Source organism: Oncorhynchus keta, unplaced genomic scaffold, assembly GCF_023373465.1.
Source record: "Oncorhynchus keta strain PuntledgeMale-10-30-2019 unplaced genomic scaffold, Oket_V2 Un_contig_4232_pilon_pilon, whole genome shotgun sequence".
In the NCBI taxonomy this organism is placed as follows: Eukaryota; Metazoa; Chordata; class Actinopteri; order Salmoniformes; family Salmonidae; genus Oncorhynchus; species Oncorhynchus keta.
Genome location: NW_026287658.1, coordinates 812 through 72,900, shown reverse-complemented (window position 1 = coordinate 72,900; position 72,089 = coordinate 812). Strand labels below are relative to the sequence as shown.

Genomic DNA, 72,089 nt, shown 5'->3' with positions numbered 1-72,089 from the left:
TTAGGCCAGGCTGTGACCAGGGGGCAGTTCATTAGTTCAGGCTGTGACCAGGGGGCAGTTCATTAGTTCAGGCTGTGACCAGGGGGCAGTTCATTAGTTCAGGCTGTGACCAGGGGCAGTTCATTAGTTCAGGCTGTGACCAGGGGGCAGTTCATTAGTTCAGGCCAGGCTGTGACTAGGGGGCAGTTCATTAGTTCAGGCCAGGCTGTGACCAGGGGGGCAGTTCATTAGTTCAGGCTGTGACCAGGGGCAGTTCATTAGTTCAGGCCAGGCTGTGACTAGGGGCAGTTCATTAGTTTAGGCCAGGCTGTGACCAGGGGCAGTTCATTAGTTCAGGCTGTGACCAGGGGCAGTTCATTAGTTCAGGCTGTGACCAGGGGGCAGTTCATTAGTTCAGGCTGTGATCAGGGGCAGTTCATTAGTTCAGGCCAGGCTGTGACTAGGGGGCAGTTCATTAGTTCAGGCCAGGCTGTGACTAGGGGGCAGTTCATTAGTTCAGGCTGTGACCAGGGGGCAGTTCATTAGTTCAGGCCAGGCTGTGACTAGGGGCAGTTCATTAGTTTAGGCCAGGCTGTGACCAGGGGCAGTTCATTAGTTTAGGCCAGGCTGTGACCAGGGGCAGTTCATTAGTTCAGGCTGTGACCAGGGGGCAGTTCATTAGTTCAGGCTGTGATCAGGGGGCAGTTCATTAGTTCAGGCTGTGACCAGGGGGCAGTTCATTAGTTCAGGCTGTGACTAGGGGCAGTTCATTAGTTCAGGCCAGGCTGTGACTAGGGGGCAGTTCATTAGTTCAGGCTGTGACTAGGGGCAGTTCATTAGTTCAGGCTGTGACTAGGGGGCAGTTCATTAGTTCAGGCTGTGACTAGGGGCAGTTCATTAGTTTAGGCTGTGACTAGGGGGCAGTTCATTAGTTTAGGCCAGGCTGTGACTAGGGGCAGTCCATTAGTTTAGGCCAGGCTGTGACTAGGGGTCAGTTCATTAGTTCAGGCTGTGACCAGGGGCAGTTCATTAGTTCAGGCTGTGACTAGGGGGCAGTTCATTAGTTCAGGCTGTGACTAGGGGGCAGATCATTAGTTCAGGCTGTGACTAGGGGGGCAGTTCATTAGTTCAGGCTGTGACTAGGGGCAGTTCATTAGTTTAGGCTGTGACTAGGGGCAGTTCATTAGTTTAGGCCAGGCTGTGACCAGGGGGCAGTTCATTAGTTCAGGCCAGGCTGTGACTAGGGGGCAGTTCATTAGTTTAGGCCAGGCTGTGACCAGGGGCAGTTCATTAGTTCAGGCCAGGCTGTGACTAGGAGGCAGTTCATTAGTTTAGGCCAGGCTGTGACCAGGGGCAGTTCATTAGTTCAGGCTGTGACCAGGGGCAGTTCATTAGTTCAGGCTGTGACTAGGGGGCAGATCATTAGTTCAGGCTGTGACTAGGGGGCAGTTCATTAGTTCAGGCTGTGACTAGGGGGCAGTTCATTAGTTTAGGCTGTGACTAGGGGGCAGTTCATTAGTTTAGGCCAGGCTGTGACCAGGGGCAGTTCATTAGTTCAGGCCAGGCTGTGACTAGGGGCAGTTCATTAGTTTAGGCCAGGCTGTGACCAGGGGGCAGTTCATTAGTTCAGGCCAGGCTGTGACTAGGGGCAGTTCATTAGTTTAGGCCAGGCTGTGACCAGGGGGCAGTTCATTAGTTCAGGCCAGGCTGTGACTAGGAGGCAGTTCATTAGTTTAGGCCAGGCTGTGACCAGGGGGCAGTTCATTAGTTCAGGCTGTGACCAGGGGGCAGTTCATTAGTTCAGGCTGTGACTAGGGGCAGATCATTAGTTCAGGCTGTGACTAGGGGCAGTTCATTAGTTCAGGCTGTGACTAGGGGCAGTTCATTAGTTTAGGCTGTGACTAGGGGCAGTTCATTAGTTTAGGCCAGGCTGTGACCAGGGGGCAGTTCATTAGTTCAGGCCAGGCTGTGACTAGGGGGCAGTTCATTAGTTTAGGCCAGGCTGTGACCAGGGGGCAGTTCATTAGTTCAGGCCAGGCTGTGACTAGGGGCAGTTCATTAGTTTAGGCCAGGCTGTGACCAGGGGCAGTTCATTAGTTCAGGCTGTGACCAGGGGGCAGTTCATTAGTTCAGGCTGTGACCAGGGGGCAGTTCATTAGTTCAGGCTGTGACCAGGGGGCAGTTCATTAGTTCAGGCTGTGACCAGGGGGCAGTTCATTAGTTCAGGCCAGGCTGTGACTAGGGGGCAGTTCATTAGTTCAGGCCAGGCTGTGACCAGGGGGCAGTTCATTAGTTCAGGCCAGGCTGTGACTAGGGGGCAGTTCATTAGTTTAGGCCAGGCTGTGACCAGGGGCAGTTCATTAGTTCAGGCTGTGACCAGGGGGCAGTTCATTAGTTCAGGCTGTGACCAGGGGCAGTTCATTAGTTCAGGCTGTGATCAGGGGCAGTTCATTAGTTCAGGCCAGGCTGTGACTAGGGGGCAGTTCATTAGTTCAGGCCAGGCTGTGACTAGGGGGCAGTTTATTAGTTCAGGCTGTGACCAGGGGCAGTTCATTAGTTCAGGCCAGGCTGTGACTAGGGGGCAGTTCATTAGTTTAGGCCAGGCTGTGACCAGGGGGCAGTTCATTAGTTTAGGCCAGGCTGTGACCAGGGGCAGTTCATTAGTTCAGGCTGTGACCAGGGGGCAGTTCATTAGTTCAGGCTGTGATCAGGGGGCAGTTCATTAGTTCAGGCTGTGACCAGGGGGCAGTTCATTAGTTCAGGCTGTGACTAGGGGGCAGTTCATTAGTTCAGGCCAGGCTGTGACTAGGGGGCAGTTCATTAGTTCAGGCTGTGACTAGGGGGCAGTTCATTAGTTCAGGCTGTGACTAGGGGGCAGTTCATTAGTTCAGGCTGTGACTAGGGGGCAGTTCATTAGTTTAGGCTGTGACTAGGGGCAGTTCATTAGTTTAGGCCAGGCTGTGACTAGGGGGCAGTCCATTAGTTTAGGCCAGGCTGTGACTAGGGGGCAGTTCATTAGTTTAGGCCAGGCTGTGACTAGGGGCAGTTCCACATTCCATGGAGGCCCTAATGTGAGGGAGTCCCTTACGAAATAGTGACCTTAATTCATCAATCGAGTACAATGGAGTAGTATTCTACATATTGCTGCAGTTGTAGTAAGTATGTTTTCAACAATCATTTGTTGCTTCCTGTCCCCTGTTAGTGGTGAAGAGACTTCCTGAACATGTCCAAGTGGACGACCCTGCAGTGGTGAAACGACTGGCCAAGAAGTTGGAGAGACAACAGGTTTGTGGCACGTTATTGTCCTTCCACAATGTGCTGCTCTGTTTTCATCAAGGCACTGCTTGACTGATTTACCAGTACCGCTGAGATTAGCCGTCTCAGTAGATCGTCAGAGTGGTTCCCTTGTATTATTAGGGGAAACTTTGGATTATGGGTAAGATGAAGTCCTAGATAGAAACACAGGGAGTTGTCAGGTAACCAGCCAAACCTCCTCACATCTCTAACCTAACCTACCTCCCATGTCTCACCGCAATTGCTTCTATTCTGTACCTCACATTTTCTTTCAGACGCTACCGCACGGCGCCTCTAATAAGGTATTAAATGTCAAGGTCTGGCCTTTGCTTTGTGTGCCGTTGATTTGATTTTACCGTCTGTCTTGTTTGGCTGTTCATGTCGGGCCGCCTGGGTGGCGCAGTGGGTAAGGGCGCTGCAGCGCTAGCTGTGCCACCAGAGACTCTGGGTTCGCGCCCAGGCTCTGTCGTAGCCGGCCGCGACCGGGAGGTCCGTGGGGCTACGCACAAATTGGCCTAGCGCTGTCCGGGTTAGGAGGGTTTGGCGGTAGGGGCTCCCAACAGTACTGGGACAGTGAGCTCCCAACAGTACTGGGACAGTGAGCTCCCAACAGTACTGGGACAGTGAGCTCCCAACAGTACTGGGACAGTGAGCTCCCAACAGTACTGGGACAGTGAGCTCCCAACAGTACTGGGACAGTGAGCTCCAACAGTACTGGGACAGTGAGCTCCCAACAGTACTGGGACAGTGAGCTCCCAACAGTACTGGGACAGTGAGCTCCCAACAGTACTGGGACAGTGAGCTCCCAACAGTACTGGGACAGTGAGCTCCCAACAGTACTGGGACAGTGAGCTCCCAACAGTACTGGGACAGTGAGCTCCCAACAGTACTGGGACAGTGAGCTCCCAACAGTACTGGGACAGTGAGCTCCCAACAGTACTGGGACAGTGACAACTGTTGTACTTCAAATGATACAATGCACTGAGGTGGAGACTGTCAGCTTTAATTTGTGGGCTATTTTCATTCGTATCGGGTGAACTGTTTAGAAATTTACAGCACTTTTTGTACATGGTCGTCTCCCATTTTTAGGGGAGCAGAAGTATTGGGACAAATCCACTAAAAGTAGTAAAAGTGTATTATTTGGTCTCATATTCCTAGAAGGCAATGATTACATCAAGCGTGTGACTCTACAAATGTGTTGGATGCATTTGCTGTTTGTTTTGGTTGTGTTTCAGATTATTTTGAGCCCAATTTGAAATGAAATGGTAGATAATGTATTGTCATTTTTTTTTTTTTCGTTTGTTGTCACATTTATTGTAAATAAGAATAGAATGTTTTGCGAAAACACTTCTACATTGATGTGGATGTTACCATGATTTACAGATATTCCTGAATTAATTGTGAATAGTGATGTGTGAGAAGATTACCAGCGGAAACGCACAAATATCGTACGTCCAAGACATGCTAACCTCTCTCTCTCTCTCCATTACAATAACTCACCATTATTCACACAATAATAATAAATAACAGCCCCAACACCACTTGAGGGATATGTTCAACCACTAACCTCTCTCTCTCCCATTACAATAACTCACCATTATTCACACAATAATCTGAAACACAACCAAAACAAACTAAAAATGCATCCATCACGATTTATGTAACCATTGCATGCTATGAATATTTGGACCAAATACATAATGTTTTACTACTTTAATACACATAAGTTAATTTTTTCCCAATACTTTTGCTCCCCTAAAATGAGGGGCAGGGGGACTACGTAGAAAAAGGGCTGTAGTTTCTAAGCGATTCACCCAATATGGATGAAAATACCCTCAGGTTAAAGATGACAGTCTGCAGTTGAATAACCTCATGGTCATTGTATCCTTTCAAATCAAAATACTGAGCCAAAACAATAAAACATGTCCCAGTCCATTTGGAGCTCGCTGTAAAATCCTACATGTTGATACATGATGAAACAGTGCAGTCTGTATCGAACGGCTGTACACAATGTTCTACTAGGCATTAATATGTTCTACTAGGCATTAATATGTTCTACTAGGCATTTAATGTTCTACTAGGCATTTATATGTTCTACTAGGCATTTATATGTTCTACTAGGCATTTAATGTTCTACTAGGCATTTATATGTTCTACTAGGCATTTAATGTTCTACTAGGCATTTAATGTTCTACTAGGCATTAATATGTTCTACTAGGCATTAATATGTTCTACTAGGCATTAAATGTTCTACTAGGCATTAATATGTTCTACTAGGCATTTATATGTTCTACTAGGCATTAATATGTTCTACTAGGCATTTATATGTTCTACTAGGCATTAATATGTTCTACTAGGCATTAATATGTTCTACTAGGCATTAATATGTTCTACTAGGCATTAATATGTTCTACTAGGCATTATATGTTCTACTAGGCATTTAATGTTCTACTAGGCATTTAATGTATTACTAGGCATTAATATGTTCTACTAGGCATTAAATGTTCTACTAGGCATTTAATGTTCTACTAGGCATTTAATGTATTACTAGGCATTAATATGTTCTACTCGGCATTTATATATGTTCTACTAGGCATTTATATGTTCTACTAGGCATTATGTTCTACTAGGCATTATATGTTCTACTAGGCATTTATATGTTCTACTAGGCATTAATATGTTCTACTCGGCATTTATATGTTCTACTAGGCATTATATGTTCTACTAGGCATTTAATGTTCTACTAGGCATTTAATGTTCTACTAGGCATTAATATGTTCTACTAGGCATTATATGTTCTACTAGGCATTTAATGTTCTACTAGGCATTTAATGTATTACTAGGCATTAATATGTTCTACTAGGCATTATATGTTCTACTAGGCATTTAATGTTCTACTAGGCATTTAATGTTCTACTAGGCATTTATATGTTCTACTAGGCATTAATATGTTCTACTAGGCATTAATATGTTCTACTAGGCATTTATATGTTCTACTAGGCATTAATATGTTCTACTAGGCATTAATATGTTCTACTAGGCATTAATATGTTCTACTAGGCATTAATATGTTCTACTAGGCATTTAATGTTCTACTAGGCATTTAATGTTCTACTAGGCATTATGTTCTACTAGGCATATGTTCTACTAGGCATTTAATGTTCTACTAGGCATTATGTTCTACTAGGCATATGTTCTACTAGGCATATGTTCTACTAGGCATATGTTCTACTAGGCATTAATATGTTCTACTAGGCATTAATATGTTCTACTAGGCATATGTTCTACTAGGCATATGTTCTACTAGGCATATGTTCTACTAGGCATATGTTCTACTAGGCATTTAATGTTCTACTAGGCATTTAATGTTCTACTAGGCATTTAATGTTCTACTAGGCATTTAATGTTCTACTAGGCATTTAATGTTCTACTAGGCATTTAATGTTCTACTAGGCATTTAATGTTCTACTAGGCATTATGTTCTACTAGGCATTATGTTTTACTAGGCATTAATATGTTCTACTAGGCATTAATATGTTCTACTAGGCATTATGTTCTACTAGGCATTATGTTCTACTAGGCATATGTTCTACTAGGCATATGTTCTACTAGGCATTTAATGTTCTACTAGGCATTAATATGTTCTACTAGGCATTAATATGTTCTACTAGGCATTATGTTCTACTAGGCATTATGTTTTACTAGGCATTAATATGTTCTACTAGGCATTATGTTTTACTAGGCATTAATATGTTCTACTAGGCATTAATATGTTCTACTAGGCATTATGTTTTACTAGGCATATGTTCTACTAGGCATTTAATGTTCTACTAGGCATTTAATGTTCTACTAGGCATTATGTTCTACTAGGCATATGTTCTACTAGGCATTTAATGTTCTACTAGGCATTATGTTCTACTAGGCATATGTTCTACTAGGCATTTAATGTTCTACTAGGCATGTATATGTTCTACTAGGCATTTATATGTTCTACTAGGCATTTCCTTGTTTTTCTCTCATGTTCTCTGAGCTGACCTACAGTACAGAATATGGTGTGGTTGTTGAGCTGGCCTACAGTACAGAATATGGTGTGGTTGTTGAGCTGGCCTACAGTACAGAATATGGTGTGGTTGTTGAGCTGCGCTACTGCTCAGAGTTATGCTTGGTTGCTGTGGGGGTTGTCATCTATGTATGTTTGGACTTGACCTCACCCATCCACCTTTGAACCTTTGACCTCTGAACCCAAGAGGATCACGGTGAACTAAACGTGTGTGTGTGTGTGTGTTTATTTCAGATCCCACTGCGATCCGACTATGGCTACAAAGTCAGCCTGTTCTCTCACCTGCACCAGTATAGCCGCAAAGCCCCACTCACCCAGCAACTCAGGTAACTACCTGCCCAGAGCCCCCTCACCCAGCTACTCAGGTAACTACCTACCTGCCCCTACCCAGAGCCCCCTCACCCAGCAACTCAGGTAACTACCTGCCCAGAGCCCCCTCACCCAGCTACTCAGGTAACTGCCTGCCCAGAGCCCCTCACCCCAGCTACTCAGGTGACTGCCTGCCCAGAGCCCCCTCACCCAGCAACTCAGGTAACTGCCTGCCCAGGCCCCTCACCCAGCAACTCAGGTAACTACCTGCCCAGAGCCCCCTCACCCAGCAACTCAGGTAACTACCTGCCCAGAGCCCCCTCACCCAGCTACTCAGGTAACTGCCTGCCTGCCCCTACCCAGAGCCCCCTCACCCAGCAACTCAGGTAACTACCTGCCTGCCCTACCCCCTCACCCAGCAACTCAGGTAACTGCCTGCCCAGAGCCCCCTCACCCAGCTACTCAGGTAACTACCTGCCCAGAGCCCCCTCACCCAGCTACTCAGGTAACTACCTGCCCAGAGCCCCCTCCCAGCTACTCAGGTAACTACCTGCCTGCCCCTACCCAGAGTCCCCCTCACCCAGGTACTCAGGTAACTACCTACCTGCCCCTACCCCCTCACCCAGCTACTCAGGTAACTACCTACCTGCCCCTACCCCCCTCACCCAGCTACTCAGGTAACTACCTACCTGCTCCTACCCAGAGTCCCCCTCACCCAGGTACTCAGGTAACTACCTACCTGCCCCTACCCAGAGCCCCCTCACCCAGCAACTCAGGTAACTACCTGCCCAGAGCCCCCTCACCCAGCTACTCAGGTAACTACCTACCCAGAGCCCCCTCACCCAGCTACTCAGGTAACTACCTGCCCAGAGCCCCCTCACCCAGCTACTCAGGTAACTACCTGCCCAGAGCCCCCTCACCCAGCTGCTCAGGTACTGCCTACCTGCCCCTACCCCCCCCTCACTGCTACTCAGGTAACTACCTACCTGCCCCTACCCCCTCACCCAGCTACTCAGGTAACTACCTGCCTGCCCCTACCCAGAGTCCCCTCACCCAGGTACTCAGGTAACTACCTACCTGCCCCTACCCCCTCACCCAGCTACTCAGGTAACTACCTACCTGCCCCTACCCAGAGCCCCCTCACCCAGCAACTCAGGTAACTACCTACCTGCCCCTACCCAGAGTCCCCTCACCCAGGTACTCAGGTAACTACCTACCTGCCCCTACCCCCTCACCCAGCTACTCAGGTAACTACCTACCTGCCCCTACCCCCCTCACCCAGCTACTCAGGTAACTACCTGCCTGCCCCTACCCAGAGCCCCCTCACCCAGCAACTCAGGTAACTACCTACCTGCCCCTACCCAGAGTCCCCTCACCCAGGTACTCAGGTAACTACCTACCTGCCCCTGCCCCCTCACCCAGCTACTCAGGTAACTACCTACCTGCCCCTACCCAGGCCCCCTCACCCAGCAACTCAGGTAACTACCTACCCAGAGCCCCTCTCACCCAGCTACTCAGGTAACTACCTACCCAGAGCCCCCTCACCCAGCTACTCAGGTAACTGCCTACCCAGAGCCCCCTCACCCAGCAACTCAGGTAACTGTACCCAGAGCCCCCTCCTCACCCAGCAACTCAGGTAACTACCTGCCCAGGCCCCCTCACCCAGCAACTCAGGTAACTACCTGCCCAGAGCCCCCTCACCCAGCAACTCAGGTAACTGCCTGCCCAGAACCCAGCTACTCAGGTAACTACCTACCTGCCCCTACCCAGAGCCCCCTCACCCAGCAACTCAGGTAACTACCTACCCAGAGCCCCCTCACCCAGCTACTCAGGTAACTACCTACCTGCCCCTACCCAGAGTCCCCTCACCCAGGTACTCAGGTAACTACCTACCTGCCCCTACCCAGAGCCCCCTCACCCAGCAGCTCAGGTAACTACCTACCCAGAGCCCCCTCACCCAGCTACTCAGGTAACTACCTACCCAGAGCCCCCTCACCCAGCTACTCAGGTAACTACCTGCCCAGAGCCCCCTCACCCAGCTACTCAGGTAACTACCTACCTGCCCCTACCCCCCTCACCCAGCTGCTCAGGTAACTACCTACCTGCCCCTACCCCCTCACCCAGCTACTCAGGTGACTACCTACCTGCCCCTGCCCAGAGTCCCCTCACCCAGGTACTCAGGTAACTACCTACCTGCCCCTACCCCCTCACCCAGCTACTCAGGTAACTACCTACCTGCCCCTACCCCCCTCACCCAGCTACTCAGGTAACTACCTACCTGCCCCTACCCAGAGCCCCTCACCCAGCAACTCAGGTAACTACCTACCTGCCCCTACCCAGAGTCCCCCTCACCCAGGTACTCAGGTAACTACCTACCTGCCCCTACCCCCTCACCCAGGTGCTCAGGTAACTACCTACCTGCCCCTACCCCCTCACCCAGCTACTCAGGTAACTACCTACCTGCCCCTACCCAGAGCCCCTCACCCCAGCTACTCAGGTAACTGCCTGCCTGCCCCTACCCAGAGTCCCCTCACCCAGGTACTCAGGTAACTACCTACCTGCCCCTACCCCCTCACCCAGCTATTCAGGTAACTACCTACCTGCCCCTACCCAGAGTCCCCCTCACCCAGGTACTCAGGTAACTACCTACCTGCCCCTACCCCCTCACCCAGCTACTCGGGTAACTACCTACCTGCACCAGTTGGGCATTAAAAAAAGTTGGTTTTAAATGCTAGTTGAGGCGTAGCTACGTCCGATTTGGGGATCAGAATTTACACCTATTTGCACCAATCAAAAAACAAGACTAGTTATAACTGATGCATCAGATGCATAATGATGGTTGCTAGGCAGCCCCGTTACTAGGCGTGTGCCAGTTGTAAACTTAGTCCCGTCACTTCACAAAGCCCACCGCTGAGCATGTACCACATCTGGATGGAACAATCAATAATTACTGTGGGATTTTTATTTTATTTCACCTTTTATTTAACTAGGCAAGTCCGTTTAGAACAAATTCCTATTTTCAATGACGGCCGAGGAACAGTGGGTTCAGGGGCAGAACAGATTTTGTACCTTGTCAGCTCGGGATTCGATCTTGCAACCTTCCGGTTACTAGTCCAACGCTCTAACCACTAGGCTACGCTGCCGCCCCTCCCACTCTAACCACTAGGCTACGCTGCCACCCCTCCACTCTAACCACTAGGCTACCCTGCCGCCTCTACACTCTAACCACTAGGCTACCCTGCCACCCCTCCACTCTAACCACTAGGCTACCCTGCCAGCTCTACACTCTAACCACTAGGCTACCCTGCCACCCCTCCACTCTAACCACTAGGCTACCCTGCTGCCTCTCCACTCTAACCACTAGGCTACCCTGCTGCCCCTCCACTCTAACCACTAGGCTACCCTGCTGCCCCTCCACTCTAACCACTAGGCTACCCTGCTGCCTCTCCACTCTAACCACTAGGCTACCCTGCCGCCCCTCCACTCTAACCACTAGGCTACCCTGCCGCCCTCCACTCTAACCACTAGGCTACCCTGCCGCCCTCCACTCTAACCACTAGGCTACCCTGCCACCCCTCCACTCTAACCACTAGGCTACCCTGCCAGCTCTACACTCTAACCACTAGGCTACCCTGCCACCCTCCACTCTAACCACTAGGCTGCCCTGCCGCCCTCCACTCTAACCACTAGGCTACCCTGCCGCCCCTCCACTCTAACCACTAGGCTACCCTGCCACCTCTACACTCTAACCACTAGGCTACCCTGCCACCCCTCCACTCTAACCACTAGGCTACCCTGCTGCCTCTCCACTCTAACCACTAGGCTACCCTGCCGCCCCTCCACTCTAACCACTAGGCTACCCTGCCGCCCTCCACTCTAACCACTAGGCTACCCTGCCACCTCTACACTCTAACCACTAGGCTACCCTGCCTCCCTCTACACTCTAACCACTAGGCTACCCTGCCACCTCTACACTCTAACCACTAGGCTACCCTGCCCACTAGGCTACGCTGCCGCCCTCCACTCTAACCACTAGGCTACGCTGCCGCCCAAATGAATATCACCGCGTTAAGAAAATATTGGAATTAAATAGGCTAATGCAATTGAAGGCCTTTATCATATTGTGTTATTGACTGAAACTTCCAAAGACATCTAACCGTTTTAAATACTTTTTAAAGCAGTTTGTCGTGTGTGTTCAACTATACATTTCAGCAACGTTATGATCGGGACAGCGTTATCGCTCTGCTTTGAGACGAGCGTTGGTGGGGGGGGACGGACTCATCTTGACAAATCGATCGATGTCCGATTTTGTGTTTTCACTGAATCTCAGTGACCTTTGGTCACAATTAAAGCTGGGGAAATGTTAGCCGAGTTGCGTGTTCATGACGATAATATTTAGTCTAGGTTGCTCATCTAACAGTGTTCACAGAACATTTAGCTAGCATGTTATGTAGCATATACGCTAGCCTGGGATAACAGGTGGGTTATTTCTCTCTTCACTGGTCGTAGTAGCTTCGGCTATATCATGACTGAAAGTCCTTGACTTCCGATAGTCAATCATTGTCATTTTTTTTGTTTCACTAGAATGTCTTGTCTGTAAACAGTATTTGTTTATTTGATCTCTGACTGGGCAAATAAATAAGTGGAGGTGTCCTTTCCTCTATTTTGTTTTTCTAATATCTGATCAGACACATTTAGCGGTGTGGTAGAAAATCAAGTGGATTATTGACTTTGAGGAAACTCAAAGTTCCCGCGGAGGTTGTGAAATACGAACATGAGACTCGCACCCTTTTTTAAAAAAAATATAGATGTTCTGTGCATATCATGAAACGTGAAACGGAGTTGGCTCATGAAAGGGTTTATGCCCAGCTGGCTGTAACAGATAGGATTTTTAGGTCCGTCGTAGAGCACATTTCCCCCTGTCGGACGGAGAGTTACGACTGGAGCAACCAGAGAGTGTTTTCTATGGCTCTGCCCAGGGACACTGTTCCCACCTGAACCGTTCTCTCTTAGTTTTAATGCTCTGGGATTGTTTTTAAGTGATTTCAAACTGGGTGGTTTCGAGCCCTGAATGCTGATTTGGCTGACAGGAATGGTATATCAGACCATAAGTGGTTGGAGTATGAGCGTGTTTTTGCCTCTTTATATAAATACAATGATCCTGATGGATAAGATTGTCTTCTAGCTAAATGTCTGCACATGTGTTGTAATTTCTATATAATCCTGAGGTAGGACTGAGTAAAATCCGTCTCATATTGTCTAACTCTTTCTACTAAAAGTCTTTCTGTGATCTGATTGGTGATAAATTGGTCTCGGCAAGTGGTTGTTTATTAATTTATTAATCTGTGTCTGTGATCTGATGGGTAGTTGTTTGGTTCTGTCTGTGATCTGATGGGTAGTTGTTTGGTTCTGTCTGAGATCTGATGGGTAGTTGTTTGGTTCTGTCTGTGATCTGATGGGTAGTTGTTTGGTTCTGTCTGTGATCTGATGGGTAATTGTTTGGTTCTGTCTGAGATCTGATGGGTAATTGTTTGGTTCTGTCTGTGATCTGATGGGTAATTGTTTGGTTCTGTCTGAGATCTGATGGGTAGTTGTTTGGTTCTGTCTGAGATCTGATGGGTAGTTGTTTGGTTCTGTCTGTGATCTGATGGGTAGTTGTTTGGTTCTGTCTGAGATCTGATGGGTAATTGTTTGGTTCTGTCTGTGATCTGATGGGTAGTTGTTTGGTTCTGTCTGAGATCTGATGGGTAATTGTTTGGTTCTGTCTGAGATCTGATGGGTAATTGTTTGGTTCTGTCTGAGATCTGATGGGTAATTGTTTGGTTCTGTCTGTGATCTGATGGGTAATTGTTTGGTTCTGTCTGAGATCTGATGGGTAGTTGTTTGGTTCTGTCTGAGATCTGATGGGTAATTGTTTGGTTCTGTCTGTGATCTGATGGGTAATTGTTTGGTTCTGCCTGTCAGCATTCCTGATGGTGATCCACCCTCCATGTGCGGTTGGGTCTGTCAGATTCCCAGGGCATGTGGCGGGATAGTTGTTCTGTGTCCCTGCTCCATGCCTTCTGACAGGGTAGATTGTGTAAAATGTGTATATCTCTAGATATAGGACAGATGGGTAACACCTTGTTTGGTATTTTCTGAATGATTTCTATGGGGTATGGTGGTAAAGGTTCAAATTCAATATTTTATTAAATAGTTGTTATATATATATATCATAATCACTGACATTGAAGTGTCTTACATTTCCCCACATCCATGTCTCTTCAGAAATCTTTTTTGTTTGTTTTGGTGCCATGTATGCACACGGGTAGTTGTTTGGTTCTGTCTGAGATCTACGATGGGTACCTGTTTGGTTCAACTGTCTGTGACTGATGGGTAGTTGTACCTACGACTATACCTACGACTATACCTACAACTATCCTGTGACTAGTTGTTTGGTTCTGTCTGACTATACCCGATGACTATTGTGACTATACCTGTGACTATACCTGTGACTTACCTACGACTATACCTCTGAGATCTGATGGGTAATACCTGTGACTTGGTTCTGTACTGTGATCTGATGGGTATACCTACGACTTACCTGCAGTTCTGTGACTATATGGGTAATTGTTTGGTTCCTGAACTATGGGTAGACTATTTGGCTATACCTGTGACTATACCTACAACTATTTGGTTCTATCTGTGACTATACCTAATTGTTTGGTGTGGTCCTATACCTGTGACTATACAGTATACCTAGAACTATACGCTGTGACTATACCTGCCACTATAGTGGACTTACCTACGACTATACCTGCGACTATACCTACAACGTAGAATGTATACCTACAACATGACTGTAAGTACCTGTGACTATACCTACAACTAAACCTGTGACTATACCTACGGTTCTGTCTAGATCTGTGACTAATTGTTTGCGTATACCTGTCTGAGATCTGGTGACTATATTACGTTTGGTTGACTGTACTACAACTATACCTGTGACTCTGATGGGTATACCTTGGTTCTGTCCTGTGAGTGACTCTGATGGGTAATTGTTTGACTATACCTGTCTGAGATCTGATGGGTAATTGTACGACTTGGTTCTGTCTGTGATCTGATGGGTAGTTGTTTGGTTCTGTCTGTGACTATACTGATGGGTAATTGTTTGCCTACGACTGTCCTGTAACTATACCTGATGGGTATACCTACGACTTTGGACTATACCTGTCTATATCTGATGGGTAGTACCTGTTTGGTTCTGTCTGAGATCTGATGGGTAGTTGTTTGGTTCTGTCCTGAGATCTGATGGGTAGTTGTTTGTGACTGTACCTACGACTATCTGATACCTGTGACTATACCTGTTTGACTTACCTGTCTAGATCTGACTACACCCTACGGTAGTTGTGACTTCTGTCTATATCTGATGGGTACAACTTGTTTGGTACATACTGTCTGAGATCTGACGGGTATACCTGTGACTATACCTGGACTATCTGTGATCTGATGGGTAGTTGTTGTGACTCTGTCTGTGATCTGATGGGACTATACCTGTTTGGTATACCTACCTATACATATGACTACAGTGATCCACCCTCCATACCTGTGACTATACCTGGGACTATACCTGTACTTCCCAGGGCATACGTGGCTATACCTGTGACAACGCTCCTCTGTGTCCTATACCTGCTCCTACCTTCAAACAGGTACAGTACGACTATGTGTAAACCTGTGATATCTCCTACGACTATACCTACAACTATACCTCAACTACCTTCTATCTTAACTATACCTTTGACTATATGTGTTTACCTACAACTATACCTGGTGGTATACCAACTATACCTCAATATTTTATTAAATAATTGTTATATATATATATACCTAATCACCTGACTATTGAAGTGTCTTACTATTCCACATACCATCAGTATACCTCAGAACTATTTTGTTTGTTTTACCTACGACTATACCTACAACTATACCTGTGACTATACCTACGACTATACCTACAACTATACCTGTGACTATACCTACGACTATACCTACGACTATACCTGTGACTATACCTACGACTATACCTACAACTATACCCTACGACTATACCTACCCCTACGACTATACCTGTGACTATACCTACGACTATACCCTACGACTATACCTGTGACTATACCTGCGACTATACCTACGACTATACCTGTGACTATACCTGCGACTATACCTGTGACTATACCTACGACTATACCTGTGACTATACCTGTGACTATACCTGTGACTATACCTGCGACTATACCTACGACTATACCTACAACTATACCTGTGACTATACCTGCGACTATACCTACAACTATACCTACGACTATACCTGTGACTATACCTGTGACTATACCTGTGACTATACCTGCGACTATACCTATACCTGACTATACCTACGACTATACCTGTGACTATACCTACGACTATACCTACGACTATACCTACGACTATACCCTACGACTATACCTACGACTATACCTGTGACTATACCTACGACTATACCTACGACTATACCTGCGACTATACCTACAACTATACCTACGACTATACCTGTGACTATACCTACGACTATACCTACGACTATACCTACGACTATACCCCCTGTGACTATACCTACGACTATACCTACGACTATACCCTACGACTATACCTGTGACTATACCCTACGACTATACCTGTGACTATACCTACGACTATACCTGTGACTATACCTACGACTACCTACTATACCTACGACTATACCTGTGACTATACCTACGACTATACGACTATACCCTACGACTATACCTACGACTATACCTGTGACTATACCTACGACTACCCTACGACTATACCCTACGACTATACCTACGACTATACCTGCGACTATGACTATACCCTACGACTATACCTACGACTATACCTACGACTATACCTGTGACTATACCTACGACTATACCTGTGACTATACCTGTGACTATACCTGTGACTATACCTACGACTATACCTACGACTATACCTGTGACTATACCTGCGACTATACCTGTGACTATACCTACGACTATACCCTACGACTATACCTACGACTATACCCTACGACTATACCCTACGACTATACCCTACAACTATACCTATGACTATACCCTACGACTATACCTACGACTATACCTACGACTATACCCTGTGACTATACCTACGACTATACCCTACGACTAATAATATATAATAATAATAATATATGCCATTTAGCTGACGCTTTTATCCAAAGCGACTTACAGTCATGTGTGCATACATTCTACGTATGGGTGGTCCCGGGAATCGAACCCACTACCCTGGCGTTACAAGCGCCATGCTCTACCAACTGAGCCACAGAAGGACCACTATACCTGTGACTATACCTGTGACTATACCTACGACTATACCTCTTCCAACAGGTGATCAGGGACTACACTACTCCACAATGAAGAGCTGTCCAGGGATCTGGTCAACAAACTGAAGCCCTATATCAGGTACAGGATCCTCATAACACATTCTGTGAAATATGATGTTCATACAGAGCATTCGGGAAAGTATTCAGACCCCTTACCATTTTCCCACATTTTGTTATGTTAAAGACTTATTCTAAAATGTATTAAATTGTCCCCCCATCAATCTACACACACATTACTAATATAGAAAAAACAGAAACCTTATTTACATAAGTATTCAGACCCTGTACTGTGAGACTTGAAATTGAGCTCAGGTGCATCCTGTTTCCATTGATCGTCCTTGAAATGTTTCTACAACTTGATTGGGAGTCCACCTGTGGTAAATTCCATTGATTGGACATGATTTGGAAAGGCTCACATCTGTCTATATGAGGTCCTACAGTTGACAGTGCATGTCAGAGCAAAAACCAAGCCATGAGGTTGAAGGAATTGTCCGTAGAGCTCTGAGACAGGAGGCACAGATCTGGGGAAGGGTACCAAAACATTTCTGCAACATTGAAGGTCCCCAAGAACACAGTGGCCTCCATCATTCTTAAATAGAAGAAGTTTGGAACCACCAAGACTTTCTAAAACTTTCCACCATGCCGAACTGAGCAATCGAGGGAGAAGGGCCTTGGTCAGGGAGGTGACCATGAACCCAATGGTCACTCTGACAGAGCTCTAGAGTTCCTCTGTGGAGATGGTTGTCCTTCTGGAAGGCTCTCCCATCTCTGCAGCACTCTACCAATCAGGCCTTTATGGTAGAGTGGCCAGACGGAAGCCGCTCCTCAGTAAAAGGAACATGACATGGAGTTTGCCATAAGGCACCTAAAGGACTCTTGAGTGAAACAAGATTCTCTGGTCTGATGAAACCAAGATTGAACTCTTTGGCCTGAATGCCAGCGTCACGTCTGGAGGAAACCTGGAACCATCCCTAGGGTGAAGCATGTTGGTGGCAGCATCATGTTGTGGGGGATGTTTTTCAGCGACAGGGACTGGGAGACCAGTCAGGTGAAAGTACAGAGAGATCCTTGATGAAAACCAGAGCACTCGAAACCTCAGACTGGGGCAAAGGTTCACCTTCAAACAGGACAACCACCCTAAGCACACAGCCAAGACAACACAGGAGTGGTTTCGGGACAAGTCTCTGAATGTCCTTGAGTGGCCCAGACAGAACCCGGACTTGAACCCGATTGAACATCTCTGGAGACCTGAAAATAACTGTGCAGCAACGCTCCACATCCAACCTGACAGAGTTTGAGAGGATCTGCAGAGAAGAATGATAGAAACTCCCCAAATACAGGTGAACCAAGCTTGTAGCGTCATACCCAAGAAGACTTGAGGCTGTAATCGCTGCCAAAGGTGCTTCAAGAAAGTAATGAGTAAAGGGTCTGAATACTTGTTATTTTATTTATTTATACATTTACAAAAATGTATAAAGTTTTGCTTTGTCATTATGGGGTATTGTGATGTCATTATGGGGTATTGTGATGTCATTATGGGGTATTGTCATGTCATTATGGGGTATTGTCATGTCATTATGGGGTATTGTCATGTCATTATGGGGTATTGTCATGTCATTATGGGGTATTGTCATGTCATTATGGGGTATTGTCATTATGGGGTATTGTCATGTCATTATGGGGTATTGTCATGTCGTTATGGGGTATTGTCATGTCGTTATGGGGTATTGTCATGTCATTATGGGGCATTGTCATGTCATTATGGGGCATTGTCATGTCATTATGGGGTACTGTCATGTCACTATGGGGTATTGTCATGTCATTATGGGGTATTGTCATGTCATTATGGGGTATTGTCATGTCATTATGGGGCATTGGCATGTCATTATGGGGTATTGTCATGTCATTCTGGGGTATTGTCATGTCATTATGGGGTATTGTCATGTCATTCTGGGGTATTGTCATGTCATTATGGGGTATTGTCATGTCATTATGGGGTATTGTCATGTCATCATGTCATTATGGGGTATTGTGTGTAGATTGTGGGGGAGGGGGCAATTTAATCTATTTTAGAATAAGTAACAATGTGGAAAAAGTCAAGGTGTCTGAATACTTTCTGAATGCATTGTATGTCACATCTTACTGTGGAACTAGCATCTTGTGAATCATGTCTCAGGGTTGAGCTTGTACCACCATGTTGTTGTTGCAGCTTTCTCAATCAGTGTCGACCTCTGTCAGCGAGCATGGGCAACGCAATCAAGTACATCAAGAAAGAAATCTCCAATATTCCAAGTCAATGCAAAGAGGAGGAGGTACAGTCAGAATACAGTGTGTCAGTGGCCAGGTTGTGGTCAGAAAGATGTTTCACTCATCATATCCATATTACGTCTGGTCATTTTGTCTCTCCCTCCCATGTGGTCATTTTGTCTCTCCCTCCCATGTGGTCATTTTGTCTCTCTCCCCCCCATGTGGTCATTTTGTCTCTCTCCCCCCCATGTGGTCATTTTGTCTCTCTCTCCCCCATGTGGTCATTTTGTCTCTCTCTCCCCCATGTGGTCATTTTGTCTCTCTCTCCCCCCATGTGGTCATTTTGTCTCTCTCCCCCCATGTGGTCATTTTGTCTCTCTCCCCCCATGTGGTCATTTTGTCTCTCTCCCCCCATGTGGTCATTTTGTCTCTCTCTCCCCCATGTGGTCATTTTGTCTCCCCCCATGTGGTCATTTTGTCTCTCTCTCCCCATGTGGTCATTTTGTCTCTCTCTCCCCATGTGGTCATTTTGTCTCTCTCTCTCCCCATGTGGTCATTTTGTCTCCCCCCCATGTGGTCATTTTGTCTCTCTCCCCCCATGTGGTCATTTTTGTCTCTCTCTCCCCCATGTGGTCATTTTGTCCCTCCCCCATGTGGTCATTTTGTCTCTCTCTCCCCATGTGGTCATTTTGTCTCCCCCCCATGTGGTCATTTTGTCTCCTCTCCCCCATGTGGTCATTTTGTCTCTCTCCCCCATGTGGTCATTTTGTCTCTCTCCCCCCATGTGGTCATTTTGTCTCCCTCCCCCCATGGTAATTTTGTCTCTCTCTCCCCCATGTGGTCATTTTGTCTCCCCCCCATGTGATCCCCATATGGTCATTTTGTCTCTCTCCCCCTCCATGTGGTCATTTTGTCTCTCTGCTGACATGTGGTCATTTTGTCCGGTACATAGAGGAGAAGATAGTTCTCCCCCAAGGCCATTTTGTCTCTAAATACGCCATGTGAAGATCAGTGATGGAGATGTCATTTTGTTTATGGATGGTGAGAAAACAATAAGCACATTTTGTCTGAGCCCCCCAGGGCATTTTGTCACCTGCACCGATATGGTAAGTCTCTCTCCCCCCATGTGGTCATTTTGTTAAATAGCATGGTCAAGAGGTCTGAGCCTCCATAGGGCGAAGACCAAACTGCTGACCGATTTAAGACGGTTAAATAGCATGGAAGATAGTTCTGAGCCTCTTAAATACGCCATAGAGAAGATCACCTGGACACCGATTTAAGGATGGTGAGAAAAATAGCATGGTCAAGAGGTCTGAGCCTCTTAGGGCCGGTCACCTGGACACCGATTTAAGACGAGTTAAATAGCATGGTCAAGAGGTCTGAGCCTCTTAGGGCCGGTCACCTGGACACCGATTTAAGACGAGTTAAATAGCATGGTCAAGAGGTCTGAGCCTCTTAGGGCCGGTCACCTGGACACCGATTTAAGACGAGTTAAATAGCATGGTCAAGAGGTCTGAGCCTCTTAGGGCCGGTCACCTGGACACCGATTTAAGACGAGTTAAATAGCATGGTCAAGAGGTCTGAGCCTCTTAGGGCCGGTCACCTGGACACCGATTTAAGACGAGTTAAATAGCATGGTCAAGAGGTCTGAGCCTCTTAGGGCCGGTCACCTGGACACCGATTTAAGCCGAGTTAAATAGCATGGTCAATTGAGAATGTCCATTGAAATAGCTTTTCAGTCCAGGCCTATTCTTAATCTGTGTCTGGGAAACTGCTCCAAGATGTTAAAGTGTTAATGACTAAGTAGAAACCACTCCATGGTGTTAATGACTAAGTAGAAACCACTCCATGGTGTTAATGACTAAGTAGAAACCACTCCATGGTGTTAATGACTAAGTAGAAACCACTCCAAGGTGTTAATGACTAAGTAGAAACCACTCCATGGTGTTAATGACTAAGTAGAAACCACTCCATGATGTTAATAACTAAGTAGAACCACTCCATGGTGTTAATGACTAAGTAGAAACCACTCCATGATGTTAATGACTAAGTAGAAACCACTCCAAGATGTTAATGACTAAGTAGAAACCACTCCATGATGTTAATGACTAAGTGGAAAACACTCCAAGGTGTTAATGACTAAGTAGAAACCACTCCAAGGTGTTAATGACTAAGTAGAAACCACTCCATGGTGTTAATGACTAAGTAGAAACCACTCCATGGTGTTAATGACTAAGTAGAAACCACTCCAAGGTGTTAATGACTAAGTAGAAACCACTCCATGGTGTTAATGACTAAGTAGAAACCACTCCATGATGTTAATGACTAAGTAGAAACCACTCCATGGTGTTAATGACTAAGTAGAAACCACTCCATGGTGTTAATGACTAAGTAGAAACCACTCCATGGTGTTAATGACTAAGTAGAAACCACTCCATGGTGTTAATGACTGTTGTTAATGACTAAGTAGAAACCACTCCATGGTGTTAATGACTAAGTAGAAACCACTCCAAGGTGTTAATGACTAAGTAGAAACCACTCCATGGTGTTAATGACTAAGTAGAAACCACTCCATGATGTTAATGACTAAGTAGAACCACTCCATGGTGTTAATGACTAAGTGGAATCCGCTCCAAGGTGTTAATGACTAAGTAGAAACCACTCCAAGGTGTTAATGACTAAGTGGAAACCACTCCATGATGTTAATGACTAAGTGGAACCACTCCATGGTGTTAATGACTAAGTGGAATCCGCTCCAAGGTGTTAATGACTAAGTAGAAACCACTCCATGGTGTTAATGACTAAGTAGAAACCACTCCAAGGTGTTAATGACTAAGTAGAAACCACTCCATGGTGTTAATGACTAAGTAGAAACCACTCCATGGTGTTAAGGTGTTAATGACTAAGTAGAACCACTCCATGGTGTTAATGACTAAGTAGAAACCACTCCATGGTGTTAATGACTAAGTAGAAACCACTCCAAGGTGTTAATGACTAAGTAGAAACCACTCCATGGTGTTAATGACTAAGTAGAAACCACTCCATGGTGTTAATGACTAAGTAGAAACCACTCCATGGTGTTAATGACTAAGTAGAACCCACTCCATGGTGTTAATGACTAAGTAGAAACTACTCCAAGGTGTTAATGACTAAGGGAAACCACTCCATGGTGTTAATGACTAAGTAGAAACCACTCCAAGGTGTTAATGACTAAGTAGAAACCACTCCATGGTGTTAATGACTAAGTAGAAACCACTCCATGGTGTTAATGACTAAGTAGAAACCACTCCATGATGTTAATGACTAAGTGGAAACCACTCCATGGTGTTAATGACTAAGTAGAACCCACTCCATGGTGTTAATGACTAAGTGGAATCCGCTCCAAGGTGTTAATGACTAAGTAGAAACCACTCCATGGTGTTAATGACTAAGTGGAATCCGCTCCATGGTGTTAATGACTAAGTGGAATCCGCTCCAAGGTGTTAATGACTAAGTGGAATCCGCTCCAAGGTGTTCATGTATAAGTGTTGTACTGACAGTCACAGAGACCAGGGTTTGAGTCGCGGTTGGGATACACCCCAAATTCACTACATTACAATACAATACATAACTGATCTCCCATCCTGTCTCCCACCTGTAAAGTCTATCCAATCCTCTCACCTCTACAGTAGTACCACCTTAGAGTATAGGACAGGGTACTCAACTCTGACCCTACTAGGTCCGGAGCCTGCTGCTTTTCTGATCTACCTGATAATTAAATGCACACACCTGGTCTCCCAGGTCTAAATCAGTCCCTGCTGTCCCCAGTCCAGCTGGCCGTGCTGCTGCTCCAGTTTCAACTGTTCTGCCTTATTATTATTTGCAAATTTATGAACATTTGAACATCTTGGCCATGTTCTGTTATAATCTCCACCCGGCACAGCCAGAAGAGGACTGGCCACCCCACATAGCCTGGTTACTCTCTAGGTTTCTTCCTAGGTTTTGGCCTTTCTAGGGAGTTTTTCCCAACCACCTTGCTTCTACACCTGCATTGCTTGCTGTTTGGGGTTTTAGGCTGGGTTTCTGTGCAGCACTTTGAGATATCAGCTGATGTACGAAGGGCTATATAAATACATTTTGATTTGATTAGAGGGGAACAGTGCAGTGGGACTGGCTTCGAGGTCCAGAGTTTAGTTTTAGGGGTTAGAGGTCGGTTGGGGCCTGCGTCCCTTCGCCCCCTTCTTAGCAGATCTGGGACCAGGCTAGGGGTCAATAAAGAACTCATCAGTTGTTGATGTCATATCCTATTCTTCCGTAGCTCGTCCCTGGTGAACCACATCCTGTGCGAGGCGTTTGAGAAGAGCAGGAAGTTCCGCGTTATTGTGGTGGACAGCCGGCCTCGTCTGGAGGGAAGGGAGGCTCTGAGACGTCTCGTACAGAGAGGCATCAGCTGCACCTACGTCCTCATTTCTGCGCTCTCATACATACTACCTGAGGTAACCTAGTCCTCATACATACAGTGGGGCAAAAAAGTATTTAGTCAGCCACCAATTGTGCAAGTTCTCCCACTGAAAGAGATGAGGTCTGTAATTTTCATCATAGGTACACTTCAACTATGACAGACAAAATGAGAAAAAAATCTGAAAATCACATTGTAGGATTTTAATGAATTTATTTGCAAATTATGGTGGAAAATAAGTGGGAAAAGTGAGAAAAGTGAGAACTTAAATACAGAAATATCTCATTTACATAGATATTCACACCCCTTTGCTATGACACTTGACAATTTCATTTGATCATGCTTGAGATGTTCATTTTGATCATGCTTGTTTGGACATGATTGAGAAAGAAACACCTGTCTATGTAAGGTCCCACAGTTGACAGTGCATGTCAGAGCCGAAACTATATCATGAAGTTCAAGGAACTGTCCGTAGATATCAGAGAGAATTCTGATGAGGCATATATCTGGGGAAGGATATAAAACCATTTCTACAGTGTTGAAAGTTTCCAAGAGCACAGTGGTCTCCATCATTGGGAAATGGAAAAAATATGTAACTACCCAGACTAGAGCTGGCTGTGTGACCAAACTGGGCAAGAAGGACCTTGGTCAGGGGGGTGACCAAGAACCCAATGACCAGTCTGACAAAATTACAGAGTTCCTTGGCTGAGATGGGAGAACTTGCCAGAAGGACAACAGTCTTTACCGCATTTCACCAAGCTGGGCTTTATGGGAGAGTGGCCAGACGGAAGCCATAGGGTGTGAATACTTATGTAAATTATATATTTCTGTATTTCATTTTCAATAAATTTGCTACCATTTTCTAAACATGTTTTCACAGTCATTATGGGTGAGCTACAAAATCTGTTTAGAATTCCGTCTCTTTCTGGAGGCACTGTAGAATCGTGAGAATCGCAGTAAATATTGTATCGGCACCTAAGTATCGCAATAACATTGTCGTCCCTGGCAGTAGCCAGCCCTACCACCTGATGTGGGCACAAAACAGTTGATAGCCTCCTAGAGGACTGGAGGTGTCATTGCACTGTGGAACTTTATCATTTAGGCACTTGTTGATTTATCACGTCGTGGACCTCTTGTAGATAATCCAAAATCCCAGTGAATAGTTTTCCTTAAAATGTTCTTTTGGTTTAAATCTCTCGCTCTTCCCTGTTCTTTTAACTAACCTCCCCACAGCACATGTAACTAACTACCTGTGTGTCCGTTTTATAAATGGTCTAATTTAACTAAAGATTCCATCATTAAACTTGCCCCTTTCTCCCAGGTGTCGAAGGTGTTCCTGGGTGCCCATGCCCTGCTGGCTAATGGCTATGTGATGTCTCGTGTGGGCACATCTCAGATAGCTCTGGTGGCCAGGACGTTCAATGTGCCAGTTCTGGTCTGCTGTGAAACATACAAGTTCTGTGAGAGGGTGCAGACTGACTCCTTTGTCTCCAATGAGCTCGGTAAGGTGACAAGCATTCATTTAGCCTTCTTGAGTTTATTATTTAATAAATAAGGCATGAGAACCTAAGGATTATGGTGTGATAACTCCCGAAAGAGGGCTGCTCTGAGCCTAGGCCCGGGAAACTCCCTCTAAAAAGGACTGTTATCACACAATAATTCCCGAGTTCGAGCACCTTGTTGCTTTTATAAAACAGTTAGCCAAATTTTTTTTTTTTTTAAAGATTAACCATATGTTTTCATTTAAAAACATGAACATTTTAATGAGTAAATTAGTTTTATTTCATCCTTCCACCAGACAATATAGTTTGTGTAAAAGCCAGTTGTTTGTTCTGAGGTTCTAAAGTAGCTAGCCAAACAGGTTGGTTGTTAATTCTATTGGGATGGTTTGACCCAGTCGTTAATTCTATTAGGGATGGTTTGACCCAGTCATTAATTCTATTGGGATGGTTTGACCCAGTCGTTAATTCTATTGGGATGGTTTGACCCAGTCGTTAATTCTATTGGGATGGTTTGACCCAGTCGTTAATTCTATTGGGATGGTTTGACCCAGTCGTTAATTCTATTGGGATGGTTTGACCCAGTCGTTAATTCTATTGGGATGGTTCATTCCACGTTGCTATGCTAAACAAATCGTTGGCATGTAAGCTTTATAGCAGAGGTACAAATAGGCAACAACCAGTTGATTGTCGGGTCAATAAGATGTTTATGGAGGATAGCTAGGCTAACGTTACTTCTCCTTTATTAGCTAAAGTTAGCTAGCCATCTAAAGCTAAACACACAATCACAACAAGCAGCTGCATTGACAGCAAACTGTGCATTTTTAGTTTGTTTGACCTTCTTGTCTCTATTGCCATTTCTTTGGATATATCCATTTTGTAATGATCCTAATAAATGAATTGGCCTGGCTCAGAGAAGCTGTCTGTCTCGTTCATATGCATGGCACGGTGGAGATCCAGAAGGAAAACAAACTGCAACACGTTGCAAAGGTCAGATAGGCTTATTATTAACCCCTTCTGTACCTAACCAAATGTTAGGCAAGAAGGATGAGAAAATAAGTATTTTATCCATGGAAGATTACTTTTCTGAATGCCTGGGCTGGGCTGCAGGACAGCGGATGAAGTTTGAATTCCTGGGCTGCAGGACAGAGGATGAAGTTTGAATGCCTGGCTGGGCTGCAGGATAGAGGATGAAGTTTGAATGCCTGGGCTGGGCTGGGCTGTTTTATTAGACTTCAGTGCGGCTTTTGACATCGATCACAGTCTGCTGCTGGAAAAACATATGTGTTATGGCTTTACACCCCCTGCTATAATGTGGATAAAGAGTTACCTGTCTAACAGAACACAGAGGGTGTTCTTTAGTGGAAGCTTCTCAAACATAATCCAAGTAGGAACAGGAATTCCCCAGGGCAGCTGTCTAGGCCCATTACTTTTTGCAATCTTTACTGATGACCTGCCACTGGCTCTGAGTAAAGCAGTGTGTCTATGTATGCGGATGACTCAACACTATACATATCAGCTACTACAGTGAGTGAAATGACTGCAGCACTTAGCAAAGAGTTGCAGTTAGTTTCAGAGTGGGTGGCAAAGAATAATTTAGTCCTAAATATTTTAAAAAAAACTAAAAGCATTGTATTTGGGACAAATCATTCACTAAACCCTTAAACCTAGACTAAATATGGTAATAAATAATGTAGTAATTAAGCAAGTTGAGGTGACTAAACTACTTGGACTTATCCTGGGTTGTAAACTGTCCTGGTAAAAACATGTTGATGTAACAGTAGCTAAGATGGGGAGAAGTCTGTCCATAATAAAGCGCTGCTCTGCCTTCTTAACAGCACTATCAACAAGGCAGGTCCTTCAGGCCTTAGTTTTGTCGCACCTGGACTACTGTTCAGTCGTGTGGTCAGGTGCCACAGAGGGACATCGGAAAATTACGATTGGCTCGGAACAGCGCAGCACGGCTGGCTCTTGGATGTACACAGAGAGCCAACATTAACAATATGCACGTCAATCTCTCCTGGCTCAAAGTAGAGGAGAGATTGACTTCTTACAAAAACAAGTAGTGATGAAGTGTTGATATCCTGAATGTACCGTGCTGTCAGTTTAAACTACTAGCACACAGCTCTGACACCCATGCATACCCCACAAGACATGCCACCAGAGGTCTCTTCACAATCCCCAAGTCCAGAACAGACTATGGGAGGTGAACAGTACTACATAGAGCCATGACTACATGGAACTCTATTCCACAGTACTACATAGAGCCATGACTACATGGAACTCTATTCCACATCAGTTAACTGATGCAAGCAGTAGAATCCGATTTAAATAACAGATAAAAATACACCTTATGGAACAGCGAGGACTGTGAAGAGACACGGACACAGGTACAGACACATGATAATACACACACTCTACACACACATACGTTGTATTGTATATATGTGGTAGTAGAGTAGTGGCCTGAAGGAACACACTAAATGTATTGGATAAAGTGTAATGTCATGTAATATTTGAAACTGTATCTAACTGCCTTACTGTTGCTGGACTGCAGGAAGAGTAGCTGCTGCCTTGGCAGGAACTAGTGGGGATCCATAATAAACCCCAGGAAGAGTAGCTGCTGCATTGGCAGGAACTAATGGGGATCCATAATAAACCCCAGGAAGAGTAGCTGCTGCCTTGGCAGGAACTAATGGGGATCCATAATAAACCCCAGGAAGAGTAGCTGCTGCCTTGGCAGGAACTAATGGGGATCCATAATAAACCCCAGGAAGAGTAGCTGCTGCCTTGGCAGGAACTAATGGGGATCCATAATAAACCCCAGGAAGAGTAGCTGCTGCCTTGGCAGGAACTAATGGGGATCCATAATAAACCCCAGGAAGAGTAGCTGCTGCCTTGACAGGAACTAATGGGGATCCATAATAAACCCCAGGAAGAGTAGCTGCTGCCTTGACAGGAACTAATGGGGATCCATAATAAACCCCAGGAAGAGTAGCTGCTGCCTTGGCAGGAACTAATGGGGATCCATGATAAACCCCAGGAAGAGTAGCTGCTGCCTTGACAGGAACTAATGGGGATCCATAATAAACCCCAGGAAGAGTAGCTGCTGCCTTGACAGGAACTAATGGGGATCCATAATAAACCCCAGGAAGAGTAGCTGCTGCCTTGGCAGGAACTAATGGGGATCCATAATAAACCCCAGGAAGAGTAGCTGCTGCCTTGGCAGGAACTAATGGGGATCCATAATAAACCCCAGGAAGAGTAGCTGCTGCCTTGGCAGGAACTAATGGGGATCCATAATAAACCCCAGGAAGAGTAGCTGCTGCCTTGGCAGGAACTAATGGGGATCCATAATAAACCCCAGGAAGAGTAGCTGCTGCCTTGGCAGGAACTAATGGGGATCCATAATAAACCCCAGGAAGAGTAGCTGATGCCTTGGCAGGAACTAATGGGGATCCATAATAAACCCCAGGAAGAGTAGCTGCTGCCTTGGCAGGAACTAATGGGATCCATAATAAACCCCAGGAAGAGGAGCTGCTGCCTTGGCAGGAACTAATGGGGATCCATAATAAACCCCAGGAAGAGTAGCTGCTGCCTTGGCCAGGAACTAATGGGGATCCATAATAAACCCCAGGAAGAGTAGCTGCTGCCTTGGCCAGGAACTAATGGGGATCCATAATAAACCCCAGGAAGAGTAGCTGCTGCCTTGGCCAGGAACTAATGAGGATCTTTAATAAACACAATAGAATGAAACGTTTTGGGTCATTTCCTATCTACTTCCTGATAACCTAGATATGGATCTTGGTCATTGTTTTATTTAAATTCGGGCAAGTCAGTTAAGAACAAATTCTTATTTACAATGAGGTAACCCGGATGGCGCTGGGACAATTGTGCGCCACCCTATGGGACTCCCAATCACGGCCGGTTGTGATACAGCCTGGAATCGAACCAGGGTCTGTAGTGACGCCTCTAGCGCTGAGATGTAACCTAGATAGGGATCTGTAATATAAACCTCGATAGACACAATTATCCAATTAATAGAAACATCAGTAGCAGTGCAACACTCACAAACCCTCCTTTTTTTTCTCTTTCCCATAGATGACCCCGATGACCTGATGGTGACCCGGAAGGGGAAGACCCAGCTGGAGAACTGGCAGGACGTCAGCTCCCTGGGTCTGCTGAACCTGGTCTACGACGTCACACCACCAGACTTCGTGGACCTGGTCATCACAGACCTGGGCATGATACCCTGCACCTCAGTTCCTGTTGTTCTCAGGGTTAAAAACCTGGACCAGTAAGAGGTGGAAGGGGAATGACGCAGGGGTTTGGCATAAAGTCGCAGACTGATGATGCATCTGACTTGATGTGGTGTTCTATAAGAAACACTTGTGTTTGAGAGTTGTAAGCTATGGGCACCCTATCCTCCTATATAGTGTAGGGTATTAGGTCATAGGATTCCAAATGTTCCGACGACCATTCTAGAATGCATAGACCTACTAAATACATTTGTTTTAATTGTTAGTAGCGTGCTAGTGTTGATATTGGACCGGGTCTTTAGACTCTCACTTTGCTCAGCCTTTCTACATGCTAGGCTATATCCACTGTAACAGCTGGCCCCAAGAAAGACTGCAGAAGTGTTCTACTCTGAGCAGGCATTCACACCTGTTTGGCATGTAATACACTTTCGGCATGTAATAAATGGCACATTATTTATTAAAAACATAATTTCCTGTGTGTTCTTTGGACAGGGTTGACGATAGAGGATTTGGCCCGGGTGGTGGTGGTGGTGGGGGGTAGAAGGTATAGGGAACAGGTCCCGTATCCACATGGCATCTCAGAGTAGGAGAGTTGACCTGGGATCTGTCCATACAATTGTATTCATTATGATGTAAAAGACTAAACTGACCCTAGATCAGCACTCAAGACTGTGGATACGAGCTTGATCAAAGGAACATCTCAACGGCAGAGAAGTGGCCAATGAAAGTCCAAGATTTCCGCTTTGAACGTTTTCAATCAAACCGATTCAGTTATTTAAAATGTTTGTTGTTGCTGTAGTCGTGTATCCCCTAAATGCTGTATCCTCATTCAATCTACAGCAAAACATTTTAACTGTTCTGATTTAATGAGGTACTGCTGTGGCTTAAAATGCCTATTATTGGAGATTGAGTGTTAGTTAGTAAACCATCATTTGAATAGAGTGCCAGCTTATGTTGAATATAATGCCATCAGTGTGTAATAGAATGCATTGTTGTAGGAAGAGAGCATTTTTAAAAATTTTATTTCACCCTTTATTTAACCAGGTAGGGTAGTTGAGAACACCTTTATTTAACCAGGTAGGCCAGTTGAGAACACCTTTATTTAACCAGGTAGTCTAGTTGAGAACACCTTTATTTAACCAGGTAGGCTAGTTGAGAACACCTTTATTTAACCAGGTAGGCTAGTTGAGAACACCTTTATTTAACCAGGTAGTCTAGTTGAGAACACCTTTATTTAACCAGGTAGGCTAGTTGAGAACACCTTTATTTCACCAGGTAGGCTAGTTGAGAACACCTTTATTTAACCAGGTAGGCTAGTTGAGAACACCTTTATTTAACCAGGTAGTCTAGTTGAGAACACCTTTATTTAACCAGGTAGGCTAGTTGAGAACACCTTTATTTCACCAGGTAGGCTAGTTGAGAACACCTTTATTTCACCAGGTAGGCTAGTTGAGAACACCTTTATTTCACCAGGTAGGCTAGTTGAGAACACCTTTATTTAACCAGGTAGGCTAGTTGAAAACACCTTTATTTAACCAGGTAGGCCAGTTGAGAACACCTTTATTTCACCAGGTAGGCCAGTTGGGAACACCTTTATTTAACCAGGTAGGCCAGTTGAGAACACCTTTATTTAACCAGGTAGGCCAGTTGAGAACACCTTTATTTAACCAGGTAGGCCAGTTGAGAACACCTTTATTTAACCAGGTAGGCCAGTTGAGAACACCTTTATTTAACCAGGTAGGCCAGTTGAGAACACCTTTATTTAACCAGGTAGGCCAGTTGAGAACACCTTTATTTAACCAGGTAGGCTAGTTGAGAACACCTTTATTTCACCAGGTAGGCTAGTTGAGAACACCTTTATTTAACCAGGTAGGCCAGTTGAGAACACCTTTATTTCACCAGGTAGGCTAGTTGAGAACACCTTTATTTAACCAGGTAGGGCAGTTGAGAACACCTTTATTTAACCAGGTAGGCCAGTTGAGAACACCTTTATTTAACCAGGTAGGCCAGTTGAGAACACCTTTATTTAACCAGGTAGGCTAGTTGAGAACACCTTTATTTAACCAGGTAGGCTAGTTGAGAACACCTTTATTTAACCAGGTAGGCCAGTTGAGAACACCTTTATTTAACCAGGTAGGCTAGTTGAGAACACCTTTATTTAACCAGGTAGGCCAGTTGAGAACACCTTTATTTAACCAGGTAGGCTAGTTGAGAACACCTTTATTTAACCAGGTAGGCCAGTTGAGAACACCTTTATTTAACCAGGTAGGCTAGTTGAGAACACCTTTATTTAACCAGGTAGGCCAGTTGAGAACACCTTTATTTAACCAGGTAGGCTAGTTGAGAACACCTTTATTTAACCAGGTAGGCTAGTTGAGAACACCTTTATTTAACCAGGTAGGCCAGTTGAGAACAAGTTCTCATTTACAATTGCGACCTGGTCAAGATAAAGCAAAGCAGTTTGACACATAACAACACAGAGTTACACATGGAGTAAAACAAACACACAGTCAATAATACAGTAGAAAAATAAGTCTATATACGATGTGAGCAAATGAGTTGAGATAAGGGAGGTAAAGGCAAAAAAAAGCCATGGTGGTGAAGTAAATACAATATAGCAAGTAAAACACTGGAATGGTAGATTTGCAGTGGAGGAATGTGCAAGGTAGAGAGAAATAATGGGGTGCAAAGGAGCAAAATAAATACAGTAGGGAAAGAGGTAGTTGTTTGGGCTAAATTATAGGTGGGCTATGTACAGGTGCAGTAATCTGTGAGCTGCTCTGACAGTTGGTGCTTAAAGCTAGTGAGGGAGATAAGTGTTTCCAGTTTCAGAGATTTTTGTAGTTCGTTCCAGTCATTGGCAGCAGAGAACTGGAAGGAGAGGCGGCCAAAGGAAGAATTGTTTTTGGGAGTGACCAGAGAGATATACCTGCTGGAGCGTGTGCTACAGGTGGGTGATGCTATGGTTACCAGCGAGCTGAGATAAGGGGGGACTTTACCTAGCAGGGTCTTGTAGATGACCTGGAGCCAGTGGGTTTGGCGACGAGTACGAAGCGAGGGCCAGCCAATGAGAGCGTACAGGTCGCAGTGGTGGGTAGTATATGGGGCTTTGGTGACAAAAACGAATGGCACTGTGATAGACTGCATCCAATTTATCGAGTAGAGTGTTGGAGAATGTCTCCTTTTAAAGACGTTTCTTTAATGTTCCATGATGTTCTATCGCAGAAACGTTTTATTAGAGGGAGAGAAGTCAACACAAACTAGTATTCAATGAACTGCTCAATGGCGCAGAGGAAATTGGACAGATTCATTGGTCAGTACATAAGTCACCTGTGTGCCGTTCAGAATGGCTCTTCAGGTCAAGAGACACACACACACACAGCAAATCACTTGAGTCCGTGTATAACATCCGTCTTTAATCCAAGGCAACCCATTTCAGTTAATAAACATATTGACCTGTAACCATGTACGAACAAGGCAACATTGGTGGTACTGTCTGCAAGCAATGTGTTCTGCTCATGTCTCTCTATAATGTTATTTATCACATCGATATCTTGTCAGTCCCCCCCAAAAAAACAATGATAATATATTTTGTTGCTATTGCAATTTATATTGCACATTATAGCTCCTATGAGAATTGACTTATTCACATGCAAAGTAGATGAGGATACCTGAGCGTTAGTCTTAGTAAATAAACCATGAATGGAATATACATTAAGTTACAGCTTATGTTGAACATAACACCATGCTGATCGAGATAAATGGCTGCACGCTGTACAACAATTGCAAAATTTGTGGCGATTACACACTGAGCATCAAAAACTATAAGTCTTAAAACATGTCATATGGGCCTAGAGACCATCTCCTCAATCAACAGTCCACTGTCAGCACTATGACATTAACCCCTGAGACCATCTCCTCAATCAACAGTCCACTGTCAGCACTATGACATTAACCCCTGAGACCATCTCCTCAATCAACAGTCCACTGTCAGCACTATGACATTAACCCCTGAGACCATCTCCTCAATCAACAGTCCACTGTCAGCACTATGACATTAACCCCTGAGACCATCTCCTCAATCAACAGTCCACTGTCAGCACTATGACATTAACCCCTGAGACCATCTCCTCAATCAACAGTCCACTGTCAGCACTATGACATTAACCCCTGAGACCATCTCCTCAATCAACAGTCCACTGTCAGCACTATGACATTAACCCCTGAGACCATCTCCTCAATCAACAGTCCACTGTCAGCACTATGACATTAACCCCTGAGACCATCTCCTCAATCAACAGTCCACAGTCAGCACTATGACATTAACCCCTGAGACCATCTCCTCAATCAACAGTCCACTGTCAGCACTATGACATTAACCCCTGAGACCATCTCCTCAATCAACAGTCCACAGTCAGCACTATGACATTAACCCCTGAGACCATCTCCTCAATCAACAGTCCACTGTCAGCACTATGACATTAACCCCTGAGACCATCTCCTCAATCAACAGTCCACTGTCAGCACTATGACATTAACCCCTGAGACCATCTCCTCAATCAACAGTCCACTGTCAGCACTATGACATTAACCCCTGAGACCATCTCCTCAATCAACAGTCCACAGTCAGCACTATGACATTAACCCCTGAGACCATCTCCTCAATCAACAGTCCACTGTCAGCACTATGACATTAACCCCTGAGACCATCTCCTCAATCAACAGTCCACTGTCAGCACTATGACATTAACCCCTGAGACCATCTCCTCAATCAACAGTCCACTGTCAGCACTATGACATTAACCCCTGAGACCATCTCCTCAATCAACAGTCCACTGTCAGCACTATGACATTAACCCCTGAGACCATCTCCTCAATCAACAGTCCACTGTCAGCACTATGACATTAACCCCTGAGACCATCTCCTCAATCAACAGTCCACTGTCAGCACTATGACATTAACCCCTGAGACCATCTCCTCAATCAACAGTCCACTGTCAGCACTATGACATTAACCCCTGAGACCATCTCCTCAATCAACAGTCCACTGTCAGCACTATGACATTAACCCCTGAGACCATCTCCTCAATCAACAGTCCACTGTCAGCACTATGACATTAACCCCTGAGACCATCTCCTCAATCAACAGTCCACTGTCAGCACTATGACATTAACCCCTGAGACCATCTCCTCAATCAACAGTCCACTGTCAGCACTATGACATTAACCCCTGAGACCATCTCCTCAATCAACAGTCCACTGTCAGCACTATGACATTAACCCCTGAGACCATCTCCTCAATCAACAGTCCACTGTCAGCACTATGACATTAACCCCTGAGACCATCTCCTCAATCAACAGTCCACTGTCAGCACTATGACATTAACCCCTGAGACCATCTCCTCAATCAACAGTCCACTGTCAGCACTATGACATTAACCCCTGAGACCATTTCAATCAACAGTCCACTGTCAGCACTATGACATTAACCCCTGAGACCATTTCAATCAACAGTCCACTGTCAGCACTATGACATTAACCCCTGAGACCATCTCCTCAATCAACAGTCCACTGTCAGCACTATGACATTAACCCCTGAGACCATCTCCTCAATCAACAGTCCACTGTCAGCACTATGACATTAACCCCTGAGACCATCTCCTCAATCAACAGTCCACTGTCAGCACTATAACATTAACCCCTGAGACCATTTCAATCAACAGTCCACTGTCAGCACTATGACATTAACCCCTGAGACCATTTCAATCAACAGTCCACTGTCAGCACTATGACATTAACCCCTGAGACCATCTCCTCAATCAACAGTCCACTGTCAGCACTATGACATTAACCCCTGAGACCATCTCCTCAATCAACAGTCCACTGTCAGCACTATGACATTAACCCGTGAGACCATTTCAATCACCCCTTTGACCTTCACCTTATCCCATGACAGTCCACTGTCAGCACTATGACATTAACCCCTGAGACCATTTCAATCAACAGTCCACTGTCAGCACTATGACATTAACCCCTGAGACCATCTCCTCAATCAACAGTCCACTGTCAGCACTATGACATTAACCCCTGAGACCATCTCCTCAATCAACAGTCCACTGTCAGCACTATAACATTAACCCCTGAGACCATCTCCTCAATCAACAGTCCACTGTCAGCACTATGACATTAACCCCTGAGACCATCTCCTCAATCAACAGTCCACTGTCAGCACTATAACATTAACCCCTGAGACCATCTCCTCAATCAACAGTCCACTGTCAGCACTATGACATTAACCCCTGAGACCATCTCCTCAATCAACAGTCCACTGTCAGCACTATGACATTAACCCCTGAGACCATTTCAATCAACAGTCCACTGTCAGCACTATGACATTAACCCCTGAGACCATTTCAATCAACAGTCCACTGTCAGCACTATGACATTAACCCCTGAGACCATCTCCTCAATCAACAGTCCACTGTCAGCACTATGACATTAACCCCTGAGCATTTCCCCTGCTATTTCAGGTCAGTACCACTTGAAAATGTCCTAGGACTAGGCCTCAGACCAGGTGCTCGGGTACAACCTCAGACTGATATGGCCTTGCGTCTTTGGGTGACCCATAGCAGGATGGAGACCAGGACTGTGGAGCCCGCTAGAGGCCCGAACACCTGGATTATAGGAAACTCTCCCTGCCAACAACAAACAGACAACAACGATTTAATTTCGTGCATAGCAGTAATATTTTCTTTTTGAAGGGTTTCATATCACCATAGCAGTTATTTCTTTGGCAGTTCATACTTGCGTTGTCTTCAACAATCAATGACGGAATATCGATATTAATGAATAACATATATATATATATATATATTTATTTTGTGATGCAACTTATCGCCATTGTCCCAAAATAATAATAATACAACATTTTGTAAGAATATTTTCCAATAAATGACAAGGAGGCTGTGTTGTCGTAACTGACCTCTCGAAGACACTTGTATCCACGGAAGGCATCCGAGCAGCTACATTGAAAGAAGCCCGGACCGTATGGTACACAGAGGGAGTTCTCGGGGCAGTTCAACGCTGTCGAAGCCAAGTTATGGTGAGAGAAGAAGAACATAAGATACTGTATAAACTGTCAGTTAAAAGACTGATGCCAGTTCACACTGTATTTAGAATCACAGCTAAAGGTGGCACCCATGTTTTATTTATTTATAGTTTCCCCAGAAAACTGTAATGGTAAGTGACTGACTTACACAAATAACCAGTCTGGTTACAGATGTCTTTCTGTCCTTCACAAACATGAGTTTCCCCTTTGACCTTCACCTTATCCCATGATGCATTGCCTCCTGGACAGACCAGGTTGGCAGGCAGAATCCTTACAGGTTGAAAGAAGAAAACACTAGTATATTTTGTAGAACCAGAAGAGACTTGCACCAGAGCTACTGGAGTGTGCTCAGTCCCTGAGAGTACAGTACAGGAGAGATTTAGCAATGGTATTATTGACAAAACATTGATGGAAGTGTAAAAAGTGTATTATAAAAAATTACAGCTCAGTCCTAATAATTATTATTATATTATACTTACAGGGTAGCCAACTGGATAAAGCCTTCAAACAGCGAATCGTCCAGATTTAAAATGGGATTCAGTGAGAGATCTCTGCAAAGTCCAGAGAGAAAACAGAAGTTAACGCAGCGCATAGTGACACACTGGTTTAACGCAGCGCATAGTGACACACTGGTTTAACGCAGCACATAGTAACACACTGGTTTAACGCAGCACATAGTAACACACTGGTTTAACGCAGCACATAGTAACACACTGGTTTAACGCAGCACATAGTGACACACTGGTTTAACGCAGCGCATAGTGACACACTGGTTTAACGCAGCACATAGTAACACACTGGTTTAACGCAGCACATAGTAACACACTGGTTTAACGCAGCACATAGTGACACACTGGTTTAACGCAGCACATAGTGACACACTGGTTTAACGCAGCGCATAGTAACACACTGGTTTAACGCAGCGCATAGTGACACACTGGTTTAACGCAGCACATAGTGACACACTGGTAATGTAGGTCGATGTGAACGGTCTGGTTTTCCATACATTGTTGTAGCGCTGAATGCATCTTGAAGGTCTTCCACACGGCTCAGGGAACAGTTTGATAGGTCCAACCTGAGGGAAACGTAAATAGTGTGACTAATACATGTTGATGAGGGCACAGACAGTAAAACAAAACAAAATGACAGATACTGGCTACAAGACAAGTCATCAGTTGGTACATTTTCAAAATATATATATATTTTACCTTTATTTATACTGGTTTTTCTTCACTGAGAGAACATCTCTTTTCCAATAGTTGTTGGATGTTACTAAATGTTATTACACAAAGTATTTGTCCTCTATGAGCAATTCAGTAGGACCGCCAGATTATCAACTGCAAAAGGTTTACAAAACAAATGCTTTTCAAAGCACAGAATCTAATTCCTACCCGATGACGTAGTCCGCATCCCTGATGTCCTCTTTTCTCAGCAGGCAGCAGCGGCCATCAATCAAACCCGCAGACGCGGAACAGAACTGGCTCACGGCAGTGCCGTTCTGGACCGTCCCGTTGCAGAGATGGCACAGGCCCACCTGTTGTTGTTGTGGACAACAAATACACAACACGGAGCTATTCACAACGCTTTTATTAACAAGACTGTAGCCTAGCCTAGCAACAATAGCTTTCTACAACAAATGCTTCAGAAAAAAAAGCTATCTTACAGGCAACTATTGACCAATACTGTAGCTTCAAGCGACAAAATCAAATTGTATTTGTCACATACGCCAAATACAATGCAGTGCAATGCTTACTTACAAGCCCTTAACCAACAATGCAGTGCAATCTCAATGAGTGTGTTGCATGCAGGCCAGCAGAAGACTGTTACAATGTAACAACGCTGAGTGTTGCCAAGGAGCGTATCAGTTACAATGTAACAACGCTGAGTGTAACCAAGTAGCGTAGCAGTTACAATGTAACAACGCTGAGTGTAACCAAGTAGCGTAGCAGTTACAATGTAACAACGCAGTGTAGCCAAGTAGAGTAGCAGTTACAATGTAACAACGCAGTGTAGCCAAGTAGAGTAGCAGTTACAATGTAACAACGCAGTGTAGCCAAGTAGAGTAGCAGTTACAATGTAACAACGCTGAGTGTAAACAAGTAGCGTAGCAGTTACAATGTAACAACGCAGTGTAGCCAAGTAGAGTAGCAGTTACAATGTAACAACGCAGTGTAGCCAAGTAGAGTAGCAGTTACAATGTAACAACGCAGTGTAGCCAAGTAGAGTAGCAGTTACAATGTAACAACGCTGAGTGTAAACAAGTAGCGTAGCAGTTACAATGTAACAACGCAGTGTAGCGAAGTAGCGTAGCAGTTACAATGTAACAACGCAGTGTAGCCAAGTAGAGTAGCAGTTACAATGTAACAATGCAGTGTAGCCAAGTAGAGTAGCATTTACAATGTAACAACGCTGAGTGTAGCCAAGTAGAGTAGCAGCTACAATGTAACAACGCTGAGTGTAGCCAAGTAGCGTAGCAGTTACAATGTAACAACGCAGTGTAGCGAAGTAGCGTAGCAGTTACAATGTAACAACGCAGTGTAGCGAAGTAGCGTAGCAGTTACAATGTAACAACGCAGTGTAGCCAAGTAGAGTAGCAGTTACAATGTAACAATGCAGTGTAGCCAAGTAGAGTAGCAGTTACAATGTAACAACGCTGAGTGTAACCAAGTAGCGTAGCAGTTACAATGTAACAACGCTGAGTGTAGCAGCATAATTACAATGTAACACATCCGAGTGTATAAACAACGTAACAACTCTACTCTGAGTATAGAAGCAGTTACAATGTAACAACAACAACAACAACGAGTGTAGCCAAGTAGCGGAGCAGTTACAATGTAACAACACTGAGTGTAACCAAGTAGAGTAGCAGCTACAATGTAACAACAACAACAACAACGAGTGTAGCCAAGCATCAGCAGTAACAATTTAACGGATCTGATATGACACCGAACAGCATTGCCTACCTGTAACTCAGTCAGTTGATAACCACCAGAGAAACATAAATGAATGAACAACAAGACCACTGCTGCATTCTGCTGGCTGTGTCCAGCGGTCATTTTCGACGGCGCAAGTCACATGACCGGAACGTATAGGCATGTGACTGTAAGCGAGTGAATCCCGGCCGCGTCCCCGTTAGTACTCGTATCCTTGCCTCGTTTCCTTTTCACCCTTGATTAGTCCTCGATTTGAATAGATAAAAAAAAACACTATGGTAGAGTGATATAGTAAATGCCGTTCAGAAAGATCGTATATTTTTCCTTGTAGATCTATTACTCTTTCTGTTCACATTAATGATCATTAAGAGACAGAGAATATTAAAGGAAACCAGAAGTGTTTGAACGCAGACAGTGCATCGTGACCGTACAATTTGCGCAACATTTTTTGCATACCTAAAATGCAGCCTATAGATTGAAGATTTTGTATTTAACCTCTATCTAACTAGGCAAGTCATGACGGCCTGCCGGGGAACAGTGGGTTAACTGCCTTGTTCAGGGGCAGAACGAAAGATTGTTACCTTGTCAGCTCGGGAATTCAAAACAGTACTCCTTCGGTTACTGGCCCAAACGCTATTACCACGAGACTACCTGCAGCACCATGCATCTCAAAGAGAGAGCCTATTAGACTGTAGTAGTCTATTATAATATGATAATATGTTGTATTATTAATTGCCTACATTTATTTGTTGCCTGCCTTTCAATAAAAAACAAATATGCACAGGTTTACATGGCCAAAATAACACATTTTGGAAATAAAACAAACAATTTACACTTTTTATAATGCTGTTATTAAGAAAACATTTCAATTGGTTTTGGAAGTTGTCTGGACTGCTCAAATGCACGGTCATCTGACCATCCCGACTCTCAGGAAAGCACCATCACAGAACAGGGGTCAGAATACAAGAGGAGATCATTTACCTAAGGATTGTTTTTGTTGCATGCTGTTAGTAAATATCACATATTTTATGTATGTGTGGCCTAAACCCCAAAATAAGTTAGTCTTTTTTTTTACGTGAATTCATTTAAAAGTAGGAATACAATTGTTTTGCAATGTTTGAAATAAATGTGGTCCCCTCTCTCAGAAATGGTTTGGACCGGAGTACTGTTGCAACGCTTCTTAATGATCTACTTGATGCCCATTAGATACATTATTGCTGGACGGCTACAATGCATCCAGTTTTCGTGGATTAGTATCAAGTCTGTTTTCTCGAACCGCCTGCTCACCAAAGTAACCTATTTAGGAGAACTTCAAGACACAGAAAGCGTTACAAAAAAAATATATAGGCTACAACACATCTGTGCTTGTTTTCTCTCTCTCGGTCGTTTGTACCATTTAGGGCAGTGACCGGGGGTTTGCAGGAGCAAACTGCGTCTTTTCATCCGAAAGTTCTAATGATTACGCAAGTGAAGGGAATTGTCGGCACGAATTGGACAACGGATTGCTGTAACAGGGCCAACGGTGACTTTTTCTTTTTACCTCTACACACAGAGTCGACGAATAAGTTGAATTGTACTGCCAACAATAAAGGTGGAATTACCTAAATCTGCAACATGGCTGCTAGTGGGAAAAGTTTAGAGTACTGACGTGGGAGAAGTTTTATACTAATCCAGTACAGTACAGCAGGAATTGTTGTATAAAGTAAATATTTTTTTCCCCCTTCGTCGCCTCGGTTTGAACAACGCACATAAACACTGGGTTGCCCGAGTAAGAGCGGAGGAGTACAAGACTACTTTCTTCTTCAAATGATTGTAGTCATCACCAAGCAATCGCGTCGACTTTATCTTCAAAACATTTTTCTTCTTCATCTTAAATAGTGCATCTCTCGCCCAGTGTGGCCATCTGAAATCTAAAATGCATTTCTCCATTCCCGAAACGGAGGTTCGTTCGGGAGAAAATGGATCAACTTACGTGGTGAGTTCCAGAACTGATTTCGTTTGTCTGTTTTACGACGTACAGTTATTTTACTGCAGATTCCTTAGAATGTGAAATCACAGGAGGTTGGTGGCACCTTAATTGGGGAGGACTGGCTCGTGGTAATGGCAGGAGCGGAATGGGTGGAATGGTTGCCCCAGGTCTACCCCATTCATACAGCTAAGCCAATTGATGATAGTGTCTTCTGACTGGGGCAGTTTTAAGTGCCGGATGCTTTCTCTAAACATTAGCATGTAACGTTAATGCTTGACATACTCCTTTTTGGAAACGTAAGAAATTGATCTTTCATATCAGCAAGAAATCATTTTCAAAAAACCTAAAGGGGAAATTCCTACACACTTTTTTTTATAGGGTTAGTGTTCCCACACGGCCATATGTCCATGCTACAGAGCTTGTTTACAGAAGACAGACTGCATACAGAGGCCACCACCTGTGCTATTAGCTATCTAGCATGCTCTGAAAACCTGTCAGTTAACTGGGGAGGAGGTGTAGTTGGTAAACTGGAGGCTCACACAGCTTGTGGATCTGTGTAACACTGCTACATTAAATGTATGTGTATATATATATATATATATGTATGTATGTGTGTGTATGTATGTGTGTGTGTGTTTTGGTTGAAAGATTCTTTCTCACTGACATGAAAGATAAGAAATCAATGGTTATTGATGTTTTTTAAACGTTAAAACACAGCATTGGAATTGTAGTTTACATGGAGCCAAATGTAGGAGAATGGAATGGCTGAAAACCCTACTTATGGAGAATACAACACAGGTCTGAAGCCCACCAAGCGGCTGCCTGGGGTCTGAAGCCCACCAAGCTGCTGCCCTGAGGTCTGAAGCCCACCAAGCTGCTGCCCTGGGGTCTGAAGCCCACCAAGCAGCTGTCCCGGGGTCTGAAGCCCACCAAGCGGCTGCCCGGGGTCTGAAGCCCACCAAGCGGCTGTCCTGGGGTCTGAAGCCCACCAAGCGGCTGTCCCGGGGTCTGAAGCCCACCAAGCGGCTGCCCGGGGTCTGAAGCCCACCAAGCGGCTGTCCTGGGGTCTGAAGCCCACCAAGCGGCTGTCCCGGGGTCTGAAGCCCACCAAGCTGCTGTCCCGGGGTCTGAAGCCCACCAAACGGCTGTCCCGGGGTCTGAAGCCCACCAAGCGGCTGTCCCGGGGTCTGAAGCCCACCAAGCTGCTGCCCGGGGTCTGAAGCCCACCAAGCGGCTGTCCCGGGGTCTGAAGCCCACCAAGCGGCTGTCCCGGGGTCTGAAGCCCACCAAGCGGCTGTCCCGGGGTCTGAAGCCCACCAAGCGGCTGCCCGGGGTCTGAAGCCCACCAAGCTGCTGCCCCGGGGTCTGAAGCCCACCAAGCGGCTGCCCTGGGGTCTGAAGCCCACCAAGCTGCTGCCCCGGGGTCTGAAGCCCACCAGCGGCTTCTGTCTTCTGTATGTTTCATAAACATTGCCTTGTGCCTTGAAATTAGCTCAAAGGCCGGCAGATGGCGATATTGTGTCCTCATCTTACCGTCCAAAGGCATTGTATTGCCGTTTGCATACAATCGTATCCCCCGTGGACCGGTTCGTACCCAAAACATTCTCCATTCAGGCTGCAGAGGTGTCGATTTTATGGGGAGAAGGTGGGGAAAATATGCCTACTTTATCAATGAAATCATTTCCCACAACCATGCTAGAGTGGATAATGCCTTGGAATGCTATTCCCAGATTTTGTGTATCGTGTTCAGCCAATCAGATTGCAGCAGTCTGCATGGCTGAAAGCAGAGCGCTACATCGGGAAGTAGCATTAGCCACTCTCGCATTTTGTTGGAAAATTGTGTTCCGTAAAGAAATTACTTAGACAAGGCTGAATTTTAAAAAACAAACAATGTATCTATCAATCTATACTGTGTTTTTATTTTTTCAATTATATAAGTTATATATTGGAAAGACACAAATACAATTTACATTCATATTCTTTTATATGTATGTATGTACCTTTGCTCGACTTATTTTCTGCTGTGCCGTTGTTGGCTGATTGGAAGCCTTCCCCTTTGAAGTGAAGGGGGAAAATTGATGGCATAAAGTAGCTTCACCTTTTTAACAATCAACGACCTGGCAACCCCATCACCTTTTTTTTTTAAACAATCAACGACCTGGCAACCCCATCACCTTTTTTTTTTAACAATCAACGACCTGGCAACCCTATCACCTTATTTTTTTAACAATCAACGACCTGGCAACCCCATCACCTTTTTTTTTTTTTAACAATCAACGACCTGGCAACCCCATCACCTTTTTTTTTAACAATCAACGACCTGGCAACCCCATCACCTTTTTTTTAACAATCAACGACCTGGCAACCCCATCACCTTTTTTTTTTAACAATCAACCCTGGCAACCCCATCACCTTTTTTTTTTTTTAACAATCAACGACCTGGCAACCCCATCACCTTTTTTTTTTTTTTTTAAACAATCAACGACCTGGCAACCCCATCACCTTTTTTTTTTAACAATCAACGACCTGGCAACCCCATCACCTTTTTTTTTTTTTTTTTTTAACAATCAACGACCTGGCAACCCCATCACCTTTTTTTTAACAATCAACGACCTGGCAACCCCATCACCTTTTTTTAACAATCAACGACCTGGCAACCCCATCACCTTTTTTTTTTAACAATCAACGACCTGGCAACCCCATCACCTTTTTTTTTTTTTTAACAATCAACGACCTGGCAACCCCATCACCTTTTTTTTTTTTTTTTAAACAATCAACGACCTGGCAACCCCATCACCTTTTTTTTAACAATCAACGACCTGGCAACCCCATCACCTTTTTTTTTTAACAATCAACGACCTGGCAACCCCATCACCTTTTTTTTTTTTTTTTTTAACAATCAACGACCTGGCAACCCCATCACCTTTTTTTTTTTTAAACAATCAACGACCTGGCAACCCCATCACCTTTTTTTTTTAACAATCAACGACCTGGCAACCCCATCACCTTTTTTTTTTTTTTTTTTTTTTTAACAATCAACGACCTGGCAACCCCATCACCTTTTTTTTTTTTTTTTAACAATCAACGACCTGGCAACCCCATCACCTTTTTTTTTAACAATCAACGACCTGGCAACCCCATCACCTTTTTTTTTTTTTTTTAACAATCAACGACCTGGCAACCCCATCACCTTTTTTAACAATCAACGACCTGGCAACCCCATCACCTTTTTTTTTTTTACAATCAACGACCTGGCAAGCCCATCACCTTTTTTTTTTTTAACAATCAACGACCTGGCAACCCTATCACCTTTTTTTTTTTTAACAATCAACGACCTGGCAACCCTATCACCTTTTTTTTTTAACAATCAACGACCTGGCAACCCCATCACCTTTTTTAAACAATCAACGACCTGGCAACCCCATCACCTTTTTTAAACAATCAACGACCTGGCAACCCCATCACCTTTTTTTTTTTTAACAATCAACGACCTGGCAACCCCATCAGTTGATAATTCAGGTCTGTAATGAAATCCTCTGCCTGAAAGTGCTGGCTACAAACATGGACATTTCAGATATTTTTCCACTAGAGTATTCGCAGCATCTTTATTGCCGCTTAGCCACTGTCGGCTCCGAGGATAATCACCGGCAGGTAACTGGTTGCCCCAGCAGCCTGTGCTTGCTTGTAGTTTTCATATCCAGGTACTGGGCACCACACCATGAGTAACTTTACAGAAAAATGAAGTTATTCGCACGCAGCGTCATCTTGATATGTCTGTAACAGTTCAACATTCACCTTCTGCTACCATTTCTGTCAAGCCGTCGACACATACAGTTTGACACATACGTTTAGATAAATCCTAAATGTACACACCGCCCACACAGAACGCACTGCGGCTGCCTCCCGCAACGCAATTGCTGCAAGGCAAACGCAGCGTTTTTCATTGGAAATGAATGTATTTCTGGTGTACCTAAATGCAATGACGTTGTCGAGTATGATCGAAGCGTAAGAAAATGTTCCCCTCAAGACGCTCTGGATAAGAGCGTCTGCTAAATGACTTAAATGTAAATGTAAATGTAAGGTTATCAGCAAAGTCGGTGCTAGTAGGAAAATACACGGTCACTGTCTCCGATGTAGCCTGAAGCAAAACGTCTGTCTGTTGACACCTGAGGGAACGGAGCAACACTGGAGTAAGGATTGATGACTTATAAAGGTCATTAAAGGTCTCCAGCTGCTGATGAGGCATGGACAGACCGGTTTCAACCATGAGTGAGTAGTGTAGCGGAGAGCGAGAGAGAGCAAAGTACCAAGGGGTAACACTAACTTTCGCTAAGGAAACGCACCAACTTACAGTTCTTACCAGCATCTCAAGGAAAGGAAGTCATATTTTTATTTATTTTTATTTAAGAATGGGTACTTTTTCAACAACTGTGTTTTGAGTGGAGGGGGTGTAGAGAACAGCAGATGGTGGAAAATTCAGGCAGGGTTTTTTTTGGGGGGGGGGGGGTAAAGGAGTCTGTCTTTGTCTTACTGTAACTGTTTCCTTGTAGAGAGGCCTATCTGTAGTCTGACTACAGTGAGTTTTGTGTCCTGGGCTGAGTCCCCAATGTCCTGGGGCTGAGTCCCCAATGTCCTGGGGCTGAGTCCCCAATGTCCTGGGGCTGAGTCCCCAATGTCCTGGGGCTGAGTCCCCAATGTCCTGGGCTGAGTCCCCAATGTCCTGGGCTGAGTCCCCAATGTCCTGGGGCTGAGTCCCCAATGTCCTGGGGCTGAGTCCCCAATGTCCTGGGGCTGAGTCCCCATTCCTCTTCCCCAATTATGAGTCCCCAATTGCACTATTCCCACTTTGTTGACCAGGGCCCATAGGGCTCCAGATTTTTATACATGTAGTAACACTGTAGGGAATAGGGTGCTTACTATAAAGGGGAAAAAGGTGCCATTGGGGACACATCTCAGTCCACTATACATTCAATGAACTATTGATGCACTTCCAAAACACATACTGTGCCACTTTTCTAGATTTTGAAAGTTTTAAATCTCGAACTTGATTAGCTGACATGTAAAACATTTTGTGACTGTATCAACAGTGGACGAATGAAACAAATACTAAAAATACATTTGTAAAATAAAATAAAAAAATGTTCCTTTTAATACTGAGGGATTGTCTGTGTACCTTGGAACCAGTGTCCGCACCACACATAACACAGCACAGTACAGGGGCTTTAGGAAAACAAAGACTGCATTTTTAAATGCCGGAATTCCTTTGTGAGCAAAAACCATTCTTTCTTTTTGACAGTTGTCACTTCCTGTGGTTTTGGGACGGGCAACAGTTTCCCTGTGTAGTTATATGGTCTCTACTGAACTATGGTTAAACTTTGGAAAGTTTTCAGACCCCTTCATTTTTTTCACACATTTTGTTACGTTACAGCCTTAGTCTCAATTTATTAAATATATATATTTTTCCCCTAACAATCTACACCCATTATCCCATAATGACCAAGCCAAATCAGTTGATTTTTACATTTTTTTAAATGTATAATAAAAAAATTAAAAAAACATAGGTATTTGGAGTGAATGTCCACCTGATGTTTCTACAACTTGATTGGGAGTCCACCTGAGGTAAATTCAATTGATTGGACATGATTTGGAAAGGCTCACACCTGTCTGTATAAGCTCCCACAGTTGACAGTGCAGGTCAGAGCAAAAACCAAGCAATGAGGTCGAAGGAATTGTCCGTATAGTGGCCAGACAGAAGCCACTCCTCAGTAAAAGGCACATGACAGCCCACTTGGAGTTTGCCAAAATGCACCTAAAGACTCTCAGACCATGAGAAACAAGATTCTCTGGTCTGATGAAACCAAGATTGAACTCTTTGGCCTGAAAACCAAGGGTACTGTCTGGAGGAAACCAGGCACCATCCCTACGGTGAAGCATGGTGGTGGCAGCATCATGCTGTGGGGATGTTTTTCAGCAGCAGGGACTGGGAGACTAGTCAGGATCGAGGGAAAGATGAACAGAGCAAACTACAGAGACATCCATGATGAAAACCTGCTCAGGCCCTCAGACTGGGGCAACGGTTCACCTTCTAACAGGACAACAACGCTAAGCGCACAGCCGAGACAACGCAGGTGTGGCTTCGGGACAAGTCTCTGAATGTCCTTCAAGCCAGAGCCCGAACTTGAACCTGATCGAACATCCCAGGAGACGCCTGAAAATATCTGTTCAGCGACGCTTCTCATCACCAGACAGAGCTTGAGAGTGAAGAAGAATGGGAGAAACCCTCCAAATACAGGTGTTCCTCGCTTGTAGTGCCAAGAAGACTCTGCCGTAGTCACTGCTAAAGGCGTTTCAAAAAAGTACAGAGTCAAGGGTCTGAATACCTATGTAAATGTGATAGTTTTTTAAAATTTTTAACTGAAATATCTAAACATCTTTTCACTTCGTCATTATGGGGTATTGTGTGTAGATTGAGGTGGGGGGGGACGACGACGATGTAATACATTTTTAGAATAAAGCTCTAACGTAGCTTGAAAACGTGGAAAAAGTCAAGGGGTCTGAATACTTTCCTGTATTTTCCCTGTATATCTATACTGAGCAGTGTGGAAAGGAGACTGTGTGTGTGTGTGTGTGTGTGTGTGTGTGTGTGTGTGTGTGTGTGTGTGTGTGTGGAAAGGAGACTGTGTGTGGGAACTGTAATTGATAGTGTGTGTGTTTGTTTAGTTGATGTCAGATAGAAACATGTCTTTTAGAAAATGCTTTGATATCTGTTGGGTATACTTACTGTGGGGTTCCAGTGTGTTTTATGTAGATACCCCCCCCATGTGCCTTCCTCCTTTAGACATATATATCACATTCCAATGTGAATTACCTAGTAATATCCAATTCTTTTTCTTTTGAGCCAGGATATAGGCTAGTTCAGGAAAACACATTCTGAGAACGACTAGTTTCCATGCTTGTGACCTTGTTCCCCGAAAAGCATAAAGTGAACTGACTGGGTGTGGACTTCAATGTGTTTGTTACTGGCCACAATAACCTCACATGTGTTGAATAACTTTTTGAAGACTGCAATTCCTATGAACCTCTAGTTCTGGACCTGTCTTGGTCCATATTGGTGGGGGTGGGGGGGGGGTTGCTTAATGTCCAGACCTTCAATTTCATACTAAGGGGATTTACGCCATTAGAAATAATTAACACAGGATTTTGACACCCACCATTTCTGAAATGATTTCTGTCGTTTAGAAACGGGAGAAGAGAAACATTCCTGAAACATTTATTTGTTGAAAGATAATTTGAACTCTGAGAATTTTAAAGATAGCCAATATGGGTCCAATCAGTTATTTTGCTTTTTACTTTTTAAACATTCAATAAATTATAGTACCCAACATCAGACTTGAACAAAATCTCTGGTTAACAATGATTTGAGGTTTCCACAAATAGTAAAAAAAACACTGACAGACTCCCCCCACCACACTCCATCAACCCCCAATGGCCAGTAAAGAGAATCAGTTCTCTGTTTGACAAGTAGTATGAAGCTGCGGCTTTGAGTATTGTTCATTCATACGATGTAATGTATTCACAGTGAATTTGGTAATAGGTCCCCCCCCTGTTCAGAGAAAATAGCCATAAAGTGGTGAGGAGGTGAAGTCTACCATACCATGGGGCAAAAAAGTATTTAGTCAGCCACCAATTGTGCAAGTTCTCCCACTTAAAAAGGTGAGAGAGGTCCCACTGATGTCATTTTCATCATAGGTACACTTCAACTATGACGGACAAAATGAAAAAAATAAATCCAGAAAATCACATTGTAGGATTTTTAATTAATTGATTTGCAAATTATGGCTGACTTCACAAACAAGGTCTCACAGACCTGTAACTTGAAGAAATCAACTGTGGGAGCAATTATTAGGAAATGGAAGACATACAAGACTACTGATAATCTCCCTCGATCTGGGGCTCCACGCAAGATCTCACCCCGTGGGGTCAAAATGATCACAAGAACAGTGAGCAAAAATTGGGAGAATGTTGGGAGATTGGGAGAATGTCATATGGTCAGATGAAACCAAAATATAACTTTTTGGTAAAAACTCAACTCGTTGTGTTTGGAGGACAAAGAATGCTGAGTTGCATCCAAAGAACACCATACCTACTGTGAAGCATGGGGTGGAAACATCATGCTTTGGGGCTGTTTTTCTGCAAAGGGACCAGGACGACTGATCCGTGTAAAGGAAAGAATGAATGGGGCCATGTATTGTGAGATTTTGGGTGAAAACCTCCTTCCATCAGCAAGGGCATTGAAGATGAAACGTGGCTGGGTCTTTCAACATGACAATGATCCCAAACACACCGCCCGGGCAACGAAGGAGTGGCTTCGTAAGAAGCATTTCAAGGTCCTGGAGTGGCCTAGCCAGTCTCCAGATCTCAACCCCATAGAAAATCTTTGGAGGGAGTTGAATGTCTGTGTTGCCCAGCAACAGCCCCAAAATATCACTGCTCTAGAGGAGATCTGCATGGAGGAATGGGCCAAAATACCAGCAACAGTGTGTGGAAACCTTGTAATGACTTATAGAAAACGTTTGACCTCTGTCATTGCCAACAAAGGGTATATAACAAATTATTGAGAAACTTTTGTTATTAACCAAATACTTATTTTCCACCATAATTTGCAAATAAATTCAGAAAAAATCCTACAATGTGATTTTCTGGATTATTTTTCTTCTCATTTTGTCTGACATAGTTGAAGTGTACCTATGAAGAAAATTACAGGCCTCTCCTCTTTTTAAGTGGGAGAACTTGCACAATTGGTGGCTGACTAAATACTTTTTTGCCCCACTGTATATATATACACACACAGAGATGCTTTCTAATAATTTGATTGAAAAACATAACTGCCATGCAATGGTCTATAATTGTATTATTTTATCAGGGTTATCACAACATTTTCAGTCATCAGTCCAATTTCTGCATCAAATCGTTGGGTTTATGAGAATTGCACCATAAAGGTAGACCTCTCAGAGAGCTGCAACCTGTTGGGCTATTCAAGGAGAGTTGGGTTGAAGCAGCAGGTTGCTAAGAGCAATGAAAATCTTAATTGGCTAATTTTAGCATGCTATATAGCAGACGCCTATAGACTTTCAGTCAATGCGGTAATGCTAGTTAGCATTAGCTTGCTAAACCTGCATTGCAGACGAGGCACACAAATCCTATGCGCTAGTTCATCTGACTCTTGTGAAGTAGATTAAAGTGCTTCGTTGCCTAAATCCTGAAGTATCCCCCTTTTTTTTTTTTTTTTTAAGGTTTTGCATTCCATTAAATCAACTCCTGTATCCACATATTTACCAAGTGACCTAGTTCTCCTTGTTATACATACATACTTGTTATACATGTCATGGTTTTTTTCTTGGCGGTGTCATAAATGGCATCCTGTCCCCTTTTTTTAATAGTGCACTGCTTTTAACCAAAACCCTATGGGCCTCTGGTCAAACACAAGGGCACTACATAGGGAATAGGGTGACATTTGGGGCACACTTTGTCTTGTCATCCTTCCTGCATGGACATTTTTAGTTCTGCCTACATGTGCATGTTTTTACTATTCTTTTATTCTACAGTATGCTTCTGTGTTTTTAGATGGGTAAGTTCCAGTTGACCAACTGTAGCCTGGTGAAAAACAACCACCAGCCTCATTAGACAGGTTTCTATACATGACATGGCATCTTGTTGACTGTAACTAGTCATGCTAGTGAGTGAACAGACTGGCAGATGAACAGACGGAATCTTATGGTAATTCGTTTGCAGGCTACAGTCTAGTTTGCAGGCTATAGTCTAGTTTGCAGGCCACAGTCTAGTTTGCAGGCTACAGTCTAGTTTGCAGGCTACAGTCTAGTTTGCAGGCTACAGTCTAGTTTGCAGGCTACAGTCTAGTTTGCAGGCTACAGTCTAGTTTGCAGGCTACAGTCTAGTTTGCAGGCTACAGTCTAGTTTGCAGGCTACAGTCTAGTTTGCAGGCTACAGTCTAGTTTGCAGGCTACAGTCTAGTTTGCAGGCTACAGTCTAGTTTGCAGGCTACAGTCTAGTTTGCAGGCTACAGTCTAGTTTGCAGGCTACAGTCTAGTTTGCAGGCTACAGTCTAGTTTGCAGGCTATAGTCTAGTTTGCAGGCTATAGTCTAGTTTGCAGGCTACAGTCTAGTTTGCAGGCTATAGTCTAGTTTGCAGGCTATAGTCTAGTTTGCAGGCTATAGTCTAGTTTGCAGGCTACAGTCTAGTTTGCAGGCTACAGTCTAGTTTGCAGGCTACAGTCTAGTTTGCAGGCTACAGTCTAGTTTGCAGGCTACAGTCTAGTTTGCAGGCTATAGTCTAGTTTGCAGGCTACAGTCTAGTTTGCAGGCTACAGTCTAGTTTGCAGGCTACAGTCTAGTTTGCAGGCTATAGTTTATAATTTGCAGGCTAGTTTACAGTCTATGCAGGCTACAGTCTAGTTTTGTCTGGTTTACAGTCTGGTCTGCAGTTTATAGTTCAGTTTGCTATTTTATAGTGTAGTTTATAGTCTACAGTCTATTTGCAGTTTACAGTCTATTTGCAGTTTACAGTCTATAGTTTACAGTCTATAGTGTGGTTTACAGTGTAGTCTATAGTTTACAGGCTATAGTTTATAATCTAGTAGTTTACAGTCTATAGTCTACAGTCTATAGTTTTGTCTGGTTTACAGTCTGGTCTGTAGTTTATAGTTTACAGTCTCTATTTTATAGTGTAGTTTATAGTGTGGTTTACAGTGTTAGTCTATAGTTTGGTTTATAGTTTACAGTCTATAGTTTACAGTTTACAGTGTAGTCTATAGTTTACAGTTTATAGTTTACAGTCTATAGTGTGGTTTACAGTGTAGTCTATAGTGTGGTTTACAGTGTAGTCTATAGTGTGGTTTACAGTGTAGTCTATAGTGTGGTTTACAGTGTAGTCTATAGTGTGGTTTACAGTGTAGTCTATAGTGTCAAAGTTTACAGTGTAGCCTCTATAGTGTGGTTTACAGTGTAGTCTATAGTGTGGTTTCTTACAGTGTAGTCTATAGTGTGCTTTAACAGTCTATAGTGTGCTTAACAGTGTAGTCTATAGTGTGCTCCTCATCACACACTGTAGTCTCATACACACTGCTTTACAGTGTAGTCAACACACACTGCTCATCAACACTGTCTATAGTTCAAAGTGTTAACTGAGTCTTCTTGTCTTTGACTTTCAACACAAACTGCTCCTCAACACACACTGCTTCTTCCTCAACCCTGCTCATCAACACTGCTCCTCAACACACACTGCTCCTCAACACACACTGCTCATCAACACTGCTCCTCAACACACACTGCTCCTCAACACACACTGCTCCTCAACACACACTGCTCCTCAACACACACTGCTCCTCAACACACACTGCTCATCAACACTGCTCCTCAACACACACTGCTCATCAACACACACTGCTCCTCAACACACACTGCTCATCAACACTGCTCCTCAACACACACTGCTCCTCAACACACACTGCTCCTCAACACACACTGCTCCTCAACACACACTGCTCCTCAACACACACTGCTCCTCAACACACACTGCTCAACACTGCTCCTCAACACACGCTGCTCCTCAACACACGCTGCTCCCTCAACACACACTGCTCCTCAACACACACTGCTCCTCAACACACACTGCTCCTCAACACACACTGCTCAACACTGCTCCTCAACACACACTGCTCCTCAACACACACTGCTCCTCAACACACACTGCTCCTCAACACACACTGCTCCTCAACACACACTGCTCCTCAACACACGCTGCTCCTCAACACACGCTGCTCCTCAACACACGCTGCTCCTCAACACACACTGCTCCTCAACACACACTGCTCCTCAACACACACTGCTCCTCAACACACACTGCTCCTCAACACACACTGCTCCTCAACACACACTGCTCCTCAACACACGCTGCTCCTCAACACACGCTGCTCCTCAACACACGCTGCTCCTCAACACACACTGCTCCTCAACACACACTGCTCCTCAACACACACTGCTCCTCAACACACACTGCTCCTCAACACACACTGCTCCTCAACACACGCTGCTCCTCTAGACCGTGTGCATTTATAGGGATCATTTCTCATAGGCCTAAATACATTTAATTTGTTTTGACTGACAGTCAGCACCAGATAACCATCTTTCATCACCAAGTTAGACGGTCTGGGCCTGGGACCGGCTGCTTTCTGAAGACTGTCTGGGCCTGGGACCGGCTAATTTCTGAAGACAGTCTGGGCCTGGGACCCTCTTTCTGAAGACGGTCTGGGCCTGGGACCAGCTGCTTTCTGAAGACGGTCTGGGCCTGGGACCGGCTGCTTTCTGAAGACGGTCTGGACCTGGGACCGGCCGCTTTCTGAAGACGGTCTGGGCCTGGGACCGGCTGCTTTCTGAAGACGGTCTGGGCCTGGGACCGGCTGCTTTCTGAAGACTGTCTGGGCCTGGGACCGGCCGCTTTCTGAAGACTGTCTGGGCCTGGGACCGCCGCTTTCTGAAGACTGTCTGGGCCTGGGACCGGCCGCTTTCTGAAGACGGTCTGGGCCTGGGACCGGCTGCTTTCTGAAGACGGTCTGGGCCTGGGACCGGCCGCTTTCTGAAGACGGCCTGGGCCTGGGACCGGCCGCTTTCTGAAGACGGTCTGGGCCTGGGACCGGCCGCTTTCTGAAGACGGTCTGGGCCTGGGACCGGCCGCTTTCTGAAGACGGTCTGGGCCTGGGACCGGCCGCTTTCTGAAGACGGTCTGGGCCTGGGACCGGCCGCTTTCTGAAGACGGTCTGGGCCTGGGACCGGCTGCTTTCTGAAGACGGTCTGGGCCTGGGACCGGCCGCTTTCTGAAGACGGTCTGGGCCTGGGACCGGCTGCTTTCTGAAGACGGTCTGGGCCTGGGACCGGCTGCTTTCTGAAGACGGTCTGGGCCTGGGACCGGCTGCTTTCTGAAGACGGTCTGGGCTTGGGACCGGCCGCTTTCTGAAGACGGTCTGGGCCTGGGACCGGCTGCTTTCTGAAGACGGTCTGGGCCGGGGACCAGCCGCTTTCTGAAGACGGTCTGGGCCTGGGACCAGCTGCTTGGCAAAATGGTCTGGGCCTGGGACATTAGCTTCAAAACTGAAACAAGTCTTCCTGGGACCATGTTACCTTGGCTAAAGGCTGTTAGAGATTGCAGGACATTCCTCTTCAAAACTGAAACAAAATTTCACATGCCACCATCTTACCTTTCTAGCTAATAGGCTGTTAGAGATTACACTTCCTCTTCCAGGTAACTGTGGGAAGGTCAAAATAATGACACATGGCCCAGACAGTCTTCAGAAAGCGAGCTAATAGGCTGTTAGAGATTACACTTCCTCTTCCAGTAACCTGTGGGAAGGTCAAAGTAATGACACTCTGTCAAATCAAAAAAATTAAAGTTTAACTTCTACCTGACATTTTCATTCACCTGATTTGACAATACGTGATGTATTTATTTGTTATATATGCATATGATGGGCGGGGGGGGGGGGGTCCTTGGGTCTCCAGTTTGCCTAGTCAGGGGTCCCTGGACAGACTTAAGTCACAGAACCAGAAGTCTGTTTTCATTTCATACACCGTATAGTTCCGGACTGTGTTGTTGAATTGATGCACTCCCAGAGGCTCTCTGTCTATGAGTCTGCATTGCATTAAAAAAAAATGTTTTACATTTATTTCACCTTTTATTTCACCAGGTAGGCTAGTTGAGAACACCTTTATTTCACCAGGTAGGCTAGTTGAGAACACCTTTATTTAACCAGGTAGGCTAGTTGAGAACACCTTTATTTAACCAGGTAGGCTAGTTGAGAACACCTTTATTTAACCAGGTAGGCTAGTTGAGAACACCTTTAGTTAACCAGGTAGGCTAGTTGAGAACACCTTTATTTCACCAGGTAGGCTAGTTGAGAACACCTTTATTTAACTAGGTAGGTCAGTTGAGAACACCTTTATTTCACCAGGTAGGCTAGTTGAGAACACCTTTATTTCACCAGGTAGGCTAGTTGAGAACACCTTTATTTAACCAGGTAGGCTAGTTGAGAACACCTTTATTTAACCAGGTAGGCTAGTTGAGAACACCTTTATTTAACCAGGTAGGCTAGTTGAGAACACCTTTATTTAACCAGGTAGGCTAGTTGAGAACACCTTTATTTAACCAGGTAGGCTAGTTGAGAACACCTTTATTTAACCAGGTAGGGTAGTTGAGAACACCTTTATTTAACCAGGTAGGCTAGTTGAGAACACCTTTATTTAACCAGGTAGGCTAGTTGAGAACACCTTTATTTAACCAGGTAGGCTAGTTGAGAACACCTTTATTTAACCAGGTAGGCTAGTTGAGAACACCTTTATTTAACCAGGTAGGCTAGTTGAGAACACCTTTATTTAACCAGGTAGGGTAGTTGAGAACACCTTTATTTAACCAGGTAGGGTAGTTGAGAACACCTTTATTTAACCAGGTAGGCTAGTTGAGAACACCTTTATTTAAACAGGTAGGCTAGTTGAGAACACCTTTATTTAACCAGGTAGGTCAGTTGAGAACACCTTTATTTCACCAGGTAGGCTAGTTGAGAACACCTTTATTTCACCAGGTAGGCTAGTTGAGAACACCTTTATTTAACCAGGTAGGCTAGTTGAGAACACCTTTATTTAACCAGGTAGGCCAGTTGAGAACACCTTTATTTAACCAGGTAGGCTAGTTGAGAACACCTTTATTTAACCAGGTAGGCCAGTTGAGAACACCTTTATTTAACCAGGTAGGCTAGTTGAGAACACCTTTATTTAACCAGGTAGGGTAGTTGAGAACACCTTTATTTCACCAGGTAGGCCAGTTGAGAACACCTTTATTTCACCAGGTAGGCTAGTTGAGAACACCTTTAGTTAACCAGGTAGGCTAGTTGAGAACACTTTTATTTAACCAGGTAGGCTAGTTGAGAACACTTTTATTTAACCAGGTAGGCTAGTTGAGAACACCTTTATTTAACCAGGTAGGCCAGTTGAGAACACCTTTATTTCACCAGGTAGGCTAGTTGAGAACACCTTTATTTAACCAGGTAGGCTAGTTGAGAACACTTTTATTTAACCAGGTAGGCTAGTTGAGAACACCTTTATTTAACCAGGTAGGCCAGTTGAGAACACCTTTATTTAACCAGGTAGGCTAGTTGAGAACACCTTTAGTTAACCAGGTAGGCTAGTTGAGAACACTTTTATTTAACCAGGTAGGCTAGTTGAGAACACTTTTATTTAACCAGGTAGGCTAGTTGAGAACACCTTTATTTCACCAGGTAGGCTAGTTGAGAACACCTTTATTTAACCAGGTAGGCCAGTTGAGAACACCTTTATTTCACCAGGTAGGCTAGTTGAGAACACCTTTATTTAACCAGGTAGGCCAGTTGAGAACACCTTTATTTAACCAGGTAGGCCAGTTGAGAACACCTTTATTTCACCAGGTAGGCTAGTTGAGAACACCTTTATTTAACCAGGTTGGCCAGTTGAGAACACCTTTATTTCACCAGGTAGGCTAGTTGAGAACACCTTTATTTAACCAGGTAGGCTAGTTGAGAACACCTTTATTTAACCAGGTAGGCCAGTTGAGAACACCTTTATTTCACCAGGTAGGCTAGTTGAGAACACCTTTATTTAACCAGGTAGGCCAGTTGAGAACACCTTTATTTCACCAGGTAGGCTAGTTGAGAACACCTTTATTTAACCAGGTAGGCCAGTTGAGAACACCTTTATTTCACCAGGTAGGCTAGTTGAGAACACCTTTATTTAACCAGGTAGGCCAGTTGAGAACAAGTTCTCATTTACAACTGCGACCTGGTCAAGATAAAGCAAAGCAGCTCGACACAAACAACAACACAGAGTTACACATGGAGTAAAACAAACATACAGTCAATAATACAGTAGAAAAATAAGTCTATATACGATGTGAGCAAATGAGGTGAGATAAGGGAGGTAAAGGCAAAAAAAAGGCCATGGTGGCGAAGTAAATACAATATATAAACACTGGAATGGTAGATTGGCAGTGGAAGAATGTGCCAGTAGAGATACTGGGGTGCAAAGGAGCAAGATAAATAAATAGAGTAGGGGATGAGGTAGTTGTTTGGGCTATTTACAGATGGGCTATGTACAGGCATTCTTGTGATATGTTTTGGCTAAGGAGAGGGCAGGGGTTGGCGAAGGAGAGGGCAGGGGTTGGCTCTGTGGTTGGTTATCATACCAAACAGTTCAGTGTTCCAAGAAGAAATGGTCCATATTAATGAAGCCTTCCAAAGTAATGGTTCGAATTAGCTTCACCTGCCGGTGATTAGACCCTACTTCTGACCTCAATCACATGACTGGCTGTTGTTGATCCCAAACTGTTGCTGTTGCGTAGGAGGAGCCAACGAAACAGGGAAGTTGAGCAAACAAGTCCAACTTCTGGCCTTGAAACACATTCATCTTTCATTCATAACACTGTGTTATTGGCCACGGCATAATATAAACACTGTCTGTGTGGGTGAAAGATGTAGTGTGTGTGTGTGTGTGTGTGTGTGTGTGTGTGTGCGTGTGTGTGTGTGTGTGTGTGTGTGTGTGTGTGTGTGTGTGTGTGTGTGTGTGTGTGTGTGTGTGTGTGTGTGTGTTGTGTGTGTGTTCACACTGGTATCCACGATGTAATTGAAAGTGAGAAGTGTTTGTGTTTTAAGCCAAAGCAGCAACACTTCAGCCTAGGCTGTGTCCCAAATGGCACCTCGTGTACATATATAGTGCACTACTTTTAACCAGACCCCTTTACAGGCCTTAGTTAAAAGTAGTGCCCCCTAAAATAGGGAATAAGGTGCCATTTCGGATGCACGCCTAGTTTCCATGATTTAAAATGAAGTGTAAGAGTCGAGCATCACAAGCACCACCCCCCCCCTCAGTGTGGAGGAAGTGCTGCTTGATTGAACTTCAAGGCAGATCAATTGTTGTTGTTTTGATATAAGAAGTGAAACTGTAAACAAGTTCTCCCCTCCTGAATTAGATGTATCTACAGTGTTTTGTTTTCCTCCTTCAAACTACAAGTCGATAAGTCTCTCTTGTGGAGAGGTTACAAACTCTATGCTTAGTTTAACGCCGAAACGTTGCTTCAAAACAGATCATTACTGCCCAGCAAACGTCTCCACAGTGGTGATGTACAATCATTCATTAAATATAAGGTCATGAAATACCAGAATGCACTACAGTAAGCAAGTAATTGTTCAGACAATGAGTACAACAGCAGTTTTAGTTTTTTTTTCTTATTTTTTTTTTCTTCTTCTGCCAAATCAATCGATTCACAACAGGCTGTACCGTGGCAGACCCCCTTTTTTTGTGTCGTCTTTCAGCTCAGTTCGAAGCTATACTCACTACTTTCTCTCCCCACGTGTCTCCTTCAGGCCTACAACATCCATGTGAACGGGGTTCTCCATTGTCGGGTTCGCTACAGTCAGCTCCTGGGACTACACCAACAGGTACCAATAGAATATATTCCTCTGAGTGTTATTCTAGGACCAGATCCCCCCCTTTCAACACGGCATCGTATTGCCTGATTACTGAATTATTCTGACCTCTCTAGCCAGCCAAGTCATCATATTCATTATGCTCTATGAGACAAAACTGATCTGAGATCAACAATCGTACTCTGAGAGGCTTTGACTGTGCTTACGCAGGCAGCCCAATTATGATCTTTCCCTACTAATTCCTCTTTTGACCAATCAGATCAGCTCTTTTTGCCAATAATTGGGCGGCCTGTGTAAACACAGCCCAGGTGAATGCAGGCCCAAGGCTTCAATTGAAACCAATTAAGGCCAAGTTCTTTTTGGAGCGTCAATTGAGCTGGACAAAGGGGGGCCCCCGCCTCCAAACGTCAGCAATGGTCCGTGCCAGGGGGGGGGGGGTAACACTGCTACGAACGTCAAAACATCACCTCGACGCTGCCACCTGCCATTCCCTCACCGCGGCCTCACGTCTCTAACTATTACAACTGTCCTGCTTGATGTTCAGCCTCGAACCAGAACTAGAACCAACCTCAAGCCTGGGTGTTCAGGCTAGTTCATGCTAGAATACGTAACCGAGCGGTTAAGAGTTTAAAAAAGTGAAAGGCGTTGTCATGGAAGGAATGTTCTTCTTGTTCATTTACTTCTCCTTTTACCTGTTTGTGAAACTGTGGTCTGACTCCCTTCAGTCAACCTGAAAATGCTACAGAGGAAGTCAAGTTTGTTAGTCCAGAAACAATGTGTATTAAAAAAAAAAACATTTGAAAGGTCCGTTTAGGACCTAAGAAGGAAGGACTTTGTCTTAGATGTAGGATGCTATGTAGGTTTCTATGATGGCTAATGGGTAGTCGTCAACCCTTTTGTTCAGGCTATCGTCCTCTGGTCTCTTCCTTCGTCTGACCACTGCTAGTGTAACGGATGTGAAATGGCTAGCTAAATAGCGGTTCAATCGGTGACGTCACTCGCTCTGAGACCTTGAAGTAGTGGTTCCCCTTTGTTCTGCAAGGGACGCGGCTTTTGTGGAGCGATGGGTAACTATGCTTCGTGGGTGACTGTTGTTGATGTGTGCAGAGGGTCCCTGGTTCGCGTCCGGGTATATGGGCGAGGGGACGGTCTGAAGTTATACTGTTACACTACAGTAGCTGTGACATCTCACCCGCTGTATGTAAGGCTGCGTCAATACACATGATCAAGGAATAAAGGAACAACAGGTTCTCCGTCGTCAAGGCTGTGTTCCGTACACCTCCACACACTCCACAGCTGCCGTTGCTAGGTAACACTGCGTGGGATGGAACACCCACACGGCTTGTTCCCAACGGCACCCTATTCCCTATTTTAGAGTGCGCTACTTTTGACCACTAGATAGGGAATAGGGTACCGTTTTTGGAACTGGGTCGCGGTCACGTCTGACTGCTATGGTAGTCACGGGTACTACCCCACGGGTTGCCATGGCGCACGTTTCCCTGTAACCACGCCAACCAGTTTTTATTTTATTTTAATTGCGGTGCCACTCCGTGTAATTTACATCTGACAGAATGTGAATGTTAATGCTGCTCTCTGTAAATAATAATACTCCCCTGGTGACCACCCCATCTAATCACCTGGAGCCCCGTATCTCCTCCATTGGTATGAAAACACAGCTGACCATCACTTACAAATGAACTACAGTAAAATAATGCCGTATTTTCAGCAGTAACAACAGGGTGAGACGTCTCTTTTGAAACCAGGTTTGAACTTGCTGCGGTAAAAATGCTCTTAGTTGAGCATGTCCTTATTGTGCATTTTGTATAGACACTAGTATCATTTCCTTAGTCTCATCTGTCAGTAGTCACTGTCAACACCACGGTACAAACCCATTCCTCCTGGACACGTCCCTGTCAACACTACGGTACAAACCCATTCCTCCTGGACACGTCCCTGTCAACACCACGGTACAAACCCATTCCTGGGCACGTCCCTGTCAATACCACGGTACAAACCCATTCCTCCTGGACACGTCCCTGTCAACACCACGGTACAAACCCATTGCTCCTGGACACATCACTGTCAACACTACGGTACAAACCCATTCCTCCTGGACACGTCCCTGTCAACACCACGGTACAAACCCATTCCTGGGCACGTCCCTGTCAACACCACGGTACAAACCCATTCCTCCTGGACACGTCCCTGTCAACACCACGGTACAAACCCATTCCTCCTGGACACGTCCCTGTCAACACCACGGTACAAACCCATTCCTGGACACGTCCCTGTCAACACCACGGTACAAACCCATTCCTCCTGGACACGTCACTGTCAACACCACGGTACAAACCCATTCCTGGGCACGTCCCTGTCAACACCACGGTACAAACCCATTCCTCCTGGACACGTCCCTGTCAACACCACGGTACAAACCCATTCCTGGGCACGTCACTGTCAACACCACGGTACAAACCCATTCCTGGGCACGTCCCTGTCAACACCACGGTACAAACCCATTCCTCCTGGACACGTCCCTGTCAACACCACGGTACAAACCCATTCCTCCTGGACACGTCCCTGTCAACACCACGGTACAAACCCATTCCTCCTGGACACGTCCCTGTCAACACCACGGTACAAACCCATTCCTCCTGGACACGTCCCTGTCAACACCACGGTACAAACCCATTCCTCCTGGACACGTCCCTGTCAACACCACGGTACAAACCCATTCCTCCTGGAACGTCCCTGTCAACACCGCTGGTACAAACCCATTCCTCCTGGAAACGTCCCTGTCAACACCGCGGTACAAACCCATTCCTCCTGGAAACGTCCCTGTCAACACCGCGGTACAAACCCATTCCTCCTGGACACGTCCCTGTCAACACCACGGTACAAACCCATTCCTCCTGGACACGTCCCTGTCAACACCGCGGTACAAACCCATTCCTCCTGGAAACGTCCTGTCAACACTACAGTAGAAACCCATTCCTGGGCACGTCACTGTCAACACTACACTACACCCCATTCCTCCTGGACACGTCCCTGTCAACACCACAGTAGAAACCCATTCCTACTGGACACGTCCCTGTCAACACCACAGTACAAACCCATTCCTGGGCACGTCCCTGTCAACACTACAGTAGAAACCCATTCCTACTGGACACGTCCCTGTCAACACCACAGTACAAACCCATTCCTGGGCACGTCACTGTCAACACTACAGTACAAACCCATTCCTGGGCACGTCCCTGTCAACACTACACTACACACCCATTCCTGGGCACGTCACTCAACACCACGGTACAAACCCACTCCTCCTGGACACGTCACTGTCAACACCACAGTACAAACCCATTCCTGGGCACGTCACTGTCAACACTACGCTACAAACCCATTCCTGGGCACGTCCCTGTCAACACCACAGTACAAACCCATTCCTGGGCACGTCCCTGTCAACACCACAGTACAAACCCATTCCTGGGCACGTCACTCAACACCACGGTACAAACCCATTCCTCCTGGACACGTCACTGTCAACACCACGGTACAAACCCATTCCTCCTGGACACGTCCCTGTCAACACCACGGTACAAACCCATTCCTGGGCACGTCCTGTCAACACCACGGTAGAAACCAATTCCTCCTGGACACGTCCCTGTCAGCACCACGCTACAAACCCATTCCTCCTGGACACGTCCCTGTCAACACCACGGTAGAAACCAATTCCTCCTGGGCACGTCACTGTCAACACCACGGTACAAAACCCATTCCTCCTGGAAACGTCCTGTCAACACCACGGTAGAAACCCATTGCTCCTGGACACGTCACTGTCAACACCACGGTACAAACCCATTCCTCCTGGACACGTCCCTGTCAACACCACGGTACAAACCCACTCCTCCTGGACACGTCCCTGTCAACACCACGGTACAAACCCATTCCTCCTGGACACGTCACTGTCAACACCACGGTACAAACCCATTCCTCCTGGAAACGTCCTGTCAACACCACGGTACAAACCCACTCCTCCTGGACACGGCCTGTCAACACCACGGTACAAACCCATTCCTCCTGGACACGTCACTGTCAACACCACGGTACAAACCCATTCCTCCTGGACACGTCCCTGTCAACACCACAGTACAAACCCACTCCTCCTGGACACGGCCCTGTCAACACCACGGTACAAACCCACTCCTCCTGGACACGTCCCTGTCAACACCACGGTACAAACCCATTCCTCCTGGACACGTCCCTGTCAACACCACGGTACAAACCCATTCCTGGGCACGTCACTGTCAACACCACGGTACAAACCCATTCCTGGACACGTCCCTGTCAACACCACGGTACAAACCCATTCCTCCTGGACACGTCCCTGTCAACACCACGGTACAAACCATTCCTCCTGGACACGTCACTGTCAACACCACGGTACAAACCCATTCCTCCTGGACACGTCCCTGTCAACACCACGGTACAAACCCAATCCTCCTGGAAACGTCCTGTCAACACCACGGTACAAACCCATTCCTCCTGGACACGTCCCTGTCAACACTACAGTAGAAACCCATTCCTGGGCACGTCCTGTCAACACCACGGTACAAACCCATTCCTCCTGGACACGTTCCTGTCAACACCACGGTACAAACCCATTCGTCCTGGACACGTCCCTGTCAACACCACGGTACAAACCCATTCCTCCTGGACACGTCACTGTCAACACCACGGTACAAACCCATTCCTCCTGGACACGTCCTGTCAACACTACGGTACAAACCCATTCCTCCTGGACACGTCCTGTCAACACCACGGTACAAACCCACTCCTCCTGGACACGTTCCTGTCAACACCACGGTACAAACCCATTCCTCCTGGACACGTCCCTGTCAACACTACAGTACAAACCCACTCCTCCTGGACACGTCCCTGTCAACACCACGGTACAAACCCATTCCTCCTGGACACGTCCCTGTCAAACACCACGGTACAAACCCATTCCTCCTGGACACGTCCCTATCAACACCACGGTACAAACCCATTCCTCCTGGACACGTCCCTGTCAACACCACGGTACAAACCCATTCCTCCTGGACACGTCCCTGTCAACACCACGGTACAAACCCATTCCTCTGGACACGTCCCTGTCAACACCACGGTACAAACCCATTCCTCCTGGGCACGTCCTGTCAACACCACGGTACAAACCCATTCCTGGGCACGTCCCTGTCAACACCACGGTACAAACCCATTCCTCCTGGACACGTTCCTGTCAACACCACGGTACAAACCCATTCCTCCTGGACACGTCCCTCTCAACACTACGGTACAAACCCATTCCTCCTGGACACATCCCTGTCAACACCACGGTACAAACCCATTCCTCCTGGAACGTCACTGTCAACACCACGGTGCAAACCCATTCCTCCTGGACACGTCACTGTCAACACCACGGTACAAACCCATTCCTCCTGGACACGTCCCTGTCAACACCACGGTACAAACCCATTCCTCCTGGACACGTCCCTGTCAACACCACGGTACAAACCCATTCCTCCTGGACACGTCCCTGTCAACACCACGGTACAAACCCATTCCTCCTGGGCACGTCCCTGTCAACACCACGGTACAAACCCATTCCTCCTGGACACGTCCTGTCAACACTACAGTAGAAACCAATTCCTCCTGGACACGTCCCTGTCAGCACCACGGTACAAACCTCCTCCTGGACACGTCCCTGTCAACACCACGATACAAACCCATTCCTCCTGGACACGTCCCTGTCAACACCACGGTACAAACCCATTCCTCCTGGACACGTCCCTGTCAACACCACGGTACAAACCCATTCCTCCTGGACACGTCCCTGTCAACACCACGGTACAAACACACTCCCCCCTGGGCATGTCCCTGTCAACACTACGGTACAAACACACTCCTCCTGGGCACGTCCTGTCAACACCACGGTACAAACCCATTCCTGGGCATGTTCCTGTCAACACCACGGTACAAACCCATTCCTCCTGGACACGTCCCTGTCAACACCACGGTACAAACCCATTCCTCCTGGACACGTCCCTGTCAACACCACGGTACAAACCCACTCCTCCTGGGCACGTCCCTGTCAACACTACGGTACAAACCCATTCCTCCTGGGCAGGTCCCTGTCAACACCACGGTACAAACCCATTCCTCCTGGACACGTCCCTGTCAACACCACGGTACAAACCCATTGCTCCTGGACACATCCCTGTCAACACCACGGTGAAACCCATTCCTCCTGGACACGTCCCTGTCAACACCACGGTACAAACCCATTCCTCCTGGACACATTCCTGTCAACACCAGGGTACAAACCCATTCCTCCTGGACACGTCCCTGTCAACACCACGGTACAAACCCACTCCTCCTGGACACGTCCCTGTCAACACCACGGTACAAACCCATTCCTCCTGGACACGTCCTGTCAACACCACGGTACAAACCCATTCCTGGGCACGTCACTGTCAACACCACGGTACAAACCCATTCCTGGACACGTCCCTGTCAACACCACGGTACAAACCCATTCCTGGGCATGTCCCTGTCAACACCACGGTACAAACCCATTCCTGGGCATGTCCCTGTCAACACCACGGTACAAACCCATTCCTCCTGGACACGTCCCTGTCAACACCACGGTACAAACCCATTCCTCCTGGACACGTCCCTGTCAACACCACGGTACAAACCCACTCCTCCTGGACACGTCCCTGTCAACACCACGGTACAAACCCATTCCTCCTGGACACGTCCCTGTCAACACCACGGTACAAACCCACTCCTCCTGGACACGTCCCTGTCAACACCACGGTACAAACCCACTCCTCCTGGACACGTCCCTGTCAACACCACGGTACAAACCCATTCCTCCTGGACACGTCCCTGTCAACACCACGGTACAAACCCATTCCTCCTGGACACGTTCCTGTCAACACCACGGTACAAACCCATTCCTCCTGGACACGTCCCTGTCAACACCACGGTACAAACCCACTCCTCCTGGACACGTCCCTGTCAACACCACGGTACAAACCCATTCCTGGGCACGTGACTGTCAACACCACGGTACAAACCCATTCCTGGACACATCCCTGTCAACACCACGGTTCAAACCCACTCCTCCTGGACACGTCCCTGTCAACACCACGGTACAAACCCATTCCTCCTGGACACCTCCCTGTCAACACCACGGTACAAACCCATTCCTGGGCACGTCACTGTCAACACCACGGTACAAACCCATTCCTGGACACGTCCCTGTCAGCACCACGGTACAAACCCATTCCTCCTGGACACGTCACTGTCAACACTACAGTAGAAACCCATTCCTGGGCACGTCCCTGTCAACACCACGGTACAAACCCATTCCTCCTGGACACGTCCCTGTCAACACTACAGTAGAAACCCATTCCTCCTGGACACGTCCCTGTCAACACCATGCTACAAACCCATTCCTCCTGGGCACGTCCCTGTCAACACCACGGTACAAACCCATTCCTCCTGGGCACGTCCCTGTCAGCACAACGGTACAAACCCACTCCTCCTGGACACGTCCCTGTCAACACCACGGTACAAACCCACTCCTCCTGGACACGCCCTGTCAACACCACAGTACAAACCCATTCCTGGGCACGTCCCTGTCAACACCACGGTACAAACCCATTCCTCCTGGACACGTCCCTGTCAACACTACAGTAGAAACCCATTCCTGGGCACGTCCCTGTCAACACCACGGTACAAACCCATTCCTGGGCACGTCCTGTCAACACTACGGTACAAACCCACTCCTCCTGGGCACGTCCCTGTCAACACCACGGTACAAACCCATTCCTCCTGGACACGTCCCTGTCAACACCACGGTACAAACCCATTGCTCCTGGACACATCCCTGTCAACACCACGGTACAAACCCATTCCTCCTGGACACGTCCCTATCAACACCACGGTACAAACCCATTCCTCCTGGACACGTCCCTGTCAACACCACGGTACAAACCCATTCCTCCTGGACACATTCCTGTCAACACCACGGTACAAACCCATTCCTCCTGGACACGTCCCTGTCAACACCACGGTACAAACCCACTCCTCCTGGACACGTCCCTGTCAACACCACGGTACAAACCCATTCCTCCTGGACACGTCCCTGTCAACTCCACGGTACAAACCCATTCCTGGGCACGTCACTGTCAACACCACGGTACAAACCCATTCCTGGACACGTCCCTGTCAACACCACGGTACAAACCCACTCACTCCTGGACACGTCCCTGTCAACACCACGGTACAAACCCATTCCTCCTGGACACGTCCCTGTCAACACCACGGTACAAACCCATTCCTGGGCACGTCACTGTCAACACCACGGTACAAACCCATTCCTGGACACGTCCCTGTCAACACCACGGTACAAACCCATTCCTCCTGGACACGTCACTGTCAACACTACAGTAGAAACCCATTCCTGGGCACGTCCCTGTCAACACCACGGTACAAACCCATTCCTCCTGGACACGTCCCTGTCAACACTACAGTAGAAACCCATTCCTCCTGGACACGTCCCTGTCAACACCATGCTACAAACCCATTCCTCCTGGGCACGTCCCTGTCAACACCACGGTACAAACCCATTCCTCCTGGGCACGTCCCTGTCAGCACAACGGTACAAACCCACTCCTCCTGGACACGTCCTGTCAACACCACGGTACAAAACCCACTCCTCCTGGACACGCCCCTGTCAACACCACAGTACAAACCCATTCCTGGGCACGTCCCTGTCAACACCACGGTACAAACCCATTCCTCCTGGACATGTCCCTGTCAACACTACAGTAGAAACCCATTCCTGGGCACGTCCCTATCAACACCACGGTACAAACCCATTCCTGGGCACGTCCCTGTCAACACCACGGTACAAACCCACTCCTCCTGGACACGTCCCTGTCAACATCACGGTGCAAACCCATTCCTCCTGGACGCGTCCCTGTCAACACCACGGTACAAACCCATTCCTCCTGGACACGTCCCTGTCAACACCACACAAACCCATTCCTCCTGGACACGTCCCTGTCAACACTACAGTAGAAACCAATTCCTCCTGGACACGTCCCTGTCAGCACCACGGTACAAACCCACTCCTCCTGGACACGTCCCTGTCAACACCACGATACAAACCCATTCCTCCTGGACACGTCCCTGTCAACACCACGGTACAAACCCATTCCTCCTGGACACGTCCCTGTCAACACCACGGTACAAACCATTCCTCCTGGACACGTCCCTGTCAACACCACGGTACAAACACACTCCCCTGGGCATGTCCCTGTCAACACTACGGTACAAACACACTCCTCCTGGGCACGTCCTATCAACACCACGGTACAAACCCATTCCTGGGCATGTTCCTGTCAACACCACGGTACAAACCCATTCCTCCTGGACACGTCCCTGTCAACACCACGGTACAAACCCATTCCTCCTGGACACGTCCCTGTCAACGCCACGGTACAAACCCACTCCTCCTGGGCACGTCCCTGTCAACACTACAGTACAAACCCATTCCTCCTGGGCACGTCCCTGTCAACACCACGGTACAAACCCATTCCTCCTGGACACGTCCTGTCAACACCACGGTACAAACCCATTGCTCCTGGACACATCCCTGTCAACACCACGGTAGAAACCCATTCCTCCTGGACACGTCCCTGTCAACACCACGGTACAAACCCATTCCTCCTGGACACGTCCCTGTCAACACCACGGTACAAACCCATTCCTCCTGGACACATTCCTGTCAACACCACGGTACAAACCCATTCTCCTGGACACGTCCCTGTCAACACCACGGTACAAACCCACTCCTCCTGGACACGTCCCTGTCAACACCACGGTACAAACCCATTCCTCCTGGACACGTCACTGTCAACACCACGGTACAAAACCATTCCTGGACACGTCCCTGTCAACACCACGGTACAAACCCATTCCTGGGCATGTCCCTGTCAACACCACGGTACAAACCCATTCCTGGGCATGTCCCTGTCAACACCACGGTACAAACCCATTCCTCCTGGACACGTCCCTGTCAACACCACGGTACAAACCCATTCCTCCTGGACACGTCCCTGTCAACACCACGGTACAAACCCACTCCTCCTGGGCACGTCCCTGTCAACACTACGGTACAAACCCATTCCTCCTGGGCACGTCCCTGTCAGCACCACGGTACAAACCCATTCCTCCTGGACACGTACCTGTCAACACCACGGTACAAACCCATTGCTCCTGGACACATCCCTGTCAACACCACGGTACAAACCCATTCCTCCTGGACACGTCCCTGTCAACACCACGGTACAAACCCACTCTCCTGGACACGTCCCTGTCAACACCACGGTACAAACCCATTCCTCCTGGACACGTCCCTGTCAACACCACGGTACAAACCCATTCCTGGGCACGTCACTGTCAACACCACGGTACAAACCCATTCCTGGACACGTCCCTGTCAACACCACGGTACAAACCCATTCCTGGGCATGTCCCTAATCAACACCACGGTACAAACCCATTCCTGGGCATGTCCCTGTCAACACCACGGTACAAACCCATTCCTCCTGGACACGTCCCTGTCAACACCACGGTACAAACCCATTCCTCCTGGACACGTCCCTGTCAACACCACGGTACAAACCCACTCCTCCTGGGCACGTCCCTGTCAACACTACGGTACAAACCCACTCCTCCTGGGCACGTCCTGTCAACACCACGGTACAAACCCATTCCTCCTGGACACGTCCCTGTCAACACCACGGTACAAACCCATTGCTCCTGGACACATCCCTGTCAACACCACGGTACAAACACATTCCTCCTGGACACGTCCTATCAACACCACGGTACAAACCCATTCCTCCTGGACACGTCCCTGTCAACACCACGGTACAAACCCATTCCTCCTGGACACATTCCTGTCAACACCACGGTACAAACCCATTCCTCCTGGACACGTCCCTGTCAACACCACGGTACAAACCCACTCCTCCTGGACACGTCCCTGTCAACACCACGGTACAAACCCATTCCTCCTGGACACGTCCCTGTCAACACCACGGTACAAACCCATTCCTGGGCACGTCACTGTCAACACCACGGTACAAACCCATTCCTGGACACGTCCTGTCAACACCACGGTACAAACCCACTCCTCCTGGACACGTCCCTGTCAACACCACGGTACAAACCCATTCCTCCTGGACACGTCCTGTCAACACCACGGTACAAACCCATTCCTGGGCACGTCACTGTCAACACCACGGTACAAACCCATTCCTGGACACGTCCCTGTCAACACCACGGTACAAACCCATTCCTCCTGGACACGTCACTGTCAACACTACAGTAGAAACCCATTCCTGGGCACGTCCCTGTCAACACCACGGTACAAACCCATTCCTCCTGGACACGTCCCTGTCAACACTACAGTAGAAACCCATTCCTCCTGGACACGTCCCTGTCAACACCATGCTACAAACCCATTCCTCCTGGGCACGTCCTATCAACACCACGGTACAAACCCATTCCTCCTGGGCACGTCCCTGTCAGCACAACGGTACAAACCCACTCCTCCTGGACACGTCCCTGTCAACACCACGGTACAAACCCACTCCTCCTGGACACGTCCCTGTCAACACCACGGTACAAACCCATTCCTCCTGGACACGTCCCTGTCAACACCACGGTACAAACCCATTCCTCCTGGACACGTCCTGTCAACACCACGGTACAAACCCATTCCTCCTGGAAACGTCCTGTCAACACCACGGTACAAACCCACTCCTCCTGGACACGTCACTGTCAACACCACGGTACAAACCCACTCTCCTGGACACGTCCCTGTCAACAGCACGGTACAAACCCATTTCCTCCTGGACACGTCCCTGTCAACACCACGGTACAAACCCATTCCTCCTGGACACGTCCCTGTCAACACCACGGTACAAACCCATTCCTCCTGGACACGTCCCTGTCAACACCACGGTACAAACCCATTCCTGGGCACGTCCCTGTCAACACCACGGTACAAACCCATTCCTCCTGGACACGTCCCTGTCAACACCACGGTAGAAACCCATTCCTCCTGGACACGTCCCTGTCAACACCACGGTACAAACCCACTTCTCATGGACACGTCCCTGTCAACACCACGGTACAAACCCATTCCTGGGCACGTCCCTGTCAACACCACGTTACAAACCCATTCCTCCTGGACACGTCCCTGTCAACACTACAGTAGAAACCCATTCCTCCTGGGCACGTCCTGTCAACACTACGGTACAAACCCATTCCTCATGGACACCTCCCTGTCAACACCACGGTACAAACCCATTCCTCCTGGACACGTCCCTGTCAACACCACAGTACAAACCCACTCCTCCTGGGCACGTCCCTGTCAACACTACGGTACAAACCCATTCCTCCTGGACACGTTCCTGTCAACACCACGGTACAAACCCATTCCTCCTGGACACGTCCCTGTCAACACCACGGTACAAACCAATTCCTCCTGGACACGTCCCTGTCAACACCACGGTACAAACCCATTGCTCCTGGACACGTCCCTGTCAACACCACGGTACAAACCCATTCCTCCTGGACACGTCCCTGTCAACACCACGGTACAAACCCACTCCTCCTGGGCACGTCCCTGTCAACACCACGGTACAAACCCACTCCTCCTGGACACGTCCCTGTCAACACCACGGTACAAACCCATTCCTCCTGGACACGTCCTGTCAACACTACGGTACAAACCCATTCCTCCTGGACACGTCCCTGTCAACACTACGGTACAAACCCATTCCTCCTGGACACGTCCCTGTCAGCACCACGGTACAAACCCACTCCTCCTGGACGCGTCCTGTCAACACCACGGTACAAACCCATTCCTCCTGGACACGTCCCTGTCAACACTACGGTACAAACCCATTCCTCCTGGACA

At 46.3% G+C, this 72,089-nt stretch overlaps 1 protein-coding gene and 1 long non-coding RNA gene across 3 annotated transcripts; both read right to left on the bottom strand.

Annotated features, from left to right (window-relative positions):
- Positions 1-32,898: 32,898 nt before the first annotated feature.
- On the bottom strand, positions 32,899-39,742 carry LOC118373674 (all-trans retinoic acid-induced differentiation factor-like). 2 transcript variants are annotated; one of them, XR_008118091.1, is made up of 8 exons: positions 39,584-39,742; positions 38,012-38,154; positions 37,627-37,695; positions 37,100-37,171; positions 36,769-36,890; positions 36,495-36,595; positions 35,872-36,207; positions 32,899-35,376 (listed from the first exon to the last, which is right to left on the bottom strand). XR_008118091.1 is itself a non-coding variant. In XM_035759873.2 (7 exons), the coding sequence occupies exons 1-7, from the start codon at positions 39,674-39,676 to the stop codon at positions 36,103-36,105; spliced, it is 705 nt and encodes a 234-aa protein (XP_035615766.1). In that variant the 5' UTR covers positions 39,677-39,742; the 3' UTR covers positions 35,471-36,102. The 2 variants fall into 2 exon arrangements, 1 of the variants encoding a protein (XP_035615766.1); XM_035759873.2 differs by lacking the exon at positions 32,899-35,376 and having other exon boundaries at positions 35,471-36,207.
- Positions 39,743-55,281: 15,539 nt separating this feature from the next.
- LOC127924529 (uncharacterized) lies at positions 55,282-56,462 on the bottom strand. The gene is made up of 3 exons (XR_008118092.1): positions 56,124-56,462; positions 55,530-55,595; positions 55,282-55,496 (listed from the first exon to the last, which is right to left on the bottom strand). It is a non-coding gene; the product is annotated as an uncharacterized LOC127924529 (long non-coding RNA).
- Positions 56,463-72,089: the final 15,627 nt, after the last annotated feature.

What these genes read in the sequence shown, in the direction of transcription:
- LOC118373674 (XM_035759873.2), bottom strand. Translation starts at nt 39,676, where the DNA reads ATGACCGCTGGACACAGCCAGCAGAATGCAGCAGTGGTCTTGTTGTTC. An exon ending in GATGCGGACTACGTCATCGG is followed by an intron (nt 37,696 to 38,011) that starts GTAGGAATTAGA and finishes CGTTTCCCTCAG; the next exon opens with GTTGGACCTATCAAACTGTT. An exon ending in GATACAAGTGTCTTCGAGAG is followed by an intron (nt 36,208 to 36,494) that starts GTCAGTTACGAC and finishes TGTTGTTGGCAG; the next exon opens with GGAGAGTTTCCTATAATCCA.